General features: G+C 37.6%; 1 protein-coding gene and 2 long non-coding RNA genes across 3 annotated transcripts; 2 read left to right on the forward strand and 1 right to left on the reverse strand.

Moving 5' to 3' along the window:
• Window positions 1–12,440: 12,440 nt before the first annotated feature.
• Window positions 12,441–14,037, forward strand: LOC135783761 (interleukin-8-like). The gene is made up of 4 exons (XM_065294489.2): window positions 12,441–12,619; window positions 12,741–12,858; window positions 13,247–13,321; window positions 13,432–14,037. The coding sequence occupies exons 1-4, from the start codon at window positions 12,553–12,555 to the stop codon at window positions 13,466–13,468; spliced, it is 297 nt and encodes a 98-aa protein (XP_065150561.1). The 5' UTR covers window positions 12,441–12,552; the 3' UTR covers window positions 13,469–14,037.
• A 27,538-nt stretch (window positions 14,038–41,575) lies between these two features.
• LOC135783592 (uncharacterized) lies at window positions 41,576–43,689 on the forward strand. The gene is made up of 5 exons (XR_010545706.2): window positions 41,576–42,146; window positions 42,663–42,756; window positions 42,855–42,987; window positions 43,070–43,170; window positions 43,281–43,689. It is a non-coding gene; the product is annotated as an uncharacterized lncRNA (long non-coding RNA).
• Window positions 43,328–44,866, reverse strand: LOC135783593 (uncharacterized). The gene is made up of 3 exons (XR_010545707.2): window positions 44,346–44,866; window positions 43,785–43,921; window positions 43,328–43,466 (listed from the first exon to the last, which is right to left on the reverse strand). It is a non-coding gene; the product is annotated as an uncharacterized lncRNA (long non-coding RNA).
• Window positions 44,867–72,089: the final 27,223 nt, after the last annotated feature.

The following is a 72,089-nucleotide window of genomic DNA, read 5'->3' on the forward strand; positions in this document are numbered from 1 at the left end:
GTGCATTTTATAACAGCTAAGGGGGTTTTAGGCACTCCGCTTCGAGTCGTGCCTAACAACGCCCCTTAGCTGTTATAAAATGCACTGGTAACCCACTGTTTCTTGGGGTTTCTGTGAGGCAGAAAACACAGAGAGATCCCAGTGCAGATGAACAGAAAAGCTTTATTAAATAATATAATGAATCAGCAGCACGTCTGGGCAACAGGGCCACACCGAGGCAGACAGCGAGAAGGCGATGAAGACACACACACTGGGTCGGAGAGAGAACCACACACGCCCGGGCTTCAGCCACACCTCAACGGATGGCGGGAGAGAAGAAAGAGTCAAATACTGAAGACAGAGTGGGATCCTCCACTCGTCCGGGCTGAACGCCACACTCGGCAGGCGAGAGGAGTAATCCTGAGGCGGGCAGAGAGAGAGAGAGAGCATTAGAGGTACTGAGTGCTGGAGAGCGGAAAGCTGGACAGCTCCTGAAACGAAGGTCTGCCCAGCTAGACAGCAGCAAAGCCGCAGCTTGAATCCTCTGCACCGAGATGGAGAGATCGGCAGTCTATAGAGCGTGGGAGAAAGCAGAGGACAGCAGATGATATCAGTGGTGGTAATCCAATTCCTCCAGGTAGCAGAGAGCACAGATTAACAGGGGGAAAATAACTATAAACAGACTAGAACAACTGGCAATACACGACAGGACAAGACAAAACTAGAATCTAGAAGCACTATAAACCAACGAGTACATACAAAGACGAACTTGCAACGAGACACAAAACACGCAGGGATTAAATACCAAACCGATGGCCATCAAAATGAGCAGCAGCTGTGAAGTGACGCACGTGCAGGAAATCACACTGATGACACCCATGTGAGAGACGCGCACGTGTGAAGCTGTCAACACAAAACACAAACACAGGGAAACAAAAGCACAGCAGCCAGAAAAAACGAAATCATGACAGTTTATTGCTTTATTAAACCCCTGATTTACTCATCCCCAAGCTGTCCAGAGTTCAGAGAAACTTCATTGTTTATAAGCAATGATAGAAATTTTTCTTTGGTTAAAAGGTTCTCGTACAAAACAACATAACAATACATACATACAATCCACAATGAACAATTCATTTTAAAACAAACATCTTTAAGATGTTACAAAACAACCCCACATACAATCATTTAGGCCTGGCAAACTCGATTCCTTTTAAGGATCCGGGTTACTGTGAGTCACTCACTAAAGTGATCCGGGTTGTGTGAGTCACTTTGAGTCAGTATTGCTAAATCCCCAAAAAAACTCAGTACAGACCCACTTATAACCGGCTGATCCACGCGACTCGAGATTCTCAGAGCCGGAAACATTGCAGACTCGTAGACCATGGGACTCATGAGACTTCACTCGCTCTACAGATCCACTAACCGGCAGTCTCGAGTCTGCAATGTTTCCGGCAGATCTGCGAATCTGCAGTGCTTTCGGCTCTGATTCGAGAGACAATTCACACGGATCAGCGGTTACGGATCAGCCGGTTAAGAGTTGAGAGATTCTAGAGTCAGAGCAGATCCGCATGACTCTCGAGTCTGCAATGTTTCCCGGCTCTGAGTGATAATCTCGGGTCAGTTCTCGTGCAGATCAACCGGTTACGAGTGGATCTGTAGAGCGAGCGAAGTCTCATTAATAATGTTGAAAGAGGTTTGTGTGTGTGGTGGCGCTGTTTATGGTTTTACATTGAATTGTAGTAGGACTCCAGGGTATAAACAGCAATCCTTAAATTAAATTTACTACTTTTTAATTCCTTTTTTACTACCTTTAGAATATTTTTTAAAACCATCACGACACTGAATTGCAAGTGTTAATCAGCGATCTTTCTATTATTTACACAGATTTTGACATAACATACAAAAAAAAATAAAGACTCATGGATTAAAGTGAAATGTTTTTCAGGCCAAGTCATATTCCTTTAACTAACACTTTATGTAGGCGAGACCAATAGTATTTTAAAGGGGAGATTTTTTTGCCATAAATTCCATATTGAAGTCTCCTGTGGCATATATAGGTAGCTGTAGTTTGCAGGGAATTTCAGATTAAGGCGAAACAGCTAATAACTCACTATATAAAAAGAAAACATGAATATCACCACCTTTAATGAATCTTAATTATTTATTAATTGTAAATGTATTTATTTTAGCATTTACTAATAATTTTTTAAATCAAAGTTGAAACTGTAAACATTAGGGACTGCACCATGAACTACCTTCATACTCTATATTTTTCATTGTTTGTTCATGTTATATAATGCATTTACTAATGTGAACAAAAACAACTTTTTCATTTCATATTATTCAGTACACATAAACAAATAATCCAGGGTCTGTTCTGTTCACACAACAGCTTGCAGTCACAGCTCTAATACAGTAACATTATGTATGAATATAAACCCTGAACGAGTAACTCGAGTCAAACTCGTGTACAATTCGCACAGAATGTCTGTAACTATAGTGACAGTTGTAAATTTAATGACTTTATCAACAAAATATTATGTTACAATAGAGGCAGCGCTGATGTGCTATTTTATGCGCAATGTTTCTGCTGTTTACTTTCTCCTAAGACCTAAATGGTCGTGTTTATATGAGGATATTTGCAAAGACGGGATTTTTGAGGCATATGTGTTATTTAAGGCCAATTAAGCGGCAAAGATACTCACAACACAAGCTCAAAGAGAAACGAATGGCGGCTTGCGTGCTCCTCTGACACAGAAACACTGGACGCATTTAGCACTGTTGTTTGTGTTTGAATGGCTTAAAGTCACTTATTTTTAACTGTGAGGCTTAAATATATGTACAAATGTTACGTTTTTGTGACCACACGCAAATGCAACTGCAAGAACCGACAGGTGGATGACATCAAAGTCCCGCGAGAACATTTCGGAAGCAGTCCCCTTTTATGATTCCTCGAATCCCTCTCATGGGATTTGGATGTCATCTGCCTCTTGGTTCTTGTGGCGCCATGAAGTTTACCCACGAGTTTAACAAACCCGTTGTATCAGCCACTGGCTAGATCAGACTAGCATTAAAAAACGTGACCCGGATGATCATGTACGTGAGAAATCATTTACCCCCAAAATACAGGACCCCTAACGTTATTCATACTGTGCAAAGACACGCAAGTTACCTGGCTTGCCAATCTTCATCATTTCGCTACGCCAAGTCAATCTCCATTGGTCTTTTACACCTTTATCGATTTTCAAAACATCGGAGCCTTCCTGCATTATAAGTTTGACCATGCTAGCTGAAATAAAGTTTTACCTCAGCTTAACGTGATACAGTCAGAAAACCCGGAGTGGATACGGTGTGTAGTGATGACAGAACGCTTACAGTGGAGAGAGGAACGTGATTTGGCTCCACTCCAGGCTTTGATCACATCCCAGAGATGAAAGATCTTTGATTATGTGCCCAGATATGCTAAAGCCTATATTTAAACGAACTAACGGGAATGCAGATAGAATTTCAATCAGAATAGGACACCTGATAGTCTGAAAAAATAATACCTAATTTGGAAAAAAATAATACCTCTGAGACCACATTTAACACTCTGGGGTCGACTGCAGCGCGGGCGCCACAAACTCTTTATTTTTCAATCACTCCGCGAAGAGACTTTACTCTGCTGATTTTTGACATACAGATATGATGTATACGTTAAAGTGTCTAGTTTTTTTCTGTCCACTCCCAATAAAAACAGAATGTTGTGCTTTTCGCAAAATTAAGAAAATAAACATGATGCGCGTTTTGTTCTCTCTCTCTCAGTGAAGTCCTTTCAGAAACGCGTCAGAAAAATTAACTGTAACTTAACTAATACTTGTCATAAAAACAAAAGATAAATGTCTACATAATGCTTGGAATGTCTACTTTTAAATGATGTAAGTGAGATCGAAAACAGATATTGTCATTTGGTGTAAACTGTATGAGAAAGAGGAGATGTACCGTCTTTCTTTTGTTACCTCATTATCTGTAATGAGATGAGATCGCAACACCCCCGCGCCATTGAAGTGAACGAGCAGAAACATCCATATGCATTACTCGTGCCTCCTGCAGTCAATAGATACGCAATCCTCAACCCAGTCTCTCTATTCCTTGTTATACTGAATTGTTTCATCTGAGTGCATCAAACATGACATCTAAATCCTTATTTACTTGCGTATATGTGTGTCAGTATCTCCAGACGCGAGTGTTTTCTTTGTTCTTCTGTCAAACACATCACGCAATGGGAACGCACATACACAAATCCACGAGTCAGGAAACTCAACAGGCTTTTTGGTATTCTTATAAAATACGCGATTGCAAACAGTACAATCCTTATTTAGTTGCATCTAAGCGCATATCTCCGCACAGCAAGTTTATTAAACACAGGATCACTCGCATGTGCACACATTCACTGCTTTCATGATCAATCAGTGAGGTAATGGCGGCGGCTGTAAACAAACATTTATAAGTTTATCACGCGTGTCCCTTGTTGTGTTTCTACTATAATGATTACAAAAACACAAATAAGAGTCCAGACAACGAAAGGCAGTTGTTCTTTTGAGCTTTTTACTGCACAAAAGTAAACCTCTCGCTGGTCAACCAAACACTAAACCTGTGTTCATTTTACGATGGCCAAACAGTACCTTTACCATGATTAGGCTACTATGTTTTTAAAAGGTAACTTATAATTGTGAAATTAATAGAAAATATTTCAATAGAAATATATATAATGTGTGTGTGTGTGTGTGTGTGTGTGTGTGTGTGTGTGTGTGTGTGTGTGTGTGTGTATTTACATTACATTGAAAAGTAAACCTTTTCATGGTTTTACCAGACCTGCCAACCTGTACGCATTTTGCGTAGCAGGTACTCATTTTGACCTCAAAGTACGGTGGTACGATTTGTCACACTAAACTACGCAAAAACCTGATGACGCCTCTGTCTCGCAAAGTACTCAAAAGAAGCAACAGACAAAATAAGAATATGTCCAATCATAGCACTTGGCTCATCCACCAAATAGAAGTAGGGATGATTGACAAGTCATTTGGCCAATCAGTAACAAGTGTCTGCTATCGACGGAACCACAAAATCTTGTGTGATCTCCTTCCTCCACCCGCAGTTTCTGACAATCTATTTCAACGGAGAGTCAAGACGTCTGACACCCTAAGGTAAACTGGTCATGGTGGATGTGCAAAGTTGAAATAATGATTTAGCTTAATCCTGTGAAGTCGACGGTCTCGCAGGCTCCGTTTCATAACGTGCACTTGACAGCAAGATGTGCTAACATTACTTATGATTTGTAAATTAGCATATTTTATAATTGAGCGCTTACGAAAAAGTACAATGATTTTACCATGGGGAGAGCATCCAGTTTTAGTCAAATAAAAACGCAAAGTTCACTCGCAGTGAAGGGAATCCACCTGACATCCGAGTGAAGCGGATTAAATGCGTTCTGAAATAACGCGCTCTTGATAATTGTCAATAAAATAAAACGTCATATACAAACCACATCAAATAAAGTTTTAAACATGGAGATTATCTTGTGTCTCGAGCACCCACGTGATAGGTGCCTATGCCGTACTGTACTGTACTGTAAACAAAGCTACAATAAATTACAGACAGACATACAGTAAACAGCACTACTGTCACAGTTATGGTTGAATTTAAAGCAGTGTTAAAGGAACAGTATGTAGGATTGTGGCCAAAACTGGTATTGCAATCACAAAACGCGTGGCTAAAACTGGTACTGCAATCGCACAGCTGGTGGCCAATATACCAAACGACAACATAAACATCAGTTGAGGGCTGCAACTCCACTTTTTAAATGACAATATCCTGGCTGGAACGCTGTTGTCAGTGATATAAGTATTTGAAATGAAAATGATTTCTTAATGTCTAGTGACATATCAGGACCATTTAATGATTAATTGATATAAATTTCTTACATACTGTTCCTTTAACTCTAAAATACTGTCTTAAAGGGATAGTCTACTTAATAATTTAATTCAGTTATAGTTTACATAACAGAATAGACCATCCAAACATTTATATTTTCTTTATTGTGTGATACACGAGTTATTTTGAAGAGTGTTGGTAACCAAACAGTATATGGTCCCCACTGCTCTCCATTGTATTTTTTTGCTAGTCAGGGAAAAACAACAATTTTTTTCTCAAATTTTTTTGTGTGTGTTTCACTCAAGAAAGAAATCATGAAGGTTAGACACAATATGAGGTTGAGTAAATGATAACAGAATGTCATTTGTGGGTTAACCATCTCCCACTATTTAACAGGAATATCACTTTAACAGTGTTTTGCAGACATGCTAAACTTTGGAGAATACAGTATTTAACATTAATGTTATTAATCACCATGTATAGCAAATTTTGTTAAACATGATTTTATTCACATTTATAATTATTTTTAAAGCAGATTATAGCAGGATGGGGAAAAAAGTGAGTGCGATGTGCAGCATGTTACCTTGAAAGTTACCAAGAGGTGTGTGCGTGCATGTGTTAAATTATATGTTAAAAACCCGTGTTCTGTCCTTTCGGCCAATGCTACTGTACTCAAAAAAAAAATTCCAAGGTTGGCAGGTCTGTTTTACTACAGAGAAAGTCACATTCCTACAAGGCTCATTATGTGGCTCATTATTCAACTCTTTTGTTTCTCAGCTGTCAATCACTGATTATTCAGGAGCTTTCCCGCCTCCACGCATACGGTCTTTCCCAAGCAAAAGTGTCTTAGAAATTGTAAATCAATATATTGTTTTATGTGAATGAGTAGGCGGAATGATTTTCACATAATTTTGAAGAAAAAACTCTAGACTACTTGATCTTGTTTAGAAAAGTCCATGTTTAGAATGAGTTTTGTGGACTTATATCAGTGACTTAAATATTTTGCTTTTTCAAAAACCACGCATAAACATTTTTCTCTTAAAAATACAAACATGTACATACATGTTGATTATATAATATTGTAGCCCAGTTTGTGCTGAACACAGTGTTATGAGACTGGCGTAACTTGCAATCTCATTACTGATTGGCTGACTTTGCTGCCACTTAAAAAATGTAGCCAATTATTTTAAAGTGTAGGGGCAGTGAGATGCCTGTGTTGTCATAAGCATCAGTTTTTCATATTGGGCTGTTTTCTGGCTGACATTTCTAAAAGATGAATTTCTATGAGACTGGGATGTTTAGCAGGTCTAACACTTTTTGTATGTTCGTGAATGCGGGTAGACTACCATTATTCAACAAAGACCAGGTAAAAATGTTTTTTCATTCTCTGTCCCCTTTAATAATTCTTGATATTTTTTTCTTATTTCCAGCTAAAAGACGGCTATACCAAGAAACAATATCAAAGGTCATGACTGATTCCACAAGTGACCAATACACTATAGTCATAATGTCCTGTCTAACATTAAATCTTTTAGCTGCCTTAGAAGAAATAAACGCTGATTAGCTTTCTTGTAGACACCATTCACATGTTGTGCAAATGACAGGTGCCTGTCAATCACAGTGCCCAAATACATAAAGGATTTAACCTGTTCCACTTCCTGTCCCCCTAACCTAAATGGTTCAGAAAGTGAAGAAGACATTTTGGATGGACAACCCCCCCACACACACACAGCTCTTTTGTCTAATTTATGTTCAGCTTTAGGGAACTGTCCTGGAACCAACCAACCATGGACTCAAAAATTGGCCAACAATAGATTAATATTAACTGTGTTTAAGGCAGATGTAAAATCCATGAATAAAATCCTAACAAGCGAGTTAGGAACATCCCAATATCTGGTGACAGTATTTAAAAGAGTTAAACAAGCATCTTTAACTCCCCGTTTTGACTTGTAGACAAACTGAAGCGGGTCTAAACACTGACCTACATTAACAGAGAGCTCCCCTACTACCACCCTCTCCATGCATTTACAGAGAACCGATGTAAGTTCCACAGGTCTAAAATTCTCCATCTCTTTCGCATTAGATTTTTTAGGAACAGGAATTATCATTGTCTCTTTCCATGCTTTTGGAAAACATACAGTGTCTAATGACCACTGGAAGAACTGAGCCACCATTCCACCTTATTCAGCTGAACACTCCTTCAATATATGGCTTTCAGACCATCTGGGCCTGGACCTTTCCCTGGCTTAAACCTAGAAAGAATGGAAACAACCTTTCGCTCGTCCACACTAATATGCATGGGAGCATTAACATCATTACTCAAATCCCAGTCCTTCTCAGAGCTTATCACATTAACCCTTGCATAAAAATCATTTAACTAGCCACAAAGGAAATAGGATCTGAACACTGCACTTGAGCTGAAACCTGTTTTCTCATCATAATATTAAGTTATATCCTCCATTCTATCTTTATTATCGGAGATTGGCTACCCTTGTTTTAATCTTCAGTTCATTCCTCAGTTCATTTACACGTCTTTTGCACCTTCAATAAATGCCTTTTTTAATTAATGCAGTGTTTCATTTCTTTACCAACCCATTGCTTATTGTTAGGATAAAGTTTTGATCTTAGTCAGAATAACATTGCCAACACAAACGACATATATGAGCAAACTGAGTCATTAAGTGAGTCCAAATTTTCCCCACTGCTCTGGAAAAACATCTCCCAGTCATTTGCTTCAAAACACCCCCTCATGGATTCCACAGAGTCATTAATCCAAACCTGAATGGTCTTTGTTTAAATCTTATGTAATTTTGTAAGATACAGGGTCCACATCCTCCAAGTCCAAAAAAATGTGCATTCATCCTTCACAAAAGTAATCCAAACGGCTTCAGGGGGATAAACAAAGGCCTTCTGAGGGTAATCCTTGCAGTGTTGTTGTAGAAATATCCATATCTAAAACTTTATAAACAAAAAAAAACTAGCTTCCGTTAACCCACCATCTTAGTTGCGTCCGCATTCATGAGAGAGCGTATGCACTTTGCAGAGGGTTCTTTGCTACTGCTCTGTGCCTCCGCATCTGTCATATGTCACTAAGAAAAGTGCGTACACTGATATGAATGCGCTGATACTCTTCTAAATGCTGGCGCATGTAAGATGGCTCATGTTGTAAATCAACAGATGTAATGCACACAAATTAAAGGTTATGAGTAATATGTATAATATAATTAAATGTCTAGTATCAAATATATCACTATATAGCTTGCTAAGCAATTGCAAGTAGATCAGTAATTTTTATTTTTCGTACAGTATGTAACATTAAAGACTACCATTGAAAAGTTTTAGGGTCACATTGACTTATTAATATTTTCCCCACATATTACTATAATAGCAAATTTATCAAAACTATGGTGTAACACATATGGAACTATGAAAGTCAATACTGTTACTGAAGAGATCCATAATATATCAAAACAGAAACACAACCCGGTGGCAAAACTAAATTCATAATAGTTTATAAATGTAAAATCAATAATTGTGCTTTTTAATGTTAAAATAGCTCTTCGTCCCTTGGCCCCAAGCCTATTTGAGTTTGAGACCCCTGCATTACAGCATTTAACACTGACTGACATTCAGGGTGCACTTATAATATTATTAAGCTGAGCCTGAAAGTCTGGTTTACTGGACAGTGATATCACTTGTTTAATATATATAGCAGGGGTGGGGACCCCTGGTCCTGGAGGGCCACTGTCCTGCGTAGTTTAGTTCCAACCCTAATCCTACACACCTGAAATTAATTTCGAAGTAGTCCTGAAGACTTTAATTTGATTTTTCAGGTGTGTTTGATTAGGGTTGGAACTAAACTCTGCAGGACAGTGGCCCTCCAGGACCCAGGGTTCCCCACTCCTGATATATAGGCTGAACAAGAATTAAAGTTAACATTAATATATTTATCCCTTTTTTATTTTAAATATGATATAGTTTTATAGGAGAAGGTTTCATTGGCAAATACATTTTTTCAGAGGTTTGTTTTTGGTTCAGATATCCATTGCAGGCATTCTTGGCAGTTTTTCCTGAGGCTTTTTTAATATGCATACAGTTATTGGATTATATATTGACTGAAATTAAGAAGTATATCATTATAAAATTTTGGCCATATCGTCCAGCCCTACTTGAACTATCCCTTTACCAAAACACTGCTTTAGTTTTGGTCTCTGTCCAGTGAGACATGAACAGATTAATTTGCTCTGCTGATTTTGTTGTGGATTATTGTTCTGTCCCTAGACTTTATTAAAAATATATACATACTCTATATACGTTCCTTTACATACTGTTGCTTTAAGCTATGCTGTGGAAGTTTGTAACTGTATTGACATTAATTAACATTACCAAAGATTAATAAATGCTAAAAAACCTATGTTGGTCATTGTTAGTTCATATTACTTTTAGCTAAGGCAATATCTAATGTTTATGGGGCATTTTTGCAGACGATATTAAAAAGTTGGTTAATAATTGTTGGAACATAACTAAGGTAATGTAATTTAATGTACATAACGTTTTTTCTGTTATCATTTTAGCTTTTCTTGTGCTCCCACTTGTGGCCGTTTAGTTGCTGAAGTGTTGAAGACTGTGACGTTACTTTCAAATACAAACACACCCTATAGTATAATCCCAACACTGTGATTGACAAGTTAATGTGCAGGCTTTGGAAACGCAAATGCAAATGAGATTGCGATTTCATTTGAGTTTTGGCAGGATCCGTAGGCGACACGAAGTGAAATAGCTGATGGTGAATTGCAATTGAGATTGAAATGTTGCTGGATCATAACTCGAAAGACATATGAAATTCAATTGAAAATGGACTTTGCTTTTCCATTTGGAATACATTCTATTTATTGATAGCCTAAGTAAGTTGGTAAATTATAAGATTGACTGATATAAACAGGGCTCTCAAGTGACACGCATTGTGCGTGTCTGTCACTCATTTCGGTCTTTGTCACGTACTTCCGCCACGCATTGTATTTCTCATGCAGAAAAACTATCATACATTTAATATGCCGAAGTGCCCAAAATGTATCTGGCCGTGCCGCGGAACCGGGCACGAATCAAGTGCATCTCCCCCGGAGTTCTTAGTCAAGCATGCCACTTATCAGCCAATGAAAAAAAGAAATAGGCTATGCAAGGCTACACAAGCTAATCAAAAAATAGCACAATTGTATCTGGGTAAGATTTATTCCAACATCCAATGAAAAAAAATCTCTCTCTCTCTCTCTCCAAATAGGCTTAATAATTTTATTAGCAACTGCTTTGCAACCAAAAGCTTTAGCTTATCTGAAACTAGGCAAAGTACTAACTTAGAGGCTGCCTGAAATTAAAGCAACACCAAAGAGGTTTTTTTTACCTTAAAATAACATTTCCAAAAAAGGTTCAGTGGTTCATCCACTCAAAACAGGGTGAATGGCACTTTCACATTCGCTTTGCAGCCCTCTATCGGCCAAAACCGCACTAAAGAAGTTTCCAACCATCGGGTAGTGGTCCTGTAGTTCGAGTGAAAACTACAAAAACTTGCTTTACGGCAGACCTACAATCCAATCAGAGCCAGCTATGCTGCAGTATTTACGACAGTGGTAATGATCAATTACGCATTTAACCTGTAGGGGGAGCAAAGAGCAATAAGTCTTTAGTGTTGCTTTAATGGAGTAGAAAATTCTATAAATTTTTTATTGCCCTTTCATGAAGGCATCAAATGCGCAAAATACCATTCATAAGCTGAAATGTGTGGCCTACTACATCTCTCTCACACACTGAGAGCTTGACATATACACCCAGGGCAAGATCTATAATACTGTATGTGCAGGTGAAAAAGAATTACACTTCCATAAAGTACTTCAAGTTCACTGAATTCTCTCCCTCATTGACCAGAAACCCAATGCACGAACCAATAGCATTCAAGTGCGAGCCTTGAAGGATCATTGGTTAAATGTACTGAACAAACACACCCCTCAATGAACAAGTCAACTGAGTCAGAACAACAGCTTTAATGATTTAAATATACTGATACTGGCATTTTCAAACTAGAAATAAAGGTATATGAAGTACAACTCGTGGGGTTATAACATGCACATTTTCCTTTAAGAAGCTTTTATAGGTTTTGGATTTAAAATTTGAGCTTCTATTTAACTCCAACCTTGTTCAGACTATAATAATTATTTCAACTAAAGAGCAGATTTTTTAATAACTGCACATTTTTGTTGTTTTAAATGGAACAAAGACAAATACATCATTGTAAGTTTATTTATCATAATTCAAATGTATAAGGCAAGAACATATGCTCACTCAGTAATGTATCTTGCCTAATGTATTTAAACATTTGTAAAACAAATCAAAGCAAAAATTATGCTGTTAGTGAAAGTTATTTTGAAATATGGCTACACTGTGAAAACTGTGAGATTTCCAGTCAGATTAACAGAATGGGGATTCCATGGAAGAGAAGATTCTTGAGAAATCTGTATTGCGCAAGAAACTCTCATTTGTTATGTGCGAGGCTTTCTTTAAAAGGGAGACTGCGGACCACAAACTACTCACAGACAACTGACTACGGTAGATAAGTGACCTACTTGATACAACAGACACTAACATTACTCTGCATTAAACTGCTTGAAAATGAATATGTTTAATGTAGCAAGCTTTACTCTTCTGATCAGCATGACCATCCTGTTTACAACAGAAGGTAAGAAGACTAATATTCATCACAGTTTTCTTAAGCTTTGATTATATTTTATATGTTAAATGTCTTTAAGTGCAAATTTTACATACAATAACATTTTACTTGCACATCGCTCTACCTTCAGGTAGACCCCTTCGATGTTCCTGCACCGGAACATATTCGGGAAGACCCTTCCTTAGCAAGGCAATACATGACTTGAAGACAATTTCTGCTGGTCCACACTGCAAAAATGTGGAGATCATGTGAGTTTAAAACTAAACCAAACAGACCAACGTAGTTGTCTAGGTAGATACAATGAGTAAAAAGAAACATCTTTCTTTAAACAGTAATCAATACTTTAAGGGAATTAGTTATGAAACACATTCAGAACATGTAATTCCACGTTTTGGAACTTTTCATATTCTGGATTATAGCTGTGAACATTTCTGGACATTCTTAAAGCTTGCTTTGATGCCTTTAAAACAGCATTAGGAGCATAAAATAAATGTATATTTTTGTTTTGCAAAGAAATGTATATAAGCACAATTTATTTGCAGGAAAAATATAAATTCATTCAGGTGTATCCAGACAGTTAAAAATAATGTAGTGTCAATCTAAAAATTTTAAGAAGTTATTATTTGTTTTCTACAGCGTCACAATGAAGCACAAACAGAAAAAGACCTGTCTTGATCCCAATACAGACTGGGTGAAATCTCTCAAAGAAGAGTAAGTTCATCTTCTAATTAATTAGAATGACCTATATAACTGCAGAATATGAATTCTTTTGAAGGCTTTTTTTCTTAACAACTCTATAAACTTTATTTCTATCTCTGCAGAATGGATAAGAAGTCAAAAGTCAGTAAGATTCTGTAAGCATCATTGCTGCTTATTCCCAAATAAGCTGATATTGTGCCTATAAAAGACCATCTGATTATTTTAAGGAATGTATTAAACTTGCATTTAAATGTTTAGGGTCGCTGACTCATATATATATATATATTTTTTTTTTTATTAAAGTTAACTCATCAAAACTATAGAATAATACAAATGGCATTGTGGAAATGATGTTGTGACTTACTGTAATAAACTTCTTAAGGTTCTTACTATTGTATGCTTTTTAAAGATTATTGAAAGAGTTCCCATCTATGCATTTCTTAATTAAAAAAGCATTTTTTTTATTAATTATTAATATTATTGTTTATTATTAATATACTTATTAATATTATTGCACAATTTTACTGATCATGAATAACATTACAGTCAAGTGACCCAAAACTTTTTAACTGTGGTGCAAACAAATGTGTTTTTAATTGTTATTTATTTGTAATAATTGATTATAAACAGTTTAGAGAATAAAATGTGATTATTTTTATTAATGTAAATTTCTCTGACAAAATATTAACATATTAAGACATTTCATTGTGTTGGTGTTTTTGTATTTTTATAGTTTAAGTTTTGTTTAAATAAAATGTATATAATAAAATGAATGGTTTTGTTGGTCATATATTTTCTAATGGTGAATTACAGTTGATACAGACTGATCTGAAGAAAACAAAAAAGGTGGCACATTGGCTAGCAATATTGCCTCACAAGAAGGTCGCCCATTGGAGCCCTGGCTGAGCCAAGAGACCTTTCTGCGTGGCGTGTTGGCGTTTGTCCAGTTCAGGGTGAATTAAGGGGGTCGCACACTGGAAGAGAAGCGCCGCATTTAGGACAACTCAGAGGTTTCCTACACCGAAAGTGCACATTAAATAGCGCGAGCTAAGTCAGATAGTGTCTACCTCAAAATACAAAATATACATTAGCAGCCAATGTTAATTGCTAATGATTTGGGACAAATATGATGTTATTTACTGTTAAACTATGTGCGTGGCACTCTGTGGCGGGACGAGAATTTGAGCAGTGTCCATAGTCACAGCAGACAGCCACCAACAGCTCACGCCAGTGTGCATACATTCATAGAAAATAATATATTCTGTTTTTAGATTCATGGTGCGGCGCTTCTTGCCCAGTGTGCGACCCTCTTTATTCCCAGTGGCAGCTGGTGCTAAAAAATTTGGGGGGTACAAACAGACTCAAAATCAAACTTTTCCTGTAGTAATGCAGGACTGTAAATAGCCATTTATCCGAAAATGTATTATTACTGTTTAGCTAAAGTGCTGAAAATGTTACTGTTGAAGTCAAATGTACTACAGATGTGGCCTTTAAAAATGCGCGTCTCAGAGAGCAGAATGCCGCGAGCACTTCCGAAATTCTGCGAGATCCCGCAGAAGGGGGGTTCGGTGGGGGACGCAGGAAATACAAAAACCTGTAGATGGCAGTTGTGTTTCAAGTAGGCCATACTGACGACAATATGTGTGCTCGACTTTATGCTTTAAGCGTACTATATGATATTGAAGTAACAGGACAGATGTCACATGCACGCTTTTTGGCAAACATTTGGTTGGCGAAGTTTTCTTTTGCCTGTTACATAAACAGTCAAATATTCTTCATAAAAATCCGACTTAAACGCGGATCATTTGTCTTATTTTTTTGTGTACTTACAGTAGAAGTGACGTGATGTGATAACTTTGTCTTATAATAAAATAATTTGCGAAGACCTTTGAAGAGACCGAGAGCATTTGCACAATATTATTAACTAGTTTATCTAATTTTACATTTAGTTCATTTTTAATAGTATAAATAGTAAGTAAATCATAGTTCAAGTCAGGCGTAAAACGTAATTTTTTTGTAAGTTGATATTAAATGCAAATAATATTAATTTGAAGAAAGCAATTATTACAGTTTTGAAAACTTAAATGTATAACTCTGACCTTCTCAAATATATTGATCAAAATAATCTGTAAATTAAATACTTATATTATTAAGGCGTATACATCAAATAAAATATGTACATTTTAAACAAAATATCTATTTACTCATTTATTTTGGTTTGTCCAACTGAAAAAATCACATAACTGACATTAAAAGATTTTATTAAGTTAATTTAATCATTTATTTTAGATAGCCTACATTTACAAAGCCACTCAATAATTTTTTACAATGTATACATTATGATATTACGGTATTATTAAATGCATATAAATAAAAAGATGTAAAACTAAATAAAGGAGATGTCATACACTCCATGTAAGCATACGTTTTCTGGTTCGGTCCACGTGGGTTTAACAGATAAACGGTCACATAGCCTATTCTCCATAAAAATCAGCCACAAATGCGCATCATTTGATTCATTTTTTCTGTGCAATTAGAAGAGACTTGATGTATAACTGAATCTTATAACAAACTGCTAATTCGCGTAGACCTTGAAGAGACCAATAGCATTTGCCCAATAACATTAACTAATTTTTCTAATTTTACATTTAGTTCCTTTTTGCATCTGAACATTTTTTAATAGCTTTAACATGGTTGTAATGTGCCTTTCTTCATTGCTGTGCTTCTTATATTATCATGTTTCACTTCGCACTGGTGTTTCACTGGGAATTTGTATGTTATACTTTTAACTTAGGCTAATAAGTAAATCAAATCTATTGCTTTTATTATCCACCATATATTTTTGCTTTTTAAATAACAAATATGGCTGTTTTAACACAAATTAAGTATTTATTTATTGGTAAATCCAGAACGAGTAGCAACGAGTAGCATTCAGACTTCTTTTAGGCTGTGAATCTGCGGCACGCTGCTTTTTGCATGTAAAAAACATCAAAGTCTATTGATTCTGATTTGTGAATTCATGTTCTGCTTGCCCCAATGCCAAATATTCTGTTGTATTATTATTCCAAATTTATGTTAAACCGAGTATAACTCCCAAGCTGAACACCTACAAAACTAACTACCGTCGTTTTGTCCAGTCGTAACAGTGTATGATATTCAGCTCTTCGTGATTTAATTATTTTATTCCGCCAAACGGAAAAACATCCATAGGCTATCTGAATGAATGGGACTCAAGAAGTACTATATACGCACGTTAGTAAGACCTTTCGGCAGATCACGTTTGCCAAAACACGAAAAGAAACGCGTTTTCAATTAAATTCAATGCAATTATTACAGTTTTAAAAACTTAAATATGTAACTCTGACCTTATAAATATATTGATTAAAATGATCTGTAAATTTAATACTTGTATTATTAAGGCCTAACCCTAACCCAAATAAAATATGTACATTTTACACAAAATGTCTGTTCTATTTTTTGTCATTTATTTTGGTTTGTCCAACTAAAAAAAATCACATAACTGACATTAAGAGATTTTATTAAGTTACTTTAATCATTTAGAGATATTTACAAAGCCACTAAATCATTTTTTACAGTGTGTACATTATGATCTTACAGGTCAGGGTACACAAGAGTTCATTGTAGTCTGTCTGGGATTGGAGTATGCTAGGTATGCTCTTAAGGGAATGAATTAGCATATTATTACATGCATATAGCTATGTAAAACTAAATAAAGAAGATATCATACACGGACTGTAAGCATAGGTACGTTTTCTTGTTCGGTCCACATGGGTTTAAACGCCGTTTTCCTAAAGAGGAATTTGAAAACTTTATTGATGGTAGTTGTGAAGAATTTCTCTTTTCTAATCTAAATCATTTTGAGCGCAATATAAATGTATTATATTGCTATTCTTATAATATAAGAATACGTATTTTTTTACAACATTTTTAACATATAGAAAATATAAGTAAAGCGTGTTGTGTGTATTTACTAATTATAAGCTTTTGGTGAAATTGCACCAAAACTAACTGTGCATAAAAACATAAAAAAAGTCATTTAAAAAGGCGAAAAATATTTTTTATGAGCTCAAAAATTTGAATATAATGTGCTATTGCTGAAAATTGCCCATCTCTAAAGGAGAATATTCATTTGAAGAGCCATTTGAAACTCAAAAGTCATCACTTTATTTTGTCCCATTGTTTTCCATTTTGCGGGTGTTAAAACTCCTGTGCGCGTCGTTCAAATGTATTGAAATTTCGTTTACTTGAAGCAATTAAACTAAATGTATATTACAATTTCAAGAATGTTTTTACTCTGCATATCGTCTGAGAAAATCCAAAGTTGCGTCGAGGGGAACCAAATTGACAGCCGCGACAGCGGAGATTGTCATGTGCCTACAAAAGGGTATTGGAAAAAGCTTGCGTCTGACCTGCAGCGATATCATTCTGACTTGGTGGGGTGTCAGCCAGTGAGTCCTCTGATTCTGACCTTGTTCTTTTACTACTAATAATCTAAAACCAGGAGTGCATATTAAGTGTTCATTGTATTTTCATTCTAACCGAGCAGCTATGGTTGCGCGTTTCACACACCTCTCCTGACCACGTTGTTAACACTAGGCTAGTGATGGTCAACCCGGATCTTTTTAAGGATTCGGGTTAATCTGAGTCACTCACTAATATGATCCGGGTTGTGCGAGTCACTTGAGTCACTTGAATCACTTGGTCAAAATCTCCCAGTTCCAATCGCTAATACTAATGCAACCAAGCAATTCAGATCACGCATGCAGCTACGAGTCTACGACTCCTCTGCTCACAAAAAAGGGCTCATTTGACCTGAGGAACTTGTAAAAAAACATGCATGTCCGTGGTAACATTATCAATAACATAATTGTAAAAGTTCGGTGTGTGTGTTTAGTTTCATTTCAAAACGACAAATATATCAACACCACGTTTAAAAGATGTGAGGCTTTGTTGAATTGGGACGTGAGAGGAACATGTCCGGTTTCAGATTGACTTACAAGATCCACGATAGGCTTCCGTTAATGCAGCCACACAGTCACTCATCCGCGCAAGAACATGATCTTGTGAGTGAGTCCCAGACAGAGCCGCTCGCCCGCTCCTGCACGGGTCCTGTGAGTGAACCACTCATGTCACTCTGAGTGACTCAGTCAACAAGAGGAGCCGTGTACGTCCGTCGGTGGCGGATCTTTACAGCAGCACTGCTGCAACAGTCCTCGTATTTAAAATTTTTAAACATTTGCGACTTCTACCCAAAACATTGTGCCAGTCAAATATTGCAACAGATTAGCCTACATGAGTCAGTGGGTTAATAACACGAGCAAGGCTCGTCGGATTCAAGCTCTATGAGTTGAGTCACTCTCTGTGTGAATCCCCGAGCCGCCGACCAACTCATTGTCACGCGCACGCATCCCTTTGTACTCGGACTCGGAGCTGCAGAAAATTACGAGTGAGCCAACCCCCAGTCGACATTTGGTGATGTAAAGTAACTCGTTGTTGCAAGTTATAGGACATATGGCAGCTTATGTAGAGTTATGTGTTGTTATTCTGTTGTAAACATTTGAAGAGCTTTGTGTTTGATCCAATTTCTCATTTTTAAAGCAAAATCTGAGAGGACTCAACTGACTCGGGTTAATGGTCACTAAGGACTCATGGTTCTCGAGTCATTTTAGGGATCGGGTTAAATGATCCGAGTTTCGAGTGACTCGCTCATCACTACACTAGGCTTGTTCGACTTCATGCAGCGCCACAAGAACTGACAGCCGGATGACATCAAAGTACCGCGAGAATGATTCAAGAAATCATAATTTTCTTCTCGCTCTCGCGATACTTTGCCATCATCCTGCTGTCGATATTGCGGCGCCGCATGAAGTCGAACAAGCCTATTGACAGCAGCAAAAGCGAAGCATGCGCTTTTAACTTGTAAAATTCAAGGGTGTATGGGTAATGTAGTCTCTGCTCTCAGTGGGACGAATTAGGAAGCGTGCATTGTGAAGGGCGCTTTGAAAAGCGGCAGCGCAGCCAAATGATTAAATTAAACATTTGATTTAAACAGATGTGCAAATGAGTTTGTCACCAGGTGACTATGATAGGGCGGGAACCAAAAGTGGCGGATAAAGGTTCCGTGGAGACGGTTTCCGCCCGGGCCCAATTTTAAAATACACCACTTTGCTTCCTGATCTCCCTAGCAACGCAGAGCAGGAGAAAATGAGCCACAGGTGGGGTGAATTAGGCTGGCCGTCCACGATTGGAGGAGGGAGTGAAGACAGGCACATAAAAAGGTCCAAGAAGCACAAAGGAAGAGCTGTTTTTCGGGCGTGAGTCCCTTTATGCCTTGGGCAAACCGAACCACATGCCCCGTCCCTGGAGGAGCCCAAGGGGCACCGTTGATCCGTGAGTCACCTAAGGTGTAAGGAAAGAGTGCGGCCGCCAGAAGAGGCGAAAACGACGGGGCTGTGCAGAAATTAAAGGGACACCACACCGGGGTGCTTGTGGTGTACTTGTCTACGCTGTGTTGCTGCTTTGCAGAGAGACCAGGCTGGTTGGATCGTGCTATTGGGGAAGAGAGAAGAAAAGGGACAGTCAGTTGACGAAGGAATATTGAGGAATTTCAACAGAGAAGGAGTGAACACAGAGCCATCAATAGTGTAGCGAATAACAGTTGTGGGCAACTAAGCGTGAGTAACAGATGTGGTACTTATCTGAGCCATACTTGTACGAAGAGTTGTTTTGGTGTGTTCCTTTGTGTTTTTGAGGTCCCTGGCCCCACTGGAGAGGACAGCGTGGGTGAGCCGCGGGTTGACCGGAAGTACGGAAGAAGGACCTGATGGGAAGCACCGTTTGCTAGTAGAGCAGTGGCCCTGTGGGGAAACAGAAACACAGGTGAGCCAGGGGAAAGGAATCAACACGCCGGGCCTGTGAATACACACATCTTACTCCCATTGGCGGTCCAGTTAGTGCCCAACTATCCTCTCGAGGTCGTCGTAGCCAGGTGGCAAGGGCGATTTAAAAACCACGTGAAGTTTATAAGAGTGCTGTGGGTGAGTTTCACTGATTGATGGTGTTTACGCTTTACTTGCTGTGTGTATGCTGTGCTTGTAGCGTTCAAACTGCCTAGCCTCAGACGAGTCGCGAGACGACGACAACCGTTGTGGCCTGGGTCCTAAGGAGAGCGAGAATATTTAGCCCTGTGTCCGGGGTGTGTCCACGAGAGCTTCATTTATCCCTAGAGCAGACAGTGGTGAAGCCCAGTGAGTATTACCAAGAGTGTACTGTGCGGACTGTGGGTTGTAACAGTGTATGTATTGACCTTTCCACCAGAAGCTCGTGGTGAGCGGAGCCCCGACGAAAGTTCGCCCCAACTCATGACCCCGGTTGGTGAAGAAGGAGGGGGAGTTCGGGAAGCGTTCGGCTCCGTGTCATCAGCCCCACTAGTCCCTACGACGCCCGGACAGTTGAGTGGATGGGCGAAGGAATACGGTATACCAGCACTGTAGCGAAAGCCCACTGTTTGCAAGGGAAGCTCTGTGTACGAAAATCCCCAGTACTGTGAGTAGCGTGACCTGTAAAGTAAACCTGTTCTGTGCTTATAGCAAATATCTGCCTGTACAAGTGAAGCTCTGTGTGTGCACGAAGACCCCCAGTGCTGTGAGTAACGTGACCTGTAAAAGTAAATCTGTTCTGTGCTTATAGCAAATACCTATCTGTACAAGTGAAGCTCTGTGTGTGTACGAAGATCCCCAGTGCTGTGAGTAACGTGACCTGTGAAGTAAACCTGTTCTGTGCTTAAAGCAAATACCTACCTGTACAAGTGAAGCTCTGTGTGTGTACGAAGATCCCCAGTACTGTGAGTAACGTGACCTGTGAAGTAAACCTGTTCTGTGCTTAAAGCAAATACCTACCTGTACAAGTGAAGCTCTGTGTGTGTACGAAGATCCCCAGTGCTGTGAGTAACGTGACCTGTGAAGGGCCAGAGCCCCTACGGAGCCCCTGTCCCCAGTCTTTCCCTCAAGTGGCCCTGGAGGCGAAGAAGAGACCCATACTAGTTTTAAATTGCCCTTCCCCCTTTCCCCCTTTTCCTTTTAACTATTTAATAAAGTTTATTTTAATTATAGTATACTCGTCTGTCTGGTCATTGGGGTGGTCTTGGGAAACTCCTCGAGGTGGAAGAGTTGAGAGGGGTGTGACCCTTAGTATAGTTTGGGTCCGCCCTCGGGGTGTGACAAGTGTTTCGGTATGCTTAAAGCATGTTCTGGGCGAATGAAGAGGTGGTGGTACGCTCAAGAGCTATTGTCACGGTAGGATAAGTCTATCGGGGCTTTCTGTGTTTTGTTAGTCTGTGTGACTGAAGCATGAGTGTGTGCGTGTCTGATCACTAATTATCTGAGTGAGTGCAGGTGTGCTTGATTGTTTCACTCCAGCTGGCGGTAGTTACCCAGCCTGTATATATACTCACATCATTCACTCACATCCGAGTGAAGCGGATTAAATGCGTTCTGAAATAACGTGCTCTTGATAATTGTCAAAAAATAAAACGTCATATACAAACCACATCAAATAAAGTTTTATAAATGGAGAATATCTCGTGTCTCGAGCGCCCACGTGATAGGTGCCTATGCCGTACTGTACTGCACTGTAAACAAAGCTACAATAAATTACAGACAGACATACAGTTAACAGCACTACTGTCACAGTTATGGTTGAATTTAAAGTAGTGTTAACTCTAAAATACTGTCTTAAAGGTATAGTTAACTTAAAACATGTAATTCAGTCATAGTTTACATAACAGAACAGACCATCCAAACATTTATGAGTTTCTTTATTGTGTGATACACAAGTTATTTTAAAGAGTGTTGATAACCACAGTGTCTGGTCCCCACTCCATTGTACAGGGTACCCGCGGAGTCTTAAAAGTCTTGAAAAAGTATTGAATTTCATTTTCCCATATTAAGGCCTTAAAAGGTATTGAATTTCACCTCAAAGTCTTGAATTTTTCACGGAGGTCTTAATTTTTCAAATGATCAATAGATTTATATGCTGTTATTTCAGACACAAATCTCGCGTGCACAAAAACCACGCGCGAGCGACAGATACGAGCGCAGAACACTATCCATGTTTGGAAAAGAATCTTAGCGAGCGCGCAGAACACTATCCACGCGTGGGAAAGCATTCTCGCGTGTTCACAGAAAACGTCCTCCCGAGAGCGCACCTCTGTTCAAAGCGCACAAATGCAGTCAAGCGAGCAAAGTAAAAAGTTAAGTAAAAAGGCTGGGATGATAAAGTAAAGGCTGGGATGAGCGCTCGTTCGACTCTCCCTATGCACTCGCAGCTGCACAACACGCACTTGCTCGATCAAGTTGACTTTGGGACTGTGGGGCGGGACAATGACGGGTGTCCTCGCACCTGTGATCGGTTGTTTGATTTAATCAGTGACACACACAATCTTCTGTTCCACAATGTCTCTAGTAAATCTAGGTAGAGAAGACACGTTTTAATATGATCATTATGTCGAGAAGGTAATTTATATGTTAAACAATAGTCTTGTGTGATCCATGCAAAAATAAGCTGCAACAATAACGCAAATTTGAAAGCTATTATATATTTTGTTTACTGTTTAATTAGATAATATCAACTTGCAATACATACTATAGGCTACATATTTACATTGTAACACTAAGTTAGCATTAGAAAACTTTAGTATGGTCCTGTATAAAGATTAACAAAAAAGATTGACAGAAATATATCTATATATGAGCTTGTGTCCAGTTTTTTGTTTGGTGCAGTGAACAGATCTCTTGTCTTTTTAGCGTCAAAATAGCATTACATTTTAATTTGTTGTTGTGTTTGATGGGTTTTTGTTTCATTTGCCATAATATGGTTAATTTTGTTTGTCAGTATTGTTCTGGTTCAGAGCATTACTGATGAGTGGTATTAGATGTTGTTATTTCTTAACTATATTAAACAGCAAAAAATTAATACCTTAAAATTGGTGTTATTGTTTGGTTTGCAGCTTATTTCATGGATCAAACAAGGCTATTTTTTTAACATAAATTACCTTATCCGACATAATGGTCATATTAAAACGTGGCGGGCTGCACAAGATAAAGAGGAGGGCCGCTTGTGGCCCCTGGCCCTCCAGTTGCCCATCCCTGATTTAGGAATTTTCAAATTTACAATAAATATACATTTAAATCTATTAAATCTATTTGATTGTTGGTTTTGATTGTTGGGTAAAGATAAGGGTTAGGCCGTTTGGGCCTCGGGCTCAGCCTTTCAGAGGCATGTTGTCATGAATGTTCAAACACTTGTAAATAGTAATTATGTGAGGTATATTACGTTATTTAAAATGATTTATTCTACCTGAATGGGTGCGATGTAGGTATTAAATTTCATTTGAAGTGGTATTAAAAAGGTCTTAAAAAGCCTTGAATTTAGGTTTGACAATCCTGGGGGTACCCTGATTGTATTTTTTGCTAGTCAGGGGAAAAAAAATCTAATTTTTTTTTGTGTTTCACTCAAGAAAGAAATCATGAAGGTTAGACACAATATGAGGTTGAGTAAATGATAACAGAATGTCATTTGTGGGTTAACCATCTCCCACTATTTAACAGTAATATCACTTTTAACAGTGTTTGTGCAGACATGCTAAACTTTGGAGAATACAGTATTTAACATTAATAAAGTTATTAATCACCATGTAAGGCAAATTTATTTAAACATGATTTTATTAACATTTATAATTATTTTTAAAGCAGATTATGGCAGGATGGGGAAAAAGTGAGTGCAATGTGCCTTGAAAGTTACCAAGAGGTGTGTGTGCGTGCATGTGCGTGTGCATGTGTTAAATTATATGTTATAAAACCTGTGTTCTGTCCTTTCGGCCGATGCTACTGTACTCCAAAAAAAATTCCAAGGTTGGCAGGTATGACTTTTTGCTGTAAAGAGTCGAAGGGCGTTTCTATGTGGCGCTGCGCAGACAGTTCGGCAGCGAAGACATCAAAGTACCTCGAGAGCAAGTCGAAATGTTACAAAATGGTCCGACTTTACCTTTGCTCTCGCGGTACTCTGATGTCATACGCCGATCATTCAGCACCGCACCATAAGCACACAACGCGTTAAGGTCTGGAGGAAAAGTAGACTTGCCCGGATCCCACGCACGCAGATACCCTCAGAAAACGGCAGATTTATTAACCCTCACCCGCGTGTGCATGTTTGTATGTAGTAGAAGCATGGGTGATATTTGCTGTGACAGTTTTTAATAAAAAGAGAAAAAAAATCAATTGATATTTGAAGTCTATAAACAAAAATAGGCTATATACAGAATAAAGTTATATGGTCATGACTTGCACATTGTGTGTTGCTTAGTTTAATATAAAGTGCTCATTTGGTTTGGTGTACTTTGAGTGTGACTGTCATCTACATTTATATACATTTTACAGAGACCAGTATTCATTAGATTTTAAGAACTTTTTTGCAACTTTTAAAACTCTAAAACTAAATGAAAAAGATATCATATGCCGAATGAGCATGTAAGCATATGTTTTCTTGTTTGCTCCAGGGGTTTAAACGTCGTTTTTTTTCTAAAGAATCATGTTTAAACTTTATTGGTGGTTGTTGAGAATAATTCCTCTTTCCATATGTAAATCATTTTAGCGCAATATAAATGTATCATATTGTTATTCTCAATGTATAAGAATATTAATATATTTTTAAAAAAAAATTTACTTTAAAACACACACATATATATATATATGCTTAATAGCAGTGATGGGCCGTCAGGTCCAGCTGGGCCTTCTCTGCTGGCCCTATAAAAAATAATTTTATTAAAAAGTGTTAAATGCTTTTAGAAATCATTTGTTTATATACTGCACATTTATTAATTTGCATCAATTACATTTTCTATGTTTTTCTTCCAATAAAGAAAAATATATTTTTATTGTCTTAACTTAAAACTTTGTTTTTAATTTATAAATTAGATGTTATTTAAATACGTTTTGAAAAGTGTTGAATGCGAACGTCTGAGATAAGATATCTGCAAGGAGACGCAGCGCGTTTGTTTATACAGCCACATGTTATTAAATTAATTTTTTTACACACACATTTCACAAAGTAAATATTGTAAGTGTAAATATTCATAAACTCAACACTTCGGAGGTGTTTTTTGTTCGTAAAAGGCGCAGTTTCTCTGTTCGCTATTTTGTTAGATGTAGTATAGCCTACATATAAAGTAAATTTTAAATTAAAATGTCTGTTCTATTTTCTAGTCATTTATTTTGGTTTGATCAACTTAAAAAATACACAAGTGACATTAAGAGATTTTATTAAGTTACTTTAATAAATTATTTTAGTGATATTTACAAAACTACTGAATATTTTTTACAGCTACGGCTGAAAGGAATAAAACAGTCATAATACTGCTGCCTATATGCGCAAGAAAGGTATAATTAAAGGTATTATAAATATAAACATGTAAAACTAAATAAAGATCTCATATGCCAACCCATTCTCACCAAAAAGCATACAAATGACACGCAGTGTGATTATCGTGCAATAGATACGCCAAATTCCGATTTTGCGTGCATATGATACGCCAGTCCTTCCCATTCACTTATATGGCGAATCGTTTCGTGACGTTTTATTTATTGTTTTCTCATTTGTTTTCTGTTTTTTTTACCATTTTCGCTTGGGTTTAGGGTTAGAACAACTTTTTGTTATATAAAAATGACATCCTAACCCAAACCCCAACTCCAAGCGACCATGGCTTAAATATAGACAAAAACTTAGAGAAACCTGTATATTAAATAACCTGCTTAAACAAATGTGAAATCTAACCCTAAACCCAAGCGAAAATGGTTTAACCCTTTAGGCGCCAGAGGTTTTTTCCTAAAAAGTTTAATTTTGACATGTTACTTTGAAAAGGCTATATCTTAAACGTGATAAGAGATAGAGACTTTATGTAAATTAGAGAAATATTAAGGATGACACACTTTATGGAGGGGAATAAAATGTCCCATTAAATTTGCATATTATGACGTCATATGTGGCAGCCATCTTGAATTTTCATGAAAAGTCACATGTTTGAATGATAAAATGCAGCACTTCTTTCCCCCCAAAATGTCCCTAACCTTCTGTATGCTATATTGCACAATACTGAATGCTCAGGTAAATAGTAAGTAGTAAACAAACTGATCTGCGCGTCGATAGACTAACGTTATGCATAATGGCTCCTCTGCCCCGTGTAACACCGCCTCTGCTCCTGCTACGAGCCGCATGGCCAGATCTGCCTCGCATGCGCCCCGAGTGGAGAGAATTTGCACAGCTGGGACTATTGCCTTTACTGTCGCCGTGATTGTGATGAGGTGCACGGGACGGAGCACTGGAAGTCGGCCGCTCGCCCGACAGACTCCCAGGGCCTGCTCGGGAAGACGCAGCTCGCTCTACATTGCTTGCACGGTAAAAAGACTGGACGTGCATATTACCTCCAGCCTCATTCCCCACACCTGTAACACGCTTGCTAACCCGATGAATTCGCCGACCCCGTGTAACATTCCCACCACTGACATTGGGCAAAGGATTCATCATGTGCTTGGTGTATAGCTACACTTTCACTTTGCCAGCTGCACGATTGCAAAGCAGGGGCGCGTCTGAATCGTGGTCACTAAATGAATCACCAGCATCTTCTGAAGGCAGATATTCCCCTTCAGAATCATTGTCAGCGAATATAAGACCCAAAACTTCATTGCAGGTAAGCTTTTTTGATGCCATTATATGATCATGTATTGAAAAAACTCGTTCTGATAAAATGACTCACTTGCACACTAGCTATGCTGTTGCGCACTTCAATGCGCTCTAGCTCTAAGAGTTTGTATAAAAGCATGATGTTTTTCTGAGTCCGGTGTAAAGTATGACATGTCTGCCATCTAGTGGAGGGGGCGGATGAACGAAATTTGACACCCTATGTGACAAAATCGGCAGTTACATTCAGTGACGCATCTTGTCGACAAAAGTCGACCGTGGCGCCTAGAGGGTTAAAAAACAGAAAACAAATGAGAAAACAATAAATAAAACGTCACGAAACGATTCGCCATATAAGTGAATGGGAAGAACTGGCGTATCATATGCAAGCAAAATCGGAATTTGGCGTATCTATTGCACGATAATCACACTGCGTGTCATTTGTACGCATCTTGGTGAGAACGGGTAGCATATGCCCACTGTACAGTATGTATATGTTTTCTTGTTCGGTCAGGTTTAAACGCAGTTTTTCTAAAGAAAAATTTGTAAACTTTATTGATGGTGGTTAAGAAGAATTCCTCTTTCCATATGTAAAGCATTTTAGCGCAATATAAATGTGTCATATTGTTATTCTTTAAATATAAGAAAACTAATATATTTTTACAACATTTTTTAACTTTAAAACGCGTCTTTTTTATACCACATTAATCTCTTTTAAATATTGATACTTTTAGAAAAACTAACATAATTATAAATATTATGAACAAACAATGAAACTGTATCAAAATTCGACAACACAAATAATTAAGATATTCACAGTAAATAGAGTCAAGTGTATTAGGCTCACACTAAATTCCCCTTATGAAAATTAACCATGGTTTTACTACAATTAAAACCAAAAATCATGGTTACTGTAGTAAAACCATGGTTACCACAAAATAACCATGGTTTTGAGAAGCATGGTTTACAAAAACCATAGTTAGTCTTAACCATGGTTAGTGTAGTAAAACCGCAGTTTTGCCAATAGTAATCAATACACACACAAAAAAAACATGATTACTACACTTTTACCACAATAAACATGGTTAATTTTCTTAAGGGTTTCTGTTGCACTTTGGTATAAATGCGCATTGCACGTCTTATTAATTGTATGCGCTGTTATGCTGGCAAGAAGAGGTTGACGTCACTTTGCTGTTTTAATAGAAATGTTAAATATTCAGCAATGCCCTTATTAACTCTTTCCCCGCCATTGACGAGATATCTCGTCAATTAAGAGAAAACGCTTCCCCGCCAATGACGAGATTTTCCGTCTTTCCGCAACTTTTTAAAACCGGAAGTATTGCCCTATGGCAAGCTGCTGCATGTCCGTGTCTGTTTTAAAGATCGCTCTGGATGGGATCTCTATGAAAAGTCAGTCACAAAAATTGAATTATTTTTGCTTTTTGCTCAAAAATGGTGTTTTTGCAAAAACCTACCCATATTCAAAAGCTGATTGCAAAAGAACCACTAAAGGTAGGATGAAACGTTTTTTTTTTTTTTTTTTGAAAGCAGAGGGTCTGTTCTTTCATTTGGTATATTGTATGTTTTTTTTTTTAAAAGAACATTTTCTGGAAGACATTAAACTTTGGTGAAAATCATGAAAACGCTGGCGCTGGCTGGCAACTTTTTTTAAAAACGCTGGCGGTGAAAGAGTTAACTTCTGGAAACAACCGCAAAGACCAAGCAAAAACATTTAGTTTTTATACGCCACCTGGTGGATATTCTGTGAAGTGAAACACATTAAGGGAAAAGTGAAAGTAGCCCCCCTGAAAACACTTCACCAGACAAATTGGCGAATGCCGCGGGAGAAAATGTGCGTTTTTAAAGGCCACATCTGTATGAATCTGTGAATTTGGGTATAATGTGGGCTAATTAACAGTAATAAACTAATCAAGGCAATTATTCAAATACACGTCCACACAAACACACACACCAGAGGTTGTGTTAGACTTTTTTAATCTCCGTCATTTTTTTTGATCAACAGCGTGGTAAAGAAATGATAATAATTGTTTTTGTTCAATTGTTCATTTCTAAACATGAACTTACAAGACAAGCATACACGCTCCTTAGCGTGTTTGAAAGATTCACTCACAATGCAATGCTAACAGGAGTTAAACTTAGAAGCTGAGTCAGGAGCGGGAAGAATTATGATAATGTCGATCTTGTGTGCATCAACAGGCCCTGGAACTAAACCATTGCCTACAATTTGTGTGTTTGTTGTAGTCCAGGAAAAGAGATTTACATTGGAGACGATAAGTTTGTTTACTTTGGGATATGTACCCTTTGCATATCGTTAACATGTACTAATACACACTTACACATCAAAGGAATTGTAAAATAGTGAATTGGAAGATAAGTGCTCTTTAAATATCTGAATTGCATTAAACTGAATGACACTGTGAATCTGAAACCATCTTGTGTAATAAACGCATGAAAACAGATTAATTAAGATTTTGTGTCTTTACCTCAGATGTCTTGTTGCAGTTCTACTTTTGTTCTGGAGATTGATCTTGCACTTTTACATAATTTAGTGTGTTTTACCTCTTTCCCCGCCAGCATTTTTCATGATTTTCAAAAATATTTTAATGCTTCCCAGAAAATGCTCTGCTTTCAATATACAGCATAAACATACAATATATTAAATGAAAGAACAGACACTCTGCTTTAAAAAAATAACCTGTTTAATCTTACCTTCATTAGTTCTCTTTTAATTACCTCTCAAATATGGGTAGGTTTCTTCAAAAACACAAATATTTGAGCAAAAAGCCGAGATAATTCCCTTTTGGTAAAGGACTTTTGATAGAGATCAGATGCAGACCGATCCCCAAATCTTAGACGGACATACAGCTGTTTGCCCTAGGGCGATACTTCTGGGTTTTATAAGTTGCGGAAGAGCACCACCTAGTATTGCTGATTGACGAGATAACTCATCAATGGTGTGGAAAGAGTTAAATATAGCAGCGCTCACAGAGAGTGACTCAACTCATAGAGCTTGAATCCTGGACTAGGAGAAAAGGAGCCTTGCTCGTGTTATTAACCCATTGACTCATGTAGGCTAATCTGTTGCAATATTTGACTGGAACAATGTTTTGGGTAGAAGCTGCAAATGTTACAAAAATTTAAATACGAGGACTGCTGCAGCAGTGCTGCTGGAAAGATCCGTCACCGACGGACGTACACGGCTCCTCTTGTTGACTGAGTGACGTGAGTGCTTCACTCACAGGACCCGTGCAGGAGCGGGCGGGTGGCTCTGTCTGGGACTCACTCAAGATCATGTTCTTGCGCGGATGAGTGACTGTGTGGGTGCATTAACCGAAGCCTATCGTGGATCTTTTAAGTCAATCTGAAACAGGACACGTTCCTCTCACATCCAAGTCAACAAATCCTGACATCTTTTAAACGTGGTGTTGATATATTTGTCATTATGAAATGAAACTAAACACACCGAACTTTTACAATTATGTTATTGATAATGTTACCATGGACATGCATGTTTTTTACAAGATCCTCAGGTCACATGAGCCCTTTTTTGCGAGCAGAGGCGTCGTAGACTCGTAGCTGCATGCGTGATCTGAGTTGCTTGGTTGGCATTAGTATGACTTAGCGATTGGAATTGGGAGATTTTGACCAAGTGACTTGCACAACCCAGATCATATTAGTGAGTGATTCAGAATAACCCGAATCCTTAAAAAGATCCGCGTTGACCATCACTACAGTGTATGACACCAAAGTATCTCGAGACAGTTTAGAGACCAGTTCTTAGTATTTGCACTCTCACAGAACTTCACATAGATCAGCTGCACAGTTCTACATTAGGTCAACGCCCTTGCCACCAACTGGACAAGGACTTTTTCCACATTTTTCCTTTTTCCTGCAAAAAATATATTCGTCGAAGACGTTTTGGTTAAAGCGATGTCTGGTACAAGACGCACACACACACATATAGTAAAGTTACCTAATAACAGTCCAGTACGTTTTTTTTTTTTTTGCTTCAATGGTGCAGCACAAGCATGTGTTCCCTCACAACAGACAACATACAATTTTCTCCAAATCTGACCTGCCCCCTCATTTTATGCAGCCTGTGAGACCTATTGTAACAATTTTTTATTTGATTAGTTTCAAACATGGAATAAATAAAAAGAAGAAAATGTTGCAACAAAACAATATTTACTTCCAGAGATGACATATTTCCAATTCATGTTCATAAATTTGTAGCTTTAGGGCTTGTGGGTTACCTGTAATTAATTTACGTTTTTTTAAATAAAGTCAATTTCTATAATCTTTTAGTACAAGGTCATCTTTTTCTATGTTCAGCTCATTGTTTGGTCCCACATTTTTGTCCTCAAGAGAACAGTATTTCCTTTATCATAGCTACCAACTCTCACGCATTCACCGTGAGACACCCGCAATTGACCCCATTCTCACGCTCTCATGCCACACATCCATTTTCTCACGCAGGCTCGTGCCCACCATTGACATTCCCATTGAGTTTAATAAAAGTCATGAAATAATTGCCTAATATACCTAATTGTACATACTGTAAAACGCCTAGCTATCTCTATCTAGCCTGCCTCAATCAACATAAAGCGCTCGTCAAAGTCAAAATGATGCGAAGGCCAATCAAATCAAAGAAGGTGGAGTTATTGTTTACACATGCCGGAGCGCCAGCTACAAACTACAGAGTGAGTGCGCGGCTGCGCGATGGTGAAAGAGCAACGCACGATGTAAGTAGCTAAACCAGTGCTCACAGTACTGACACTTTTATATGTAAGCGTCCCTTCACTGTCTTTTGCGTGCCACCACTTCTCATGTTGTTGGTACTTTGCTGCAAAAAGTCAAAGAGCATTTCACTTTATGTGGCGCTGCGCAGGAAGTTCGGCAGCGAGGACATCAGAGTACCACGAGAGCAATTCGAAATGTTACAAAAGGGTCCGCCTTTACCTTTGCTCTCGCGTTACTCTGATGTCATAAGCCGATCAGTCAGCGCCGCACCAGTCGAACACACAAAGCGTCAAGGTCTGGATGAGAAGCAGAGACTTGCCCGGATTCCACGCACACAGATACCCTCAGAAAACAACAATTTTAATCAACCCTCACCCGCGTGTGCATGTCTGTAATCAGTACAAGCCTGTGTAATGTTTGCTGTGACAGTTTTTAATAAAAGAGAAAAAAGTAAATTGATATTTGACATCTATAAACAATAATATATACGAAATATAATTACCGGTATATGGTCTTGACATGCACATTATCTGTTGCCTTTAGTTTAATATAAACTACTCATTTGGTTTATTTGATTGTGACAGTCCCTCTATCACCAATCACAAATCATCACTTTACGCTTCACTTTCTCAGTGGATAAACTGAATCAAAGCTGCTGTTATCTGCAGTTATACATTTTACAGAGACCAGTAGCCTATTCATTAGATTTTAAGAACTTTTTTGGCACTTTTATCAGAAGGAAAGCATAATAGAAGTGTATGAAATAATAATAAAGACTCTAATTTCAGTCATTTAAACTCAGTAAAAGCTTTTATTTCAATTTAATTTGTAAAATATGATTACATTTGTATTGTAATCCATTTTTACGCAGTTTTTCCAACTATTTTATACAGAAATAGCTAAAATCCACACTATTATCAATTGGTTAAGGACTTAAAAATTATTACCACAACCCCCCCTCCCAAAAAAAAAAAAAAAAATCTCACTCCAAGCTGAACTCAGAAGTTGGCAGCTCTGCTTTATACCTCACAAATAGGAAGATGCGAGTAACTTCCAGTCTTATTACCACTCAAATCTACCAGTGTTTACTGAACTATTCAATCATGTCAAATTTTCATTTACAAAACTCTTTGAACATGTATAATAAGTCTTGAGGCCTGAAGTCTTGGTTAGACAAAGCAACATGAGAAATGCTCCTGTGAAATCATTTTCTGGAACAAAAATATGACATAATAAGATAATACAAACTCTTTGAGCCTGGAGTTGTGTAAGCCGTCAATCAAGGGGGAAGCTATCAGACTTAAAGTACTATATTGTTTGTGTTACAAAGATGAATAAAAGTCTTACAGGTTTGGAACAACATGAGGGTAAAGTAGAGATTACCAATATGGTCTAGATGCAATGTTTCCAAAATTGTCCTGGAAATGTTTACAGACTTGTACAGGAAATTCATTTCTTGACAACGTTGAAATTAGTTAAAAGACAAGCATAAGAAAATCAGGATTTTATACAGTGTCCTACTGTACATGATAATGGGTTTGTGTAGGGGAGAGCGGAGCTGTTTGGGTCAAGGATTGGTTGGCACACAGTTCAATTACAGTACACTAAAGGGCCCTGCCACAAAAATCTGACATTAAAATGACTGCCCTCTTGACCTGAACACACTCATTTACAAAAATCATAAAATGGTCACTAACTGTTTAGGTGTGGATAGCTTTTATATTTAACAGTGTCAAAACAAAAAAACATGACAGACAGAGCTATATAAAAAATGTAAGGATTTTAGTTGATAGAGATAGGATCACCTATATTTTGACATGAAATTTAAAATGATGAGTGATTATATGTGGCTAACATCATTTCAGTTAATTGGTGTGTCCTAATGTGGGTGGGGTTTGTTGACACACTGATTTGGGGGTTGGTTGACACATTTGCATACTGCATTATTCCTGTTACTCCTAATACTACACACACACACATAAACTCACACACTTACACACACATACTAACAGGGCTGGCATGGGGCAAAAATTCGGCCCTGGCATTTTGGCCAAACCGGCCCACACTACAAACACTGCAAAAATGATTTTCAAGAAAAAATGTTCTTAGTATTTTTGTCTGTATTAGTATTGTTTGGTTTTCAGTAAAAATATCAAAAAAATTTAAATTAAAATATATCTAGTTTTTAGACCAAAAACATCAAATTTAAGAGATTTTGTGCATAAAACAAGCAAACAAATCTGCCAATGGGGTAAGCAAAAAAAATCTTTAAAAATTTTCTTAAACACTAAATGCAAGAAAAATTTGCTTACCCCATTGGGGGATTTTTTTTGCTTGTTTTATGCACAAAATCACTTTAATTTAAAATCTTTGGTCTTGGACTTATTTTCTTGGGTCATTTAGCTCATCAAGAAAAAGCATCTTATTTTAAGAATTTTTAGATCGTTTAAAAATTATTTTCTGCAGTGTATAATTACAAATACCACCCATCTTTGCACGCCTTTAAATATGTATAGAAATAGCAACTCCAATTGCATAAAAGAACTAAACCCAATTAATAGCAGGTAGAAAAGAGTGAAAGTTGACACAACAAACACTTCTAGAATGTGTTATTTATTAATGCAATAAAACTGTATAATACACACTTATGAATCCTAAAACAAGCTTCATGCAATTGGCAAAATTTGCCATTGAATTGCTGACTTTTTACAAAATACAAGTGCTGCTTACAGTAATATTGAAAACAGATTATTACTTGCAGTACTTACAGGAAATTATTCACTACATTCACTGAACTAAACTAGTGTGATTAGAGTAATAGAGATTTTTAACATTATCTGTCAAGTGTGTTGTTATATACAATAAACATATATTATTCTGTAAGCAGATCTCCCGGATTGTTTGATTCTGCTTGAAGAGAAATGATACGTTTTGAAACAGACAATCAAAGAAAAATCTACGAATCAGATACACTCGTAGTGACAGAGCAAAGAGTGCAATTATTTTATTGCAGCTTTATCACCATATTCTGTTTTTTTGACTCAGTTTTATCAAGGGGTATCTTTCTAAACTTGTGTTTTGAAAGCAGTTCTGCTTACCGCAGGCACTACACTCACTTCTCCCTCGTCTCTCTCCCTCACTGACACTTTGCGTGCTGGTGCTTCCAGTGCCGCCACCATCATCATCATCACCAGCGACGCGAGTTGATTAACACATTTTGCAGTGTCTGCCTGAAGAGACTGCTTGCTTCTTTTTGTCGCACAGTTTTTTTGCGCCTCCCTTGCGTTTATTCTCCATCTCTCTCTCTCTCTCTATATATATATATATATATTTTGACACGTGAACTAACCGACGATGCACAATCGCTTTTGCGAGCAGAGGCGTCGTAGACTCGTAGCTGCATGCGTGATCTGAGTTGCTTGGTTGGCATTAGTGTGACTTAGCGATTGGAATTGGGAGATTTTGACCAAGTGACTTAGTTTAGAGACCAGTGCTTAGTATTTGCACTCTCACAGAACTTCACATAGATCAGCTGCACAGTTCTACATTAGGTCAACGCCCTTGCCACCAACTGGACAAGGACTTTTTCCACATTTTTCCTTTTTCCTGCAAAAAATATATTCGTCAAAGACATTTTGGTTAAAGCAATGTCTGGTACAAGATGCACACACACACACACACACACACACACATAGTAAAGTTACCTAATCACAGTCCAGTACGTTTTTTTTTTTTTTGCTTCAATAGTGCAGCACAAGCATGTGTTCCCTCACAACAGACAACATACAATTTTCTCCAAATCCGACCTGCCCCCTCATTTTATGCAGCCTGTGAGACCTATTGTAACAATTTTTTATATGATTAATTTCAAACATGGAATAATAAAAAAGAAGAAAATGTTGCAACAAAACAGTATTTACTTCCAGAGATGACATATTTCCAATTTATGTTCATAAATTTGTAGCTTTAGGGCTTGTGGGTTACCTGTAATTAATTTACGTTTTTTTAAATAAAGTCAATTTCTATAATCTTTTAGTACAAGGTCATCTTTTTCTATGTTCAGCTAACACAGTCTCACCCCATTTCGTCAATATTTGACGACACTTGACCATTCGTCATATGTTGACGTGAAGGGTATACCTTTCGCGTCATTTTTTTGACGAACTGGGGACTTCAATACTATTACGTCCGTTGCATTCTCTTTCCTATTTTATTACCATTTGCGCGTCGGTTTAGGGTTAGATTACGCAAAATAAAACAGTGTACGCGAAATTAAACAGTTGTCACCTGGCGTTGGGGTTAGAAACAGTTGTCACCTGGCGTTGGGGTTAGAGTTAGGTTTGGGTAGGGATGTCATTATGTAAATCTAACCCTAAACCGACGCGCAAATGGTAATAAAATAGGAAAGAGAATGCAACGGACGTAATAGTATTGAAGTCCCCAGTTCGTCAAAAAATGACGCGAAAGGTATACCCTTCACGTCAACATATGACGAATGGTCAAGTGTCGTCAAATATTGACGAAATGGGGTGAGACTGGGTTGGTTCAGCTCATTGTTTGGTCCCACATTTTTGTCCTCAAGAGAACAGTATTTCCTTTATACCTCACAAATAGGAAGATCCGAGTAACTTCCAGTCTTATTACCACTCAAATCTACCAGTGTGTACTGAACTATTCACTCATGTCAAATTTTCATTTACAAAACTCTTTGAACATGTATAATAAGTCTTGAGGCCTGAAGTCTTGGTTAGACAAGGCAACATGAGAAATGCTCCTGTGAAATCAATTTCTGGAACAAAAATATGACATAATAAGATAATACAAACTCTTTGAGCCTGGAGTTGTGTAAGCCGTCAATCAAGGGGCAAGCTATCAGACTTAAAGTACTATATTGTTTGTGTTACAAAGATGAATAAAAGTCTTACAGGTTTGGAACAACATAAGGGTAAAGTAAAGATTACCAATATGGTCTTCAATGAGAGATTATTTTTTAGCTTCTTCCTGGAGCTTTGAAAAAAGAGATTTCCCCTGAGCAAACTGTAACACACTAGATGCAATGTTTCCGAAATTGTCCTGGAAATGTTTACAGACTTGTACAGGAAATTCATTTCTTGACAACGTTGAAATTAGTTAAAAGACAGGCATAAGAAAATCAGGATTTTATACAGTGTCCTACTGTACATGATAATGGGTTTGTGTAGGGGAGAGCGGGGCTGTTTGGGTCAAGGATTGGTTGGCACACAGTTCAATTACAGTACACTAAAGGGCCCTGCCACAAAAATCTGACATTAAAATGACTGCCCTCTTGACCTGAACACACTCATAAAATGGTCACTGACTGTTTAGGTGTGGATAGCTTTTATATTTAACAGTGTCAAAACAAAAAAACAGTTCCCCACACTAAATACATTTTAGAACTATGACAGACAGAGCTATATAAAAAATGTAAGGATTTTAGTTGATAGAGATAGGATCACCTATATTTTGACATGAAATTTAAAATGATGAGTGATTATATGTGGCTAACATCATTTCAGTTAATTGGTGTGTCCTAATGTGGGTGGGGTTTGTTGACACACTGATTTGGGGGTTGGTTGACACATTTGCATACTGCATTATTCCTGTTACTCCTAATACTACACACACACACATAAACTCACACACTTACACACACATACTAACAGGGCTGGACTGGGACAAAAATTCGGCCATGGCATTTTGGCCCAAACCGGCTCACACTACATACACTGCAAAAATGATTTTCAAGAAAAGAAATTCTTAGTATTTTTGTCTTGTTTTCAGTTAAATTATCAAAAAAAAATTTAAATTAAGATTTTTCTTGATGAACAAAATGACCAAGAAAATATATCTAGTTTTTAGACCAAAAACATCAAATTTAAGCGATTTTGTGCATAAAACAAGCAAACAAATCTGCCAATGGGGTAAGCAAAAAAATCTAAAATTTTTCTTAAACACTAAATGCAAGAAAAATTTGCTTACCCCATTGGGGAATTTTTTTTGCTTGTTTTATGCACAAAATCACTTTAATTTAAAATATTTGGTCTTGGACTTATTTTCTTGGGTCATTTAGCTCATCAAGAAAAAACATCTTATTTTAAGAATTTTTAGGTAGTTTTACTGAAAACAAGACAAAAATACTAAGAATTTTTTTTCTTAAAAATCATTTTCTGCAGTGTATAATTACAAATACCACCCATCTTTGCACGCCTTTAAATATGTATAGAAATATCAACTCCAATTCCATAAAAGAACTAAACCCAATTAATAGCAGGTAGAAAAGAGTGAAAGTTGACACAACAAACACTTCTAGAATGTGTTATTTATTAATGCAATAAAACTGTATAATACACACTTATGAATCCTAAAACAAGCTTCATGCAATTGGCAAAATTTGCCATTGAATTGCTGACTTTTTACAAAATACAAGTGCTGCTTACAGTAATATTAAAAAACAGATTATTACTTGCAGTACTTACAGGAAATTATTCACTACATTCACTGAACTAAACTAGTGTGATTACAGTAATAGAGATTTTTACCATTATCTGTCAAGTGTGTTGTTATATACAATAAACATATATTATTCTGTAAGCAGATCTCCCAGATTGTTTGATTCTGCTTGAAGAGAAATGATACGTTTTGAAACAGACAATAAAAGAAAAATCTACGAATCAGATACACTCGTAGTGACAGAGCAAAGAGTGCTATTATTTTATTGCAGCTTTATCACCATATTTTGTGTTTTTGACTCAGTTTTATCAAGGGGTATCTTTCTAAACTTGTGTTTTGAAAGCAGTTCTGCTTACCGCAGGCACTACACTCACTTCTCCCTCGTCTCTCCCCCTCACTGACACTTTGCGTGCTGGTGCTTCCAGTGCCGCCACCATCATCATCATCACCAGCGACGCGAGTTGATTAACACATTTTGCAGTGTCTGCCTGAAGAGACTGCTTGCTTCTTTTTGTCGTGCAGTTTTTTTTTGCGCCTCCCTTGCGTTTATTCTCCATCTCTCTCTCTCTCTGTATATATATTTTGACACGTGAACTGACCGACGATGCACGCTCGCTTGCACAGAGACCAAAGTGGTGATTAGGCCAACTTAATGTCATTAAAAAAAAAAATAATAACGACTGGGCTGCTGCTTAAATGTGAATGGGACGGTCTATCTAGGGAAAAAAAGGACAATAAACTGTGCTGGTCAGTCATTGGGCCAGCTTAATGTCGTTTAAAAAAAAAAAAACCTATGGGCTGCTGCTTAAATGTCAGTGGGCCGGTCTGTCTAGAAAAAAAGACGCTAAATGGGCTGCTCTGACAAAGATAGTATGAGATGCATCGGCCCAAAAAGTATGTCGGCCCACCGGGAAACTGCCCGGTTTGCCAGATGGCCAGTCCGCCCCTGCATACTAACTGGAGATGCGCGGATGGGCTATTATTTCATCCGCAACTGCATCACAAAACTCATCATCCATCCGCCATCCATCCGCACCAACGTTTCTGACCAGTTTTCAAAACCGCACCCGCCCGCCATCTGCTGACTGGGCGAGGCAAAGTGCTGCTGATGACAGCCGCGAGACTAGAAAGATCTAATATCAGCAGTGAACTCCGTCTCCGTTCGGCACACAGGGACAAAAATAAATAAATAAATATTAAATAGCCTAAATTAAACGCACAAATATAGCCTGCACTGGTGTCATCCTGATTTACCACTTTGTAAAACTTATTTCAGGCAACTCTTTTCTGACCTTCTATTTCCTTTGTTTTTAATTCTCATTTTTTGAGTTTGCCACGTACCTCCTTCGCCGGGGTTGATAAGAGCTGTGTCAATAGAGCTGTGTCAAAATGCGTCCTCATTTCTCCGCGCTGTTAATGATAGAACGAATGGATCCTTAACAGCTGAGGCTATCCCAAACAATACAAACCTTTATTCAATAAAATTGTGTATTTATTAGAAAACTTTTTCTTGTCACTGTTTTAGTATTATAAGTTATGTTTTGTGTTAATATTATTCTGTTTATGTTGCGTGTATTTCTAAGGTTGATTATTTGATATACTGTTGAATAGTTTAATCAACATCAATGTGTCATATTTTCTAAAATAAATTAATATTTTTCTGATTACATATTCATTTTAATAAGTCAGACATGTCTCCGCTGTTTTCTGCTGACAGGCGCGGTGGGTGGCTACTGGGGGCGCGTGCAACAGGTGACGCAAATAATGGGTCCTCAGAAGGCTAGACCGTCTCATTTCAGTTGTCTTCGCGAACTTCTGAGACTGCCACCTTGAAAGCCAGAGTGCTCACCTTTTAAGGTTGCATGCTTAGAAGGACACAGCTAATAGCAAGCAGTCAATCCGCCACCCACCCGAATTTAATTAAAATATTATTTTTCGTCACGTCATCCGCCCGATCCGCGGAGTCCGCGGCTGTGACCGCCAACCGCGCATCTCTAATACTAACATGGTTAATAATTTGGCTAAAATGGGCGAAAATTTTTTGGAATGTTTTTCTGATTCTGTTTTGAATTAAATGCTTAAGTTCTTTATATTTGTCACCTCATTATTTGTAACTATAGCATAGGGATGTAACCATTAATCGTGTGTCCCATTGAAATGCTGTCTGAAACCGATTCTGAATCGCAAGGCTGTGATTATGTGTTTCATGCACAGCTTGTGCGTGTACTACGGCATTTGGTCAGGAGGAAGTCCTTATCAATCTTAAATCATTATGAATCGGAGTCGTTTATAACGTGCATTTAAAAAAGCACTCGTTAAACAAAAATCATTCAAAATATTCTTTATTATCATGAAAATACCAGAAACAATTTGAAGAACAGCGATATAAATATTCCTCTAGACATTTCCTGGAATAGCGTTTGAAAAGCTTCTTCTTCTGTGGCACAAAGTGTTTCTGCACGAGAGCGCCCCTTGGCTTTTGGATGTGCCGGGATTTCACCTTAATTCATTCATTTTCATGCATTGAGAAAACGTGCATTTGCACGGTTAATCTTTACACCCCTACTATAGCATCTGGGGCTGGTTGGCACAGGTGCACAACATGACTTTAATGATGAATAAAAAAATAGGAATCATCTGTGAACATTAAATGTATCTGATGATTAGCTAAGATCTTAACCTTAATGTTGTTACTCGTTAGACTTTTTTAATATATAACATGACTGAGAAATATGAGTGAAAAGTGTGCCAACCAACCCCGCTCTCTTTTATCTTTTATCATATAAAAGACTTTTATCATTTGCACACTAACCCCTGATGGACTCATGGGGTGACAGCATCTCTTTAATATTCCACTAGTAATATTCTTCTGCTTTAAGGCAAATGCCATCCTCATTTGCTCTTCAACAATGCAAGTATTTGGCTTTCAATATTGGTCCTGTAGGACTTTTACATGTCTCTCTATTGAGGTAGCATCCTCTCCAACAACATCCATGTACTTATGCACAGACAATAAATGATCAGGAAGAATATTTGTTCTAATTTCTAGGCAAAAAAAAAAAAAACAATACAAAATATTTGATGACTTTTTTAAATGATTTTAGAACAGTACACTAATGAAGTGAAACATTTTAAAACAATTATAAATATATGGTCACACCACAGGCCTTTGAATTTGTTTACAAGTGCTTTTTCCAGAGACTTTTTAAAATAATTTCATTTACTCAACATCAGACGGGAAAAGATTGAGTATATGTTTTTACTTAAACTACACTCTTTTAAAGAGCACCTATTATGGGATACACGTTTTTAAACATCATTTTGTGTGTAAGTGTGTATTAGTACATGCTAACGATATTCAAAAAGTACATACCTCAAAGAAAACGATGACGCGAGTTATCGTCTCTAACGTTCGAGGACTACAAAAAACACTCGGATTGTAGGCAACAGTTTACTTCCTGGGATTAGTGACGTAGATAAGACCAACATTATCATAGTTCAGCCCTCTCTGCTTTGCTTGGGTACGCCCTCAAAGACGAGGGTGGGGAGCGCCGAGTCAGAAGAGAGCTAAAATGGCGGAGGTTGTGAGTCCCTGCTTTGACTCTGTTTGCAAACTCTTGTTTCATCGTTTAAGCGATTAAATCTCTCGAGTAGACGCTGTCTCTTTAGATGCAAGGGCAAAATAGCACTTTATGGACTTCCACAGAGGACATCATGTTTAATACGGTTCCGGAAAAATCCAGTCAGAAGTTGTTCACGGAGTTTTCACAATAACTGCTTCTCATGAACCGAAGCTGGACGTCTCCTCCTGAAAGTTGGATTAACGTTACTGTGCACTTCTGGATCACAGGCTGTAAGTATTCACGTTTATTATTTGCCTTTTACTGTACATTACGTAACCGGTAACCGGAGATTAACATAATGTGCGTGTAGAGCTAAGCTTGCAAGCGAACTGTTTTGTGTTGTAATACTGTATTTCATAAACAACGTACCATATTTACACACGTGTATGTTGAATTATGCAGACTATCGTTTTTTTATCGATGTTGGTTAAGACATGTTTACAAACTTGCTAAGTTACCAGATAAACTGTTACCGGTAAAATTTGTTCTCATGATCAAACTCAAGAAACTCTAAGTACAGATGATTTGTTTAAAGTTATATGTATTTTACTGTTGTTTTTACTTGAAGCTTTCTTAGATTTTGAAACGAAGTAAACACGTAATGTGTGTTGCTAATGTTGGGCCATGTAATATGTAATACATTTACGTTTTAATGAATAGTCTAACGAGTTATAGTCGTTGTACTCTATTGTTATAATATGTCTTTTTGACTGAATACATGTTTGTTTTATTTGTCTATATCTTAGATTCGCAGCTGGACAAATCCTTCTACACTGTATGCAAACATGCAACATCATAACACACAGTACAAGGAGTCAGACTGGCATATGAGGAGCAAAGGTGTGTAACACAAATGATGTATTTAGCTAATGAAACCACTACCAGTCTTAGATGTATAACTGATGATGACAAAGTTTTTTTTCTCTGCATAATAATAGGAACCCAGACAGTAGCATCGTTTCACAATGTTTCCATCACCATCATCAGTGGATGCCTTTGCCGTCCATAGCCTGAGATTTCAGATTTGCAGCAAAAAAAATTGATTTTCTCATTTATTGGAATGCTATGCAGGTATTTAAGTATTTTAGTAACTGTGTTAAATAAAGTAGTATTTACTTTTACAATAAATTTATGCTTGCTTATATTTTTACAGGTTGTACCTTGCAGCCATCCATTACAATGTCACCAAGCCGTAACAAAAGCAGGAGAGGAAAAGTACAAGGCTATGTTCCCAAAACACACAAATGACATACCGTAAGCAGTAATGTTTTATTTCAAATACATTCATAATTAAAAACTTAATGTATGAAGCAGGGAAATAAATGATCAAAACAAAAGATTTATTGACCGCAATATTTCTACAGTTATGTGGATGATGTGATCAGGCTTCTGTTTGCTGAGGTATTTGAAGATAAGCTGAAGGAAACCCCGATTCCAATGGACCTGGCATCACAGTTTGAGAGACCTTCAAAGGAGGACGTGATTGCATGCCATCTTGAGTGCAGGGGTCGTCGGAAGCCAACATTCCGATCAGGAAGCTCCAAGCGTATCTGGAGAACAACACACGACAGGGTGATAACCCTAAAGTGTCATCTTAGATAGCATCAGCTGACAAAGCTTTGATATGCCATTTATCTGAATAGATAGCTGTAAGAAGTGAATTGAACAATTTTTGAAAGAAGAGCACAATATGGTTACTAAAGTATGTTTATTTGTATATTGTTTAACATTTAAATATATATTTGTAATAAATAAACTTTTGACTGACTACTATATTTTCTTTAAAGTTACATCTTTTGTTCTTTTGGGTACTTTGTTACTATAATAATACTTTAGTGTTATTGGTTTAAAAATGTAATAAAACTTACTCTAGTCCTGCACCTCAAAGGCTTATAGTCGGTACAATAAATGTTCTGTGTGTAGGGATTTAGACAATTTGTGCAAAACCTGGATGATGAATCACGCAGGTAAGAGGCCCTGGAACCTGTTGCATTCTCCTTAAAACCTAGTAAGTAAAAACATAGCACAGTCTTTCATAATAAAGTTTACCATAGTAAAATAATGTAGAACTAACATTCATTTCAATTAAAACTTTTTTTGTGCTACATTTGGTGTTTCCATATAGTTTGCACAGTAAAATAGTATGTAAGCAGTATTTTATAATTAAGTTTACTATAGTAAAATAATGTAGAAATTACCAAGTGAAATCGTTTTATAATCATTTCAACAAATACTTTATATGTGCTACATTTGGTGTTTCCATATAGTTTGCACAGTAATATAGTATGTAAGCAGTCTTATAATAAATTTTACTAGAGTAAAATAATGTAGAAATCACCAAGTGAAATCGTTTTATAATCATTTCAAAAAATACTTTCTATGTGCTACATTTGGTGTTTCCATATAGTTATGTAGTATGTTATAATTACCTTTTGGATGTCTTTGCAACACATTTTCGTCTTCGTTTAGCATTCTGGCAGAGCTAAGGACACCTAAAAAAGTTAAATCCAATCGCATTCATTGACGGAGATCGTTTATATCGTAACGGCCTTCTGAACTCTCTGGATCGAGCTCGAAGTGGTAAGGCAGTACAGACACCATCGTTTATAGAGAAATATAACGCTTGTTTACGATGCCTCTGAGGCTGTGACTCTCAGTCAGAATCTGTGTCAACCCACGCGTAGTCAGGGGCGTAACCTTTCAAACACACGCCGAACCCAGCTGACCAATAACAGTTGAGTAGTCATCTGACCAATCCGATTACACTAGACATTTTGGGAGGCGGAGACAGGAACTAAACCGAGCGTTTTCCAGACAGTGGGAAATCGGTGAGGTATGTAAGCAATTTATAAGACTCACAATGCATTAGTTCAAGTTTTAATAACATGTATGTACTATGGGATATTACAATAACGTGCTAACGTGCCAATTTATTAGCATAATTGGTGCTCTTTAATTGTTTGCCATATGTCCAACATAATTATGTTAACAAGCTCTGTGTTCTCTTTCTAAGTACATTTGCTTTTATAGATGCTATCTATAATCTACAATCTTGTCAGTCACCTTTACCAATCCAAATAGTCTGAGACATAGACATTGTTTTAAAAACCTGTATAAAGATACAGGTCTGAAATGTATTTAGGCTAGATTTTTTGTAATTCAAAGTGTAATACGACCCAATATAGCAATAAACTCCAGGGCGGATCTGCTCCGAAGTCACGTAGCTCTGTGTTTAAATCTATCATATCTATCTAAAATACGTGTAAAACATGTCCATATAATACGGAGGAATTAAACAATATATTTAATAAAAACTATAATAATTAAATGCATTATTATTATTTTATTATATAATTGTCTATTGAAATATACGAATGTATTACAACACAGGTTATTTTAAATAAAAATACCTTAACAAATTTGGGTACACCACACATTGTATTTATATAACATTATGTTTTATCAAATACATAAATAACCAGTGACTTCAACACAATAGATGACTTAAAATAGTTATTTATTTAAAAAAGGAATAAACATTTTGTTCACTTTAGAGTAACAGGGCCCGGTTGCATAAAGCACCTTAAGTGTAATATTCCCTTAAGCTCACCCTTATGTTTCATTTAAACTTAAAGGGGACATATTATGAGATTTTTTTAAAGATGTAAACTAAGTCTTAATCTAGGTCTGAGCAAAAGTGTGCCGTTTTGGGTGTGTCATTTAAAATGCAAATGAGCGGCTGAAGTGCAAACACTGATCACAATGATGGTGGTTTGTTGTAATTGAAACTCAATTGTGCTGTCAAGTCCTTCTTTTCTCTCTCTTTCTCTCTGAACTAAATGGCAGTGCTGTGTTTGGATAGTGCACATACAGGGGGCGGTATTACCTTATTCTGACATCACAATAGGAGCCAAATTACAATGACCTATTTTTTCACATGCTTGCAGAGAATGGTTTACCAAAACTAAGTTATTGGGTTGATCTTTTTCACATTTTCTAGGTTGATAGAAGCACTGGGGACACAATTATAGCAGTTAAACATGGAAAAAGTCAGATTTTCATAATATGTCCCCTTTAAGGATGTTGCAGAAAAAAGTTTTTTTCTGTTGCATCTCCATGGCAACAATAGTATTTTATAACAATAAACCTGGGTCACTGTCATGAAACATTTAACAATAACCCTTACCTAAGAGACATTTAAGGGATTATATGCAACATCCTTAAATTATTCTCTTGCAGTAGGTAAGGGGAATTTACCCCTTAAGTGTCATACTTAAGGGAAAAACTTAAGGTGCTTTATGCAACCGGGCCAAGATCTTACCAAAGTCCCTTCTATGTTATTTAAATTGAAAACAATCAAAAGCTTCATACATCATTTCTTCATATAGACGAAAATCACTAAAATACATTTTCGTTCTCACATAAGTTACTTCATGAAGAAAGAGAAAAAGAAATCGCTAGAATGTTGTTAGACTTTGGGGTGAAACGAAATGACAAATAAATAAACATTTCATTCACTTTAGCTTAACGGATCATTTTAGCCGCCTAGCTCTCAGTTTTTACAACAATCAAAAGCTTCTTATTCTCTGTTGGAAATCACTAAAATATATTTTCGTTCTCACATATTTAAGTTACTAAATGAACAAAGAAAAAAGAAATCGAATAATGGTAGACTCTGAGGTAAAAACGAAATGACAAATAAACATTTCATAACAGATCTTACCACAACAGTTAGTCATCTATCCGTTTGTACAATAATCAAAAGCTTCTAACATCATATTCTCCTTATATAGACATGTCAAATCGATCAGAAATTACTCAAATTTTCCTTCTCACATATTTAAGTTACTAAATGAGGAAAGAGAAAAAAAGCCCATATAAATTAGGTCTCTGATGTAAATCGAAATGACCGTTATTTTTAAAATGACTTGAGTTCACACTTTTTGCTGAGCACAAGAGAAAGTAGGTACTGGTGAAGAGCGGTGCCTGAAGAAGCGCGTGCAGAGGAGCGTGCACATATCAGACGTGCACACAAGGTTATTTTCGTAAACGAAAACTGAAACTAAGACTATCAGCTAAAAAACGTTAACTAAAATAAAATTTAAAATTCATAATAAATGAAAAACTAAAACAAAACAAAACAAAACAAAACAAGAAACAGTTATTGAAAAACTAAGTGAAATAAAATAATAATTATCAAAAATAAGTTTTTGTTTTCATAGTTAATAAGCTCTCATCCCGTGGCAGAAAATCTGACGTGGTTTAGTTTAAAACCAAATAGGAGTATTTACCTTATTTTTCAAGACAACAAGGGCGGTGCCATTGCACTCATTTTGTCAACCTACTTCCAACCACATAAAGATGATGAGCAGCCGAAATTTGGGTACACCAAATAAATATATTTTTATATTTACGATTGTACAACGAGATATTATAGAACATTACATTCTTACAGTAGCTCACGTGATTCCTACAAGTTACCGAGATTTCAGATGCTAGGAGGTCAGTTTATTTCTCATTCAGATATTGATAATGACCTTCAGATGTGGCCTTTAAAAATGTGCGTCTCAGAGAGCAGAATGCCGCGACCACTTCCAGAATTCTGCGAGATCCCGCAGAAGGGGGGTTCGGTGGGGGACCCAGGAAAAACTAAAACCTGTAGATGGCATTCGTGTTTCATGTAGGCCATACTGACGACAATTTGTGTGCTCAACTTCATGCTGAGCATATACTGTATGATATTGAAGTAACATGACACGGATTATTTGTGTTTAGGCGATAGACTTTGATGTCATACAAATGCATGCTTTTTGGCAAACATTGCGTTGGAAAAGTTTTCTTTAGCCAGTTACATAAACAATCACATATTCTTCTTAAAAATCCGACTTAAATGCGGATCATTTGTCTTATTTTTTTTCCATGTACTTACAGTAGAAGAGACGTGAGGTATGATAACGGAGTCTTATAACAAAATAATTTGCGAAGACCTTTGAAGAGACCGAGAGCATTTGCGCAATATCATTAACTAATATATCTAATTTTACATTTAGTTCATTTTTGCATCTGAATGTTTTAATAGCTTTAACATGGTTGTGATGCGCTTTTCTGCATTACTGTACAGTAATATTCAATTCAATTTTATTTATATAGCGCTTTTCACAATTGGTGATTGTTTCAAAGCAGCTTTACAATAATAGAAGCAGTGGAAAGCATAGAAAGACGACAGATAGCACAACATAATACACGATAGCAAAAGCAGCTAAATTTGCTGCGGCTATGAATCAACATTATAAGCGTGCGTATTGCTAATGTAACGTAAAGAAGAGGGTGCTAAGTTAAGCCCAAGAAGGCTGCCTCCCCGGGTTGAAAAACCCCCTAGGAGAAAAAAAACCCCAGGCTCAGCCGGGGAAGTAAAAAAAAGTCTTAGGAGGGAAAAACCCTTGGGAGATATATTTATATATACATTGAAACGATTAAGGAGATTAGGGGGAGGTTAAGCGGGTTCTGCTGGTGGTCGTTGGTCATGCATCAGCTGGGCATCACGTTGACGGTCTGCCGATGAGTCAGAGGTGTGCCGACTTTCACATTAACCGGAACTGGGTCTGTTTGTCTCATTGTCCTCGGAGACAAGGACGAGACATGAAGAAAGAAAAACGCAATTAGCGTAGGGGCCATTCATATGTATACACATGTACATATACACAAACATACATACACACACATATGTATATATACATATACATACATACATACATACATACATATATATATATATATATATATATATATATATATATATATATATATATATATATATATATACATATACACACACATACACACACATGTACATATACGTATTAAAGATACAACGTCATCCCAGTGACAGACTCTGCACAGTTTGGTTTAGGGAGAACGAGAAAAATGCACGGGACGGCGAATGTTTTTGGAAATGGATGCAGTGACACCCTTTTAAGGAATGAAGTCCCGCCCCCGACTAGTGGGCTTAACACCACAAATCTATACCCACCGAGCTTTATTGAAATCCGGACGAGCAAGGGAGTAAAGGTGAGACGGAGACGTGACTGCGCCAGCCATCTCCCTGATGCCTGTCTGGGCTTCACAGTACTCCCCTACTCGACTCAGAAACCTCAGGTGGAGGGCCGAGCAAGTGGTAACATAATGCCATACATAATTTTCAATCACTCCTCTGCGCTTGGCAATTAATGGCCCGATTCGGGGTTTTATTGGTCTAGTTTTGAAGTTTTGGCCTTGTATTGTGGTTTGTATGTGCACAAAGTAGGTTTCTTTTCCTTATGTAGCCTTTTCTATTTTATACGTGACATTTGTTTTTGAAAGTTTATGCCTCGGCTCATGGTTTGCTGCACATATGTAAACAAGTAAGGAGAGATTAAACATTTTTCTTAAGATTATTAATAGCATTTACCATGCTTTGAAATGTTGACGAAAATGAGGATTTAGTTTATTTATTTATCAGGTTGTACCAGCTATCTATTGTGAGATGAGTACCATTACTAAAACAGTTATGTGAATGCCTTGTTAAAGAGAAAAGTTTTAAGTCTAGATTTAAAGGTATCTATTGTGTCTGATTCTCGGACAACGGTTGGTAAATCATTCCAGAGCTTAGGGGCTAAGTAGGAAAAGGATCTTCCACCTTTAGACACTTTTGATATTTTAGGGACAACTAAGAGACCAGAGTTTTGCGAACGCAGTGCACGTGGTGGATTGTATTCTGATAGTAATTCTCTAAGATATGAGGGTGCTAGGCCATTTAAGGCTTTGTAGGTGATAAGTGATATTTTAAATTGTATGCGATAATTAACTGGTAGCCAGTGTAAAGATGCTAGAATTGGACTTATGTGGTCATACTTCTTAGATTGAGTAAGCACTCTTGCAGAAGCGTTTTGAACTAGCTGCAGCTTGTTTACCTGATTTGCATGGCATCCCCCAAGTAGCGAGTTACGATAGTCTATTCTAGAGGTCATAAAAGCATGGATAAGCTTCTCTGCGTCAGATGTAGACAGTATATGGCGTATTTTTGAGATATTTCTAAGATGGAAGAATGCTGTGCGGCAGACGTTGCCGATATGACTATCGAAGGATAAATTGCTGTCGAACATCACACCTAAGTTCCTAACCGTGGAAGAAGGCACCACAGTACAGCCATCTATGTGCAACTTGTAATCTGACATATTATGTTTGTAGCAATTCGGTTCAATAATAAGCATCTCTGTCTTATTGGAGTTAAAGCTTAAGAAAGTTATGTGCCATCCAGTCACTAACATCGCTAATGCAGTCTGTTAGCTTAGAAAACGTGTGGGTTTCGCTGGGATGTGAGGAGATGTAAAGCTGGGTATCATCCGCATAGCAGTGAAAACTTATGTTATGTTTCCTGATAATGTCTCCTAGAGGTAACATATATAATGAGAACAGGATAGGACCTAAAACTGATCCCTACGGTACACCATATTTAACCAGGGAGTGATATTACTCTTCCTCATTTACATAAACAAAGTGATAGCGATTGGTTAGATACGACCTAAACCAGGCTAACGCCTGACCACTGATACCAACATAGTTTTCTAGTGTATTGAGTAAGATTGTGTGATCTATTGTGTCAAAGGCTGCACTAAGGTCTAGTAATATAAGGATTGAGATTTCACCACGATCGGATGTTAACAGGAGGTCATTTGTAACTCTAAGCAGCGCTGTCTCTGTGCTATGGTGGGGCCTGAATCCTGATTGGAACTATTCATACGTACTATTATTTGTCAAGAATGTGCGTAACTGGCTTGCCACTACTTTTTCTAATATTTTCGAAAGAAAAGGGAGATTTGAGATTGGTCTAAAGTTATTAAGCTCTCCCTGATCAAGCTGTGGTTTTTTAATCAGCGGTTTAATAACTGCTAGCTTGAAAGCTGTTGGAACGTATCCTATTTTTAGCGATGAGTTAAAGATATTTAGAACCGGGGTTGACACTAGAGGGAATACCTCTTTAAGTAGTTTTGTGGGAACGGGGTCTAATATACAGGACGATGATTTGGATGATGTGACTAGTTTAGAGAGCTCATCTATTGTAGTAGGTTTAAATGAATCAAGATGTTCGTATGGTAGTCTAGTGTTAAGTGAACTAATGGGTAGAGTGGTGGCTGCCTGGGTAGCTATGATGTTTTCCCTAATAGCCGAAATTTTGTTAGAAAAGAAGTTCATGAAGTCGTTACTATTGTGTTGAAGTTTACTATTGGTTTCTGTTTGATCTCTTTTTTCGAATGGGAGCAACAGCATCCAATGTGTTAGAACAGACATTGTTTAGGTTTTCTATTACAATATCTAGATCGTCACAGTTATCTGCTACATGTTTCATTTGGGACAGGTCTGGAAGAGTGCTAATAAAGCTATCTTTAGTGGTGGAAATTATTGTTCTGGCTAGTCGGTAGCATGTTGTGGATTGAGTGATCCTATCTAGAAGTACAGTGTATGACACAAGGTAATGGTCAGAAACTGCATCACTCTGAGGTGATATTTCGACGTCATTAATATTGAGTCCGAGTGACAGGATTAAGTCTAATGTGTGATTACGAGTATGCGTTGGCCCTGACACGTTTTGTCTAATATTGAGAGAATTTAGAACATCTATAAACGCACGTCCTAATGCGTCTTTTGGGTTAACCACATGGACATTAAAATCACCAACAATAAGAGCTTTATCTACAGTGACTACAAGCTCAGATAGGAAATCTGCTATTTCATTAAGGAAATCTGCATGGTGGCCCGGTGGTCTATAGATTGTCGCTAAGGCAAAAGAAAGCTGTTTGTGGTTACGATCAGTTATTTCCATATTTCACAACATTACTTCAAATGATTTAAATTTTAGCTCAGATTTTTGGTTTACTTTAAAAATTGTGTTGTATATTGTAGCTACACCACCCCCTCTCCGCTTTAATCGAGGTTCGTGTTTATAATAATAGCCTGTGGGGTGGATTCATTTAAACTAATGTAGTCGTCTGCTTTAAGCCAGGTTTCTGTTAAACAGAGTACATCTAAGTTTTGGTCTGTAATTATTTCATTGACAATAGGTTCTTTATTGGTAAGCGATCTAATGTTAAGAAGGCCGAATTTTAACATTCGAGATTTATCTGTTAATGTATTGTTTTCCAATTTTATATTAATCAGATTTGTACCTGATGTAACAATAGGGCACTTTTAAAAGGTGTTTCCGCTGGTGTACTCCTTAGGGGATCGAATCTGTTAGAAATTGCTGTAACGTTATGGGTCTTAGAAGGACGCCTTATATGACTATGCCGGCTGACAGTCACCCAGTTTGACCACCGACTTGACTCTGATGTCGGAACCGAGCCATGTGTATTTTGATAAACACTATGCGCGCTCGATACAGTATTTGTAATATTTACATTAGCATCTGATGTCGGAACCGAGCCATTAGTCTTTTCGCTCGATAGATTATTTGCAACAGTAACATTAGCGGTTTTGCTATCCTCAACTAGCATTCGGATGCGCGATTCTAGTTCAGCAACCTTCTCAGTTAACCTTAATTAAAAATAAGTTAGCTTAGCACAAAGACTGGATGTAAATGGCTTCATCTAGCATACTAATCCAAATAAGTGACAAAATAATGCCAACAATTTCCAATTTACATGTTGTGATTTCTATGAACTGTTACTTGGGCGGAGATTTATTTTACATCAATAGAACAGACAGGATAAATTGGATCACCTGCAGCTGCGGTAAGTGTTGTTTTTAGATGACAAACCTACTGTAACATTGTCATTAGATAGATGTAATGTAACCTTAGTGACACTATTACATGAATCAGGGTTTCTGCAGGTTTAAGACTTTTTAAGACCTTTTTAAGACCCATCATGACAATAAAATCCAATTTTATAGTCCAGTGTGCATGCGTTCATGTGTTTAAGACCATTTATCTTTCATGAGTAATGACAATGTATTTTCTCTGGGTGAGATGAGACACTCTGCAAAACGAAACTAGACATGAGACTGGGATCACGAAAATAAGACGAGACCCAGATAGCAATGAGTCGGCGGACCACCTGCGGTGCTCTGGAGGCAGTAGAAGCGTCATGAAGGCGTAATCGCGAACACGTCTGACGCGGCGGCCGCGGGCCAACCACCGTTCGGCCGCCTTTATATTGAAGGCGGCTCTTTTGCGGCCCGTCGGAGGCAAACGCTTTTTTCGAGCGATTTTCCCCCGCTTATTGTGTATATATACTGTATATATATATATACACACACCATACAATTTTACATATCCATAGGATATATTGCACCATGCCCGTGTAAAACATATAACATATTACTCAAACGTACTAACTGAATATACTATATATATGATACATGGACATCTTGATTCTCACATGTATATACATATACTCACATATCACCACATACATTAACATCATTTGAAGACATGTATTGATGTTAATTCAATTAAGTTCATACGTTAAAAAGGCGAACCTTTTTCTCAATATAACAAAATAAAGACATCTCCCAGATAGCAATTTTGTTCCGGCCCAGCTCCGGCCCACACAACCAGTTTTCCTTGGCCCACATACAAGAAGAATGACGGCCCTACAGTGGCCCAGTTCTGGATTACAGACAATAGCCCATAACTGGCCCAGAATTGGGCCAGAACAGGCCCTACAAACAAGCCTATGATGGCCCTTTTTCTGGGCAGAACCCAGAAAGCCTTAGCCTTAGGGCACCATGCAGGTTTGCTCACAGGCGAAACGTTGGCCCCTTAGAGCTGGCCCTGCATCCACAGGAAGCCCTTATACAGCAAAACCCCCAGAGTTAAATGAACCCTGTTGGATGTATATATTGTATTGTATTGTACAAATCTTACAGAGTGTTAAAAAGTAACACTGAAGCAGAATTAAAAGCTCTGTTATCCTCTCTCTCACAATCTCTTTCTGAAACCTAATATTGCATTTTACATCTTTTCTTGTAGAGTCTAGATTTTGTTTCATTTGAAGTCACCATTGTTGTGATTGGTTTTTGTTTTAGTTGGACTCTTGACCCTTGCATTTTTGACTGCTACCTTTTCCTTGGTTGTGTTAACTATGTGTTTATACTAGGGATGCACCGAATCCAGGATTCGGATTCGGCCGTATACTGGGCTTTTTGACGGGGTTCGGATTCGGCCGAATCCTAGATTTTTTTTCCACCGAACCAAACCCTAGGCTTGCGCTACGCAGGTCGACGTCACGCGGCCGTTGATTACACACATCGGGTGCTGACGTGGAGATGAGCTTTTTCTTTCAGTGAGCCTTGGGGGCTGGACACACCAAAACTTTTAAACACGGCTGAAAACGCCTTGAGGACGCCAAATTCCAGCTGTTTGTCAGCCAAGCGCTTGGTAGCTGTGATGCTTCAGCTGTAACCGGTTGGTTGCTGTGGTAATCTCCCGCCCCTCCTCCACTGTAATTGGACGGCCGTGTGAAACCTGACATTGACGAGCGGAGATTCTCACTCAAAGTTAAATATAGTTTTCAGCGCGGAGCTGCTTGCTTATTGTAAAAACAAGCGTGTCGCAACGCATCGCTTTCATTATGCATAGGCTTATGGTAATTGTCAAAATAGTTTTTCCAACTTGACATCCTGGCAGAATGTACAGTTAAAATTAAATAAAATGAAAAATACACTGCTGTTGACGTTGTTTACTTCATCAATGTGTTTTACTGTGTTAATGGAATAAGGATGCGAGTAGGATTCGGTATTCGGTTTCGGATTCAGCCGAATCTTAAACGGTGGATTCGGCCGAACCTAAAAAATCTGGATTCGGTGCATCCCTAGTTTATACTGTAAAACACATTTGTTTTGTTACTGTAATAGTGCAATTCTGTGGTGGTTGGTACATAAAGTTAAAGATCATCATCTAATTAATTTACTAATCACAAGTTTCTTAACTGTCAATCATGTATGTGAGATCCAGCACTTTTATAGGAGTTTGCCATTAATGAATTTTAGAAACAAAAATTAACTGCTTTATATTTGGGAAGTAGAAACATCAAGAATCAGGGTATGAATCTCAACCATGGTGACAAAGAACATAGTAGAAAGTTCATTATTTATCCATACTGCAGTGCATGATGGGAGTCCTGGATGAGAATTTTTTTTTTTTTATTGTAACAATAACACAACACAGTGGTACAGGTATCTCATAGTCATACACACAGCCACATCACCTTACAATCTTTGAATATACACATGTTCAGACATGGGCATATAGAATGCAAAAATAATATAATAATAAGAAATAATAATAAAAAAGAAAAATAACAGAACAGGGCATATCAAAGTAACTAGCAGGGCCATTTTATAGACAAAAAAAAAGGATATTTCCTTTTTTTGAAGGAAATATCAGTCACTGAACAGCTTCCAGAAAGTTCCACAAAGATGACCAGGTTCGCCAAAAAGCATCTGATCTTTGATGCAGATCATAAGTTAGTTTTTCCAGAGGTAAAAGAGTGGCAGCTTGACTTATCCACATATTGACTGAGGGGATCTGAGGAGTTGACCATAATAACAATATACATTTTTTCGCCAAATATATACAAAAGTTCAGTACACTTTCTTCGTCACAGTTAAGGCACAGACCAGCTTTACAGTTCAAAAGATAAACAATTGGAGAAAACACAAAAGTCTTTCTAATAATCTTCTGAATAATCTTATGAATCTCTTTCCAGTATCTTTTGATTTTAACACAATCCCAGAACACATGCATCACTGTGCCAATGTCTGTCTTACACTTGAAACATAATTGGGAAGAGTTGGGGAACATTTTATGAAGTCGAACTGGAGTTAGATAAGTTCTGTGGATAAGTTTAAAATTTTGTTCGTGGGCCGATATTGAGACACCTTTGGGGAAAACACATGTACAAACAGATAACCACTCCTCATTACTAAATTCTGAACCCAAGTCCTTTTCCCATATCACCCTCAGAGCGTCGAACGTTGAAGGACCAATATTGGACAGCAAAACAAATAGCTCAGAGATCTTACTCTTAAGAGTAAATGAAGAGAGAAGCTGTTTTTCCACTTCAGTAAGATCAAATCGTATATTACCTGCTTTAGATTCTAAAAAATGCCGTAATTGAAGAAATTTATAAAAATCATTGCTGGGCAGGTTGAATTGCTGCCTTAATGACTGAAATGACCTCATTTGACCATTATCAAATAGATGGCCAAACTCAGACACTCCTCTCAGCCTCCAGGACAAAAGACCAATATTTTGTATGGTTGGGGGGAGATCATGGATGAGATTTTTAATTTGTTGATACCCAGCATGCATTGCAGCATGAAGTTTTTCATTTTATTGTCACCATCATTGTGATTCATACTCTGATTCTTGATGCTTGTGTGTCTACATTACACCCCGGTTAATTTTAAGTGTCAGTGTTTCAAAATTCTTCAGAATAACAACCTGAGAGAGCTGGATCCCATACTGTAGTATCACATTATTGTCAGAGAAAGATGCTTCTGATAAGTGTTCAAACATTAAATTAATACATACGTTTTCTAGTTGATGATGTTTAGACTTTATTAACAGTGCTAACCACCATCAAAGAATTGCTCTATTGTTTTTTCCTTGCTGTAAACAACATGTCTTAAAAACACAGAGTTAAAGCAGGCAAAAACTAAATAAGGTAAGAGTCAAGTTTAACTAAAACAAACACTGATCACAATAAGGGTGACTTCAAATGAAACAATCTAAACCTAAAGTAAGAAAATGAGTCTACAAGTAAGATGTAAAATGCAATTTCTGGGGGTTGTGCTGCATGAGGGCTTCCTGGGGGCTAAGTGAGGGCTGCCCATGCAAGGGCCATCGTAGGCTTGTTTGTAGGGCCTGTTCTGGCCCAGTTATGGGCTATTGTCTGTAATCCAGAACTGGGCCACTGTAGGGCCGTCATTCTTCGTTGTATCTGGGCCGGAACAAAATTGCTATCTGGGCTGTTATTAAATCACATTATTTCATCATAGTATAATGAGGGCCAAATATTCAATGAAACCATACTAAGATCAATGTAGTCAAGTATTATCAAGTAAATAATTTTAAACACTAAGAGAACACTGAGGAAATTGAGAGTATCAGGGATATTTTCAGAGATATTTTACAATAGAAAAGGTCTGATATAAAATTTTTCATTAAAGGGGTCGTGAATTGGTCGATTTTATTGTTTTATGATGTTGTTTGATGTCTGCTTATGCATTTCGCGTTGTTTTTACATTTAAAAACATCACAGTTAATAAGTAATAAGCTGTTTTTTACCGTGGTTCTGAGGCAGTCTTGAGAAACAGTCGGATTGGAAGGGCGAGCCACGTCGAAGACTAGGAAGGTAACGCCCAGTGCCATGATTGGATGACAGTTTTGCAACGTAACCTAACTTTCAACGTCACTACACGCATGGAATTTTTTTTGAAAACCACCTACGGTATATTGAAACATGCTAGCCAGCAGGATTCTCCCTTATACAACCCAAAAACAGAAAAAGTTGGGACACAGTAGAAATTGTGAGTAAAAAAGGAATGGACTAATTTACAAATCTCATAAACTTATATTTTATTCACAGTAGAATATAGATAACATATCAAATGTTGAAAGTAAGAAATTTTGAAAAGTCATGCCAAATATTGGCTCATTTTGGATTTCATGAGAGCTACACATTCCAAAAAAAGTTGGGACAGGTAGCAATAAGAGGCCAGAAAATTTAAATGTACATATAAGGAACAGTTGAAAGACCAATTTGCAACTTATTAGGTCAATTGGCAACATGATTGGGTATAAAAAGAGCCTCTCAGAGTGGCAGTGTCTCTCAGAGGTCAAGATGGGCAGAGAATCACCAATTCCCCAAATGCTGCAGCGAAAAATAGTTTTCTGAGTTTCTCAGAGAAAAATTGCAATGAGATTGAAGTTATCATCATCTACAGTGCATAATATCATCCAAAGATTCAGAGAATCTGGAACAATCTCTGTGCGTAAGGGTCAAGACCGGAAAACCATACTGGATGCCCGTGATCTTCGGGCTCTTAGACGGCACTGCATCACATACAGGAATGCTACTGTAATGGAAATCATAACATGGGCTCAGGAATACTTCCAGAAAACATTGTCAGTGAACACAATCCACCGTGTCATTCGCTGTTGCCAGCTAAAACTCTGTAGGTCAAAAAAGAAGCCATATCTAAACATGATCCAGAAGCGCAGGCGTTTTCCCTGGGCGAGGCTCATTTAAAATGGACTTTGGCAAAGTGGAAAACTGTTCTGTGGTCCAACGAATCAAAATTTGAAGTTCTTTTTGAAAAACTGGGATGCCATTTCATCCGGACTAAAGAGGACAATGACAACCCAAGTTGTTATTAGCGCTCATTTCAGAAACCTGCATCTCTGATGGTTTGGGGTTGCATGAGTACGTGTGGCATGGGCAGCTTACACATCTGGAAAGGCACCATCAATGCTGAAAGGTTTATCCAAGTTCTAGATACATATGATCCCATTCAGACGTCGTCTCTTTCAGGGAAGACCTTGCATTTTCCAACATGACAAATGCCAGACCACATACTGCATCAATTACAACATCAAGACTGCGTAGAAGAAGGATCTGAGTACTGAAATGGCCAGCCTGCAGTCCAGATCTGTCACCCACAGAAAACATTTGGTGCATCACAAAGAGGAAGATGCGACAAAGAAGACCTTAGACAGTTGAGCAACTAGAAGCCTGTTTTAGACAAGAATGGGACAACGTTCCTATTCCTAAACATTGGTCCTCCTCCAGCTGTTCCTTGTATGTACATTTAACTTTTATGGCTTCTTATTGCTACCTGTCCCAACTTTTTTTGGAATGTGTAGCTCTCATCAAATCATAAATGAGCCAATATTTGGCATGACATTTCAAAATATCTCACTTTCAACATTTGATATGTTATCTATATACTACTGTGAATAAAATATAAGTTTATGAGATTTGTAAATTATTCCATTCCTTTTTTACTCACAATTTCTACTGTGTCCCAACTTTTTCTGTTTTGGGGTTGTATGTTCGAGCCAGAGTCTGGTCCAGAATACCAAGACGATGAACCTACACCTCAAATAAGGAGGATGCTCCAGCCTGTTACAGCGTGGTAAATCTTTATTACTAACTTTTTATTTTACAAATATACTTGTGAGGTTGCTGTGCCTCTAATGTAACTGAAGATGTTACTGGAAGTTATAATTCAAAATTCAAATAATTATCATCAAAGTTAAAGCTATTCTTACTACAAAAGCCTCACAAACCACATAAACCTTATAAACACGTAATGTTGTAATGTTACGTATCTCCGTTATATTATAAAAAATGCGTTGTCTTTTAAGTTCAGCGCGATTACGATTTTTTTTTTAGTAAATTTAAACAAGTTTACATAGTCAGTTACACTGCATTTAAAAAAAAATCACAACTAATCACTTACTATCAATATTCTGTAGGTGTACCTGTGAAAAGTGTGTTGTCATGCCAACAGAGCAAGAAAATATTTGCTGTATGGAGATTCCCAAAGTAAGTCAGATGCACAGAATTATTATTTTCATTACAAGTGTGTACGTTATGTAATTACTGTTCTTGTTTTTAGGTCGTTAGAAGGATTAACCAGGTACCAGACACACTACCTGCATGACCCTTCACCCAGGCTTTGAACCAGTATGCCTGAATATTTATTCACTACAGAATGCATTAAATATCTACAGAGCTGATTATGGTCCCCTGAGACTGAGGGGAATAGAACAGTAAGATTCATATTATGTCATAGAAGTCTTACAATTACTGTGTTTTCAGTAAAATAAGTTTTTTAATCAAGACACTACAAGTAAAAGTAAACACACTTTATTGTCTTAAAAATATATTTAAAAAGCAGCAATGTTTTATAAGTTTTATTAACCTCTTGAAAAGCAGCCCCATTCTGGCCCGAAACCATGAAAATACCTACTTTCACTAAAAGGGCTGTTTTTACCAAACCATTTATAGTATAAGCATAACTGTGGTATCATTAGATAGAAGACACTTTGAGCTTCGTTTTCCATGTTTCAAAATTATTTTAAGATAATAAAAAAAAAAGTTAGAGAGGCTGAAGTACATTGTAATATTTTTTTTTTGCATAACATCTTTTTTAACACTAAAAATCTTAATGATAAATATATGTGTGAAACCTAGAAATGCAATGAGGCCAAAGCCACAAGTCTAAAGAAGTTATATTTCACGTTTGAAGTCAATAGACCCAAAAATGAGGTTCTTGCAAGAGTTTTTGTAAGACTAGTGCCTTTTCTAACTGCCAGTCAGCCACAAAATAAAAGTCTTTTGTTTACATGCATACACGTTCGTTCTTTTTATTGTTTATCCTTATATAAGCGTATAAAATGCCGTATCCACACCAGGAAATAAAGCTTCACACAAAGATCGTTGAATTTGTGTTCTAATTGGCTACACGTTCTGTCTATCAATATTTTCCATGAAGTCATTGGAGGAACGCGTGAGTCAGATGACGTCACGATATTAGACAGCGCTGTTTGGATATTATGTATTATACTCCCGCCTACTTGTACAATCAAGTTTGAGCGCTGGTTTTGAACGCAAGTGTGCTCTCATATACAAGTGTTACGATGTAAATAGTCCTCAGATTGTATATTATAATCTATTACAAGACGTGCATCTGAAATCTGATGTAAACAATGGAAAATATATCCATATTTCACGGATTATACGCATTTGTGGACAACAGTGGTCATTGGATGTACTTTGTTGGAGAGTTTTTATGGGTTATTCACACATCTGAAACAGACTGGATTCGATTCGCGTTCCTTATACCAGCACAAAGGTAAGGAGTCAGTTTATATTATGCATGTTGTTATCTGGACTTCTGTAATAAAACACTATATTTATGATACTAGAGCAATTTATCTCAAAACAGACACCATACACTGATGCTAAACCCTTAGACCTTTTAAACGATGTATAGTAGTGTTATTATTATTATTGTTTGTACACAGTAGGCTATATATATATTGTTAGCAGCATAAAAAAAACTGACGTCCTTCCGTCCGCGAGCTAGTGCGCGTCGAGAGGTTAAAAATTAACAAAATATAAAAACTCTGTAAATTACAACAATAACTTAAAATAATGCAATGCCTCTGACTTTGTTTATATCTTTTACTTTAGGCATTACAGGCACTTGGCATACAGAAGTTTTGTGAGCTGGTGCTGGGGCTATCTGGGAAGGAGTAACAGGGTTGTTATCCCATCTTGCGTCGTCCAACGTATACGGCAAGAGTTTCCTGACGCGGCAGGCAGTTACGTTGGATTTAGACCTCCCCTTGACTGAACCGAGATTTATGTCTTGAGATGGCTTCTTCCATGGAGGGTCTCTCATACTGGGATGAGAGTGTTTCTGGGACCTTGATTTTGTGAATCTCCTCCATGTAGGGAAGAGGATCAAGGATCACCTTTTCAAACAGGAAGTCCATCAATCTGTAGACATAGCATGTAAAATAAAAATGCATGTGTGATATAATTAATGATTTAATGATTGTTTTTTTATTCACTTTGTGTGTGTGTGTGTGTGTGTGTGTGTGTGTGTGTGTGTGTGTGTGTAAATAAATAAATATATTTAAACAACTTACAATATGTTGCCTGTCTCTTTAATGGACGTGTGGAGTATTCCCCCTTTTTGGCTTTGGGAAACAAAAGCCTATACACTGGCTTTCCCATTTTTGTTTTAGCCTGAGGACGGTTGGAGTTCTCATTGAAATACATACATGCCAAGTACAGTCTAGAGTAAAAAATAAAAATTACATTAGCAAAAGGTAAGAGACATCTTTAGAGATTTAAAACACATAAATACTGTAATACGCACCTGCATAACCTTCTGTAAGATTAAAAATATAGGAATGTATTACTTTCACAATTTGTCACATGGTATTCACACATAGCCTCAGTTAACCTCTCGACGCGCACTAGCTCGCGGACGGAAGGACGTCAGTTTTTTTTAATGCTGCTAACAATATATATATAGCCTACTGTGTACAAACAACAATAATAATAACACTACTATACATCGTTTAAAAGGTCTAAGGGTTTAGCGTCAGTGTATGGTGTCCTTTTTGAGATTAAATTGCTCTAGTATCATAAATATAGTATTTTATTACAGAAGTCCAGATAACAACATGCATAATATAAACTGACTCCTTACCTTTGTGCTGGTTTAAGGAACGCGAATCGAATCCAGTCTGTTTCAGATGTGTGAATAACCCATAAAAACTCTCCAACAAAGTACATCCAATGACCAGTTTTGTACACAAATGCGTATAATCCGTGAAATATGGATATATTTTCCATTGTTTACATCAGATTTCAGATGCACGTCTTGTAATAGATTATAATATACAATCTGAGGACTATTTACATCGTAACACTTGTATATGAGAGCACACTCGCGTTCAAAACCAGCGCTCAAACATGATTGTACAAGTAGGCGGGAGTATAATACATAATATCCAAACAGCGCTGTCTAATATCGTGACGTCATCTGACTCGCGCGTTCCTCCAATGACTTCATGGAAAATATTGATAGACAGAACGTGTAGCCAATTAGAACATGAATTCAACGATCTTTGTGTGAAGCTTTATTTCCTGGTGTGGATTCGGCATTTTATACGCTTATATAAGGATAAACAATAAAAAGAACGAACGTGTATGCATGTAAACAAAAGACTTTTATTTTGTGGCTGACTGGCACTTAGAAAAGGCACTAGTCTTACAAAAACTCTTGCAAGAACCTCATTTTTGGGTCTATTGACTTCAAACGTGAAATATAACTTCTTTAGACTTGTGGCTTTGGCCTCATTGCATTTATAGGTTTCGCACATATATTTATCATTAAGATTTTTAGTGTTAAAAAAGATGTTATGCAAAAAAAAATTTATTACAATGTACTTCAGCCTCTCTAACTTTTTTTTTAATCTTAAAATAATTTTGAAACATGGAAAACGAAGCTCAAAGTGTCTTCTATCTAATGATACCACAGTTATGCTTATACTATAAATGGTTTAGTAAAAACAGCCCTTTTAGTGAAAGTAGGTATTTTCATGGTTTCGGGCCAGAATGGGGGTGCTTTTCAAGAGGTTAAATTCAATCACATAGCAAACACAATTTGCCTCACATCAGTCATTATTTTACACTGTCTGATGTCAAGCATCTGTTTTGGTTTCTTTTCATAAAGTTTGATTAGTTTTATGTCTCAAATATTGAAATCTTGATAAAGATTTATTTTTCATGTGTAATAATTTCATTAATTTTGCTATTATGTTTCACATTTAATTTGCTTTTTATGTAAGACATTTAAAAACTATCATGTTCTTTGTTTTCATTTGGTTGCTTTCATTTATATTGGTTATACTGGAAAATCAAGATCTTTAAATATCATGTATTTGGTTACACTAAATTTGTTGTTGTTGTTCCTACTGACAAAGTGGGTTGTTAAAAATAACATTTGCCAAGTTAAAAAAGCATTGTAGTTACATGTTTCCAAAAACAATGTAAGAGCTTTTATTATTTTTTCTTGACCATGTTTTAATGTATTTGACAGGGATTTAGTGCTAAAGACCAATCTGACCATTTAAAACTTGAGTAACAAATGCCATATGCTGTGCTTTTTGTTGTGCCATTTGCTTAAATTACAGGATTCCTGCTGTTTCATATCTTGTGTGTTGCCTCAAAGAGAAGGACAAAAGTGAAGTCCCCCTTCAGGGCCTGTTCTTTTGAAGGTGTGAAGTATCGATGGAAATCTGCATAACTATGAAAGGTGCAATTCCATTCGATGAAGCCTTTCATGCAGGGCTGAAAGGAGAAGGACGTCTTCAAGTCTCATCAAGCAGCAACCAGTTTGGACAATAAGTCTGAAGATGACCACTGCACACAACTGAAAGCATAATCTTATGAACTGTGTCACCATGGATCTTTCTACGTATGGCCCATTTTGCCAAAGGGCGGATTGTAAGATTAAAAATATAATAATGTATTACTTTCACAATTTGTCACAACCCCCATGCTGATAGTGATCAAAGACTATTGTCACAACTGTTTATCCAATACAGTGGGGGTTAAAGGTGGTCTTCTGATTGGTCAGTTTGAATGTATTATGTTGGGTTTGGTCAAGTACATTGGGGGTTAAAGGTGATCTTCTGATCGGTCAATTTGAATGTATCAAGTTAGGTTTAGTCACATGGTCAAGGGATAGAGGATTTAGGTCAAGGTTTTTATGAGCTCTGGGCTTTTGCATTTTAGCTTTTGCCTTTGCATTGGCCTTTTCCCTTTCCTTTCTTTCTTCACCTAAGTTCTGGGGTTCGGGCCATTAGGCCTAGATTTCAGTTCTCAAGTGTGAATCTCTTTCTTCTAAACTTTCTTTCTCTGTTCTCTATCTTATCAGGTAATATCTCACATACACTGGAAACAGTCAATTGTTTGTATTATTTACCATTTCATGCATTTATAGCAGGGGTGGGGAACCCTGGTCCTGGAGGGCCATTGTCCGGCAGAGTTTTGTTCCAACCCTAATTAAACACACCTGACAAATCTAATTCAAGTCTTCAGGATTACTTGTAAATGAAATTCAGGTGTGTTTGATTAGGGTTGGAACAAAAATCTGCAGGACAGTGGCCCTCCAGGACCCAGGGTTCCCCACTTCTGATTTATAGTGTAACCATTTCAACTGTAACTTTAAGTCAGTACTGTAATTAAACCTTTTCATTTACAAATCTGTTGTTTAGTTTTGATTTAGTGTTAATACTTAAACGCTCCATATTGCAATACAATATATACGTACTCTAGCAACGCTCTCAGACATATTGTGTCCGAAACCCGGGAACGAGTGCAGCTTTGTTCCCCTTCCGAAACCTGAGATCCCTTACAATTCCAATGTAAGATTAAACAACGTTTTTGGGAGCAAAGCGTAAAATTACGCTGTAAAAAGCTTCCAAAATTCTCTTGTTTGTGAGCAGCTTCTTGACGGTGTACAGTGCCTTAGTTGCTGTAATCAAATAAACAATTACCAATTAATAAAAAAAGGTTTTGAACTTATCACAAATCACTTCAGTAATATAAAACTAAAAATGTAAATTAATGTGGATACCTGGTTGAAACCACTTGCTGGGGTCCTTTGATACATGTGTTGCATGTACACACCGTGGGAAGGCTGGGGTGTCATGGACGTGAACATCTTGAATGTGGTTTACCATAGACAACCATTTCGCTACTCTCTCCTCAGCTGTTTTGGAAGAAGCTGCTGTCCAATAGACATGATTTTTTATGCTCCGCTGCCACTTTTTCACCACTTGACAGTCTTTGTCTTTGCCGATTGCTTCCAACTTCTTTGACAGACCTGAAAATAAAACAATCACTTTGTGTTAGGTAGTCTGGAAGTAATCACTTATTATTCTAAACGAGGTACTTACAAGCGAAATTAAAAAAAATTATATATAGTGAAAAAGATACCCTTTTCCAGATGCCAGACGTCATAGAACTGCGTCACTTTACGGTCCCTCAAGAATTTCTGGATCTGTGTATGACGATCGGTAACAATACAGTCAATCTTCACACCATGTGCCTCCAGAAATTCCAGACTTCTTTTCAGTCTCTCCTTTTCCATGTGGTAGCTACCACCAACCTCATTGCTCTGTAATAAGAAAGTGACATAAAATACAAAGATAAATAAAACAATCAAACTAATAAGTAAATTTGAATTCATTAGATTAAGGTTTTGGTAGTTACTTGGACCAGCTGCATGTCCAATATGATATTGTTCTTTAGGTCCATAACAGTGTAGCTGCCGTACTTTGCTGAATGGCCTAAAAATATATTTTTGTTTGAGTACAAATAGGTGTAATTATGATGTTAATAATCATACATTTTATCAAAAATTACTGACATCAGCACATACAGCTTAAATGCACCCCGCAAATACAAGTCATTTACCTGGTGAGTCTGCTCTCATGTCACCACCCACAATTACTTTGTCCCCCTGGCTTAGCTCCTGCAACACTGCTTCTTGTTCCTTCTTCCATGTGTAGATTATTGCTGGTTCAAGATACATACCGGCATGCTTCCGGAAGGTTCTGTGGGTAATGCTCCTGACACGCTGTAACGTGGCCCTTTGGTTAAAGTTTATATATACACAAAAAAAAAATGCTATAGGGGAGATTCGAACCCGGGTCGTCGTGTCTCAGGTCCGTTACACTACCGCGACGCCACAAAGTCAAGTGACTTAAGGTTTTCTCCACACTCCCAAATAGCCTCTAGTGAAATTCACTTTAAAAAAAATAAAACTTTATTTAAACGTTCGGGCGCCAGACAAGACTTACCTTGTCGATTCATATGAGCTAAAAATAGCCCCAGATAGCAACAAACCACCCGTTACACAAAAAATACAACAATAGAACAACGAAGAAAAACACACGTGTACTCCAGTGATGCAGTTTGGTGCTGGTGGTTTATTTCAGGTAAATCAGATGAAAAATATGAAGTTTAAATGTCAATGTTGTAAAAATACAGGCGGGGTATGGACTGCGTCATCTTAATGCTCCAGTTTTCACACAGCTCCTTGAATACAGATGAGGTAAATTGGACACCTCTAGTTAGGATTTCTTTTCGGAAAATGGTGGCAACAGTGTGGGCAGTGGCATTACGCATAGGGAATAATTCGACCCAACGTGTGTAGTAATCAACGAAAACCAGTAGGTATTCATTTTGGTTTGTGCTTCGTGGTAAGGGTCCCATAATGTCCACTCCTAACATTTGATTTGGTCGGGTTGTGATGGTTTGTTGTAATTTTCCAGCTGGTTTCTGATTATCATTCTTGAACTTCTGACAGGTTATGCAGGTTTTTACATGACGTTTCACATTAGACTACATTCCTGGCCAGAATGCAACTTCTTGCAGTCTCTTGTAGGTTTTGAAGATTTCTCCATGGGCACTTAAAGGACTGGAATGGTAATGCTGTAAGAATGAAGTTCGGAGACTATGAGGTATGTAAACTCTGTAATGTATTTGATTATCTGTTTGTTGTGTTTTCTGATACAATTTTTCATTGATAACTTCGTATCGATTTTCCAGATCAGAATTTTCTGCTAGGGCTTGCAGCAGCTTTGTCACTTCAGGGTCTTTCTGTTGTCCTTCCCATAAGTCAACTGACTAAGGTAGTTCTGTGTTTTGCTTGCTTGCAACAAGGTTACAACTGAGAGTGGGAGACATCCTGGATAAAGCATCTGGTGAAACATTAAGTTTACCTTTTCGGTACTCAATGATGAAATCAAATTTCTGTAGTCGTAGGACCCATCGGAGAAGATGGCTGGTGGTTTTGGTGGAACTCATTACCCACTGTAGCGCAGAATGGTCAGTCACAACTGTGAATAATCTGAGTTCTAAATAGTGTTGCCACTTTTCCAGTGCCCAAACAACGGCCAAACATTCTTTTTCCGTTGCTCTGTAATTGATTTCTGCTCCTGTTAAAGTTCGACTTGCGTAAGCAATCACAACTTCGTTTCCCAGGGGTTTCCGTTGTGCGTGGATAGCACCCAAGCCAGTGTCGCTTGCGTCTGTATAGACGATAAAGGGGAGCTGAAAGTCAGGATGACCAAGAATTGGTGATGAAGTAAGGCAAGATTTTAATTGATCAAAAGCTTGTTGACATGAGGGTGTCCACTGAAACTGTTGTCCCTTTTTCTTCAGAGTGTTGAGAGGTTCAGCCAACCTTGAAAAGTTTGGAACAAACCGATGGTACCATCCTGCCAGACCAAGGAACCTCTGAACATCTTTTAACCCTCTGGGGTCTAAGGGGTTTTTAGGGCCCTTGGGAAGTTTTGACATGCACTGACATTTGTGCTTTTTTCAGTTGCTTAAAAACATATTAATGGCAAAAGTCTCATAACACTGTGTTCATCACAAACTGGGCTACAATATCATATAATCAACATGTATGTACATGTTTGTATTTTTGAGAGAAAAATGTTTATGCGTGGTTTTTGAAAAAGCTAAATTTTTAAGTCACTGATATAACTCCACAAAACTCATTCTAAACATGTTTTCCCAAGACTTTCCAAACTGGATCTAGTAGTCTAGAGTTTTTTCTTCAAAATGATGTGAAAATCATATGGCCTACTCAATCACATGAAGCAAGATATTGATTTACAATTTCTAAGACACTTTTGCTTGAGAGAGGCTGTATGCATGGAGGCGGGAAAGCTCCTGAATAATCAGTGATTGACAGCTGAGAGACAAAAGAGTTGAATAATGACCCACTAATGAGCCTTGTGTGGATGTTCAACAGGAATAACTTTCTCTGTAGTAAAACCATGATAAGGTTTACTTTTCAATATAATGTAAATACACACACACACACACACATTATATATATTTATATATATTTCTATTTAAATATTTTCTATTAATTTCACAAGTATAAGTTACCTTTTAAAAACCATAGTAGCTTAATCATGGTAAAGATACTGTTTGGCCATCTTAACATGAACACACTTCAACCCAGGGTTAGTGTTTGGTTGGCCAGCGAGAGGTTTACTTTTGTGCAGTAAAAAGCTCAAAAGAACAACTGCCTATCGTTGTCTGGACTCTTATTTGTGTATTTGTAATCATTATAGTAGAAACACAACAAGGGACACGCGTGGTAAACGTATCAATGTTTGTTTACAACCGCCGCCATTACCTCACGTGTTGATCATGAAAGCAGTGAATGTGTGCACACGCGAGTGATCCTGTGTTTAATAAACTTGCTGTGCGGAGATATGCGCTTAGACGCAACTAAATAAGGATTGTACTGTTTGGAATCGCGCATTATATAAGAATACCAAAAAGCGCGTCGAGTTTCCTGACTCGCGTGTTTGTGTATGTGTGTTCCAATCGCGTGAACTGTTTGACGGAAGAACAAAGAAAACACTCGCGTCTGGAGATACTGACACACATACGCAAGGAAATAAGGATTTAGATGTCATGTTTGGTGCAATCTGATGGAACAACAAGGAATAATGAGACTGGATTGTGGATTGCATATCCATTGACTGCAGGAGGCACGAGTCATGCATATGGATGTTTCTGCTCATTCACTTCAATGGCGCGGGGGTGTGGCGATCCGATCTCATTACAGATAATGAGGTAACTGGCGAAATACGGTACTTCTCCTCCTTCTCATACAGTTTACACCGAATGACAATATCTGTTTTCAATTTCACTTATATCATTTAAAAGGAGACATTCCAAGCATTATGTAGACATTTATCTTTTGTTTCTACACCAAGTATTCGTTAAGTTACAGTTTATTTTTCTGACGCGTTTCTGAAAGGACTTCACTGAGGGAGAGAGAACAGAACGTGCATCATGTTTATTTTCTTAATTTTGCGAAAAGCACAACATTCTGTTTTTATTGGGAGTGGACAGAAAAAAACTAGACACTTTAACATTTGAAATGATGTATAAATCATATCTGTATGTCAAAAATCAGCAGAGTAATTTAAGTCTCTTTGCGGAGTGATTGAAAAATAAAGAGTTTGCGGCGCCCGCGCCACCGTCGACCCCAGAGTGTTAAGTTCTTAAGGCACAGGGTAGGATTGGATGGCTTGGATTTTGCTAGGATCTGCTGTAATCCCTTAAACATTTACAATGTTTCCCAGAAAACTGATTTCCTCAAGACAGAATCTACTTTTCTTTAAATTGATTGTCAGTCCGGCAGTCTCTAGTTTGTGAAGAACAGCCTGGATATCATGGTAGTGTTGTGCTATGGAAGGTAAGTAAATTATGATGTCATCAATATAAACAAAGCAGAACTTTCCTTTTAACTCTCCCAGGACTATTTCCATAAGTCTCTGGAAGGTGGCAGGGGCATTTTTAAGTCCAAATGGCATAACGTTGAACTCGAAGAGTCCTGCAGGAATGATGAAGGCTGTTTTTGCTTTACTGGTGGGATCCATTGTTACTTGCCAATATCCGCTGTTTAAATCAATAGTTGATAAGATAGCTGCTCCAGAAAGTGATTGTAGGATTTCTGTAATGTTTGGGAGTGGATATGCATCGGTTTCTGTAACTGAATTGATTTTCCTGTAATCTACACAGAATCTTAATGTGTCATCTTTCTTAGGAACCAGAACCACTGGTGAGGCCCAACTGGAGTGTGATGGATCAACAATTCCTTGACTCAACATTTCTCCGAGCTGTTCTTCCATGGCAAGTTGTTTGAGTTGCTTGTAAGGATATGGTGTAAGGTCTGCTTTCCATCTGGTGGTAAATGAGCCATGTCTACTGCATTTCTGATTAACACCTCATCACAGACTATATCAGGTTGCTGCAGGACCGGTAAGGGTGTAGGTGGAGGTACAGATGTCATCAAGTGTAAACTGGGCTTGGTTGGTTTGGCTTTCTTACATGATGAGTCAACACAAGGTGGGACACTTGCAACTCCTGGTTGAAAAGGATATTCTTCCGTGGGCGCAATCTTGAATGAGTATTTTTGATCTATCACATTGATTTGTAGGCCACTGAAGAAAATGAAGTCTAATCCTAAGACTACCGCATACGCTAAGGCATGTGTGGAAAGGACAGCAGCAGGTATTGTGAAAGAATGATTGTGCAAATTTATACCTGTATTGATCCATCCTAGGGGAACTTCTGCTTTTCCATTTTCTAAATAGAGTGGTCCGCGAGTCCAAGGTTGAAGGTCAGGGGGTGTCTGTGACAAGCTTCTCCATAGTGACTCGTGGATGAGGGTGTAACTTGCCCCCGTGTCTACAATGGCCTTTCATTTCCATGGGCCAATGCTAACAGGTACCATTAACTGTTGTGGTATGCAGACAGAATTTCCGGGAATTTTTTCTCTGGGTGTAAGGGGGGTATTATGCTGATCTGTGGTTGAGTTCTTTGTAGATACTGAAGACACTGTATTATGAGAAGGTGGACCTGGCTTGTGTGGATGATAATTTCGTCTGTTCGAGTATGGCTGATGACTTGCAGATTGTGTAGGTTGGCTTGAGGAGACATAATGTGGACAGCTGCCTGGGGCATGTAGCTGTTTGCAGCGCCAACATTGTACAACCGGTGGGGTGGATGCTGTTCCTTTAACTGACATGGTAGTGGTTTTGGGCATGGTTCGGGTATCACATTGTGTTTGTTGTTCGTGGTCTCTTTCTAGCTGGTGGCCAAGACGTACAAGTTCTTCCACAGTGCTAACATGTCCACGAAGATGACTAGCAAGGTAGGGTTTTATGTTCTTGAGTATCATCTTAACTATGTCCCTGTCCTCCAAATCAGATTTCCATCGCTTGCAAAGGGCTCGATAACTAAAAGCAAAGTCCCTAATCGACTCTTTTTCTCCTTGGGTTCATTTTCGAACACGTTCAGACAGTTCATCCTCGTAGTCTTCTGCAAAGAAAGCTGAGAGGAAAGCAGATTGAAATTCCATCCAGCTTGTAACTGTGGTTCTTGCTACCTCCCACCAGTCACGAGCAGTGCCGGACAGAACAGTTCTGAAGGTGGCTAAGATGTCATCATCGGTGAGTGGGTGCAAAGCAAGAAAGTCTTGACAGCGTGTGATGTATAATAAAGGATCTTGATCATCACTAGGTCTTCCAAAAGTGGGGAATGTAACTTTGATGTGATCGCTTTTTACAACAGCAGCAGGTATGGGAACTGGAGAAGGGATGGAAACTGGAGTGGTGACAAGAGAAGATGTGTTAGAGGAAGAAACACTTTTCACTTTCAGGTCAGCAATGGTTTTCTCCTGAATGTCGAATTTTGTCTCCATTTGTGTTTGCAATTCACTCAGGTTTGTTGAAAGTTTCCCCGTAAATGAAATTAATTGATTGGTTTCTTTCAGCAAATCATCAGAAGATCTCTGGTGGTTCCTTTGTAGTGCCTGAATGTCCTGCTGAACTTCCGCCTGCAATTGTTGCACAAGGAATTGCATTTCCGATACCAAGGTATTCTCAGTCTTCTTTAGTTCTTCTGTTAACATCAGTTTTATGGCTTTAAGTGTCTGATCTGTCTCACTATCGGCCTGTTTTTTGTGTGCAGATAAAGTGACGGACATGTGCTGCT

This window comes from Paramisgurnus dabryanus, chromosome 2, assembly GCF_030506205.2.
Source record: "Paramisgurnus dabryanus chromosome 2, PD_genome_1.1, whole genome shotgun sequence".
Classification (NCBI taxonomy): Eukaryota; Metazoa; Chordata; class Actinopteri; order Cypriniformes; family Cobitidae; genus Paramisgurnus; species Paramisgurnus dabryanus.

Coding starts and splice junctions, on each gene's coding strand:
- LOC135783761 (XM_065294489.2), top strand. CDS start 12,553: ATGAATATGTTTAATGTAGCAAGCTTTACTCTTCTGATCAGCATGACC. Junction 12,620..12,740: donor CATCCTGTTTACAACAGAAG/GTAAGAAGACTA, acceptor CTCTACCTTCAG/GTAGACCCCTTCGATGTTCC. Junction 12,859..13,246: donor TGCAAAAATGTGGAGATCAT/GTGAGTTTAAAA, acceptor TGTTTTCTACAG/CGTCACAATGAAGCACAAAC.